Here is a 72,089-nt window from a genome sequence, read left to right on the forward strand (position 1 = left end):
GAAGGTATGTTATGTGTGTACAAACCAGTCCTACCAGTCCTAAGTACCGCATTAACAAGACATTGAGACATTACTACTGAGACATTACTACACATCAACTTGCCGCCCCGCACCCCTCGCACCCCCCACCCCCCACCCCCCATACACACTTGCACACACACAAACAAACATGTGTAAAACCACCCCTTGCTCTCTCTCTTTCTCTCTCTCTCACCCACACACACACGCACCCCCATCCCCAACCCCCGGTGACATAACTCCCACTTCTCCATTACAACAATAACTGTGAACTTGCATTGCTGCACTATACAGATTCTATTCTATTCTACCAATCTAACAAAAACACTTGTCTTTTCAGGATTTCGCGTTGTTGGTAAGAGATCCTTCGTTCGGTTGTGGAAAGCACTTCTTCCGCAGATAATGAGCTCAAAACCCAGGACCGATCTGTGTTCTCAATGCTACACCAACAATCACCTAGGGCTGTCTTAAATACTTCGAAGCTTCCAAGCTTCGTTCGATGGCACAAGCTTCGAACATTAAAAAAAAATCGAAGTTAAAAAAATAAAATAAAATAAATAAAATCAAAAAAATCGATTTTTTTTTTTTTCGATTTGTGTGTGTGGGTGGGTGGGGCCGGGGGACAAATACACTGGAGGAAAGTAACCCAGCTCAGCACTGCCCAAATTATATCATCACTATTGCCTGTTTGAAGGATATCATCCTCAAACACATATACACCTACATGCCTTGTAGAATTCCACACATAAGAAAGAAAGATACTGGGATGAATAAACAAAATAGGAAATAAATGTAGAAATGCATGCAATACATAAATAAATATGAATCTCCATATATGAAATAGAACATTTAGATAAGGTGCTACTGAGATGTTTTGGTGAGTTCTTTGTTTTTTTGTGGAAGTAGCCCTTCTTAAAAATGCATGAACATTCACTGATAATTGGTCTATAGTGGAGTCTACAAGGTCTACATTGCCCATGTAGAATCCGGACCTTGTAGACTGACATAATTCTGTGAATAGTTTAGTCTACACAGGCCATATTTCAAATAATCAAAATCTTACTTCATTCATCTTAAACATTATTGATTTGGGGGATTGGTAGTTCCCATGAAATCTGAAGTTGTTCAAACGACAACAGCGATCCACCTTGAATTAAATAACACAGCCGAGTGAAACCTTGTTGGCTGCGTCACAGTCACGAAAGGGGCTACTTAATTCATTAATCCAATCCACTTTATTTATAGAGCACATTTAAAAACAACAAAGTTTACCAAAGTGCTGTACAAGTCCCACAACATAAGATACAAATTAATTTAATTAATTAATTTAATTAATTAAAATCGAAGCTCGGCCCCGAAGCTTCGATTGCCAAAAAAAGCTTTGAAGGTCAGCCCTACAATCACCAATTAAGGCAAGCCGCGGGGAAGCCAGATAAGCTGCAGGTGGAGAAACTCCAGGTGTGTACAGTCTACTAATGTACAGTCTCTACCACTCTACAGACAGTTAACCTTCCACTACCACACTACAGAAGGTTAACCCTTTCACTACCATACTACAGACGGTTAACCCCATTCACTACCATACTACAGACGGTTAACCCTTTCACCGCCACACGAGAAAGGGTTAACCCTTTCACTACCACACTACAGAAGGTTAACCCTTTCACTACCACACTACAGAAGGTTAACCTTTCACTACTACACTACAGACGGTTAACCCTTTCACTACCACACTACAGAAGGTTAACCTCTCACTGTACTAATGTACAGTCTCCTCCACATTATGTATATATTTTCTGTTAGGATCTCTGGGTAACAGTACTGTATATTTGCATATCATTATGTTGATTGATTGATTGATTGATTGAAAAGTTTATTAACAGATTGCAGAATGGGTACAGTACAGTACAGCTCAATACATACAATTGTTAAGGGGATGCAGACCAGAGAAAGACTTTCGTCTTGTTTACATCAGGGTCCCCCATTTTCAATTCATCATAACATATATGACATACATGACATACAGATAGACAGTACTGCTACATCTATACATTTATGACATATCAGATTTGCAAATACAGTACTGTTTGTGATACAAAAGTGTCCAGAAAAGGAGTGTATATACATTTGGCATAGAAACTGTACATTGGAGGAGGTTGGTTGGGTGGGGTGGGGTTGGGTGGGTTGGGTGAGGGCTGTACATTGGAGGTGGGGGGGGGGGGGGGGTTGGGAAGGGGACACACACACATTTTACACTGTACATTGGAATATTGACAAAGCCTTACTTGGTCATTTACTGTACAACTAGGTTAGGACATTTGTAGGGGCCAGTTTCGAATTGCAGTCTCACGTAGGTGTTTTTTGAGAGTGTTTTTGAAGGTGGGTAGTGATTCACATTCCTTTACAGCTTTAGGTAGGGCGTTCCACATTGATGTGGCATAATTGCGAAACGTGTTTAGTCCCTTGTTTGAGCCGAATCTGGGTTTTACATGATTTGTGGAGCTCCCTCTGGTGTTGTGATCGTGGTATTCACTGACCTTTGGGAAGTATTTTGACATGTACATGGGTACCTTGGTCGCGTAGTGTATCTTGTAGACCAGGCCCATTGCAAGTTGCTGTACTCTGTCGTCTACTCTAAGCCATCCTAGGTTGTCAAAGTGGGCAGGGGTGAGGTGGGTTCTAGGAGTCAGGTCAAGTAGTAGTCTGACTAGCTTGTTTTGAGATGTTTGTAATTTGTTTTTTAGTGCCTTTGAGGTGCTTTGGTACCATGAGGTGCAAGCATAGTCGTAGTACCCTTGAATGAGTGCTCCTGCTAGAGTCTTCAGGGTATTCTTGTTTACCAGAGAGGAGATCCGGTACAAGAATCGCGTTCGTTGGTTGTCACAAATGTCACAAATGTTACAGTACTATACCTGTATGTCGTGTATGTCATGTCACTATGAATTGAAAATGGGGGACCCTGATGTAAACAAGACAAACGTCTTTCTCTGGTCTGCATCCCCTTAACAATTGTGTGTATTGAGCCGTACTGTGTTGTACCCATTCTGCTAAGCCATTCTGCTTGGTTGAGATGGCCTTCATGTTTGAACTACATCGCCACCTGTTGCTTTGGCATTGTACTACATGTATCGGTTGCTGGTTTTCCAGCCGCCATGAGTATGCGGTTATACACGGTTATTCACCTGTGTGGACAGAGGTTTATTTTTTTCAAAACTTCTGTGTCATTAATACCCGTGATCGTATGGACAGGGCCTCAGTCTCTGGGAAAAACAGACTGCTACAAGATTTAAAATGAGCACATCACAATAATAACATTCTCAGATTTCAAAGTATGACACATCATTTGAAAGCTTACATTCTGTACTTTCACAATCTGGAAAAATCTGGAAAATGAAAATGGAGACATGTTGGCACAATCGCTGGACTCTGTCACATATGAGATACATTTGCACACACACTCACATGTCTCTGAGACGCATTCTCTTACATGCACCATGATGAATGATAGCATCTTGTTAGGAGTGCGACATGTGACTGCGTTGCAGATGGAGATTGACATCATATAAGCAAGAGATGAATCCTTTATTCTCTGCCATGTATAGGAGTGCATATATATATATATATATATATATATATATATATATATATATATATATATATATATATATATATATATATATATATATATATATATATATATATATGTGTATTTATAATATTACTTTTTGTTTTTGTAATTATTTGTTTTGTTTAGGTTTGTTTTCAGTGTCTGTGCTTAAATAATCTGTTTGTTTTGTATGTTTATAAGAAAAAAAGAAGAAAAAAAAGACAAATCGATAAAGTATATGATGGTATGTTAAAGTTTGGAAATGAATGTAGGATTTGTGAGAAAAAAATATCAATAGAAAAAAGAAATATAAAACAATGAATAAAAAAGAAATAGCTTACAGATGTGTTCAATAGACTCTCAGGAATTGTGTAAAGTTGCCCAAACTGTGGAACAAACTACCCCAAAACATCAGAGAAGCCAACTCGCTAGACATCTTTAAAAGACAGCTTAAAACCTATCTCTTTGCTCAGGCATTTCACTGTGGGGTAATGCATGAATGAATGAATGAATGAAAACTTTATTTAACAGATTGCAGAATGGGTACAATACAGTACGGCTCAATACATACAATTGTTAAGGGGATGCAGACCTGAGAAAGACGTTTGTCTTGTTTCCATCAGGGTCCCCCATTTTCAATTCATATAGACATTTATGACATACATAACATACATGACATTTATGGCATAGGGACATATAGGTATTTAGTACTGATACATTTGTGACATAGGCGGTATTCAAATATACAGTACTGTTACCCCTAGATCCTGACAGAGTATATACATATGATGGGGAGGGGACTGTACATTAGGAGGGGGTGGGTGGGTGGGAGGGGAATATACATACGGCGGGGAGGGAATATATACATGCGGTGGGGAGGAGACTGTCTATTAGGAGGTGGTGGGGGTTTTGGGCATTTACGGTGGCCAGTTTCGAATTGCAGCCTCCCGTAGGTGCTCTTTAAGGGCGGTTTTGAATGTGGGCAGGGATTCACATTCCTTTACAGCTTTGGGTAGGGCGTTCCACATTGTTGTGGCATAATTGCGAAACGTGTTTAGTCCCTTGTTTGAGCCGAATCTGGGTTTAACATGATTTGTTGAGCTTCCTCTGGTGTAGTGGTTGTGGTATTCACTGACCTTTGGGAAGTATTTTGACATGTACATGGGCACCCCGGTCGTATAGTGTATCTTGTAGACCAGGCCCATTGCAAGTTGCTGTACTCTGTCGTCTACTCTAAGCCATCCTAGGTTGGCAAAGTGGGCAGGGGTGAGGTGGGTTCTGGGGTTCAGGTCAAGTAGTAGTCTGACCAGTTTGTTTTGTGATGTTTGTAATTTTGTTTTAAGCGCCTTTGAGGTGCTTTGGTACCATGAGGTGCACGCATAGTCATAGTACCCTTGAATGAGTGCTCCTGCCAGAGTCCTCAGGGTATTCTTGTTTACCAGAGAGGAGATCCGGTACAAGAATCTAGTTCGTTGGTTGACTTTTTTTATTACATTGGATGCCATTTTGTCACAGGAAAGATTTGCCTCTAGGATGGAACCCAGGTAGGTAATTTCGTCTTTCCTTGTGACAATATTGTCCCCCACTGTAACTGAGAAGCCGTCGGTCTTGCTGAGTTTGTTATTTGAACCGAAGAGAATGGACTCTGTTTTGCCCATGTGTAATGATAGTTTGTTATCAGCGAGCCATATGCAGATTTTGCCTAGTTCCGTGCTGAGGGTTTTTTCAACCTGCAATTTGTTCTTGTCAGAGACCAGCAGGGCTGAGTCGTCCGCAAACAGGAACAAGTTGCAGTCACAGGCTGACGACATGTCATTTGCATAAATTAGGAAGAGTAGCGGTCCTAGTATGCTTCCTTGTGGAACACCACAGCTCACTGTGAGGGGGGGGGATAGAGTACCGTTTACCTCTACCATCTGTTCTCTCCCCTCCAGGTAGGATTGCATCCAGCTCACTGATAGGCTATCAAAACCAATTGCTTTTAGCTTGTCCATTAGAATGGAGTGATTGACAGTGTCGAAGGCCTTTTGTAGGTCCAGCATGACCATGCCGCAGTATTTGCCAGCGTCCACCTCTTGTTTGATGTGGTCGTTCAAATAGAGGAGGCATGTGTCAGTGGAGTGGGACGTTCTGAAGCCAGATTGGAATTCGTAGATTAGGTTTTTTTCCGCCAGGTACTTTTCGACCTGTTCGTAGACTATTTTCTCCATGACTTTCGAGATGGAGGTAAGAATAGAAACAGGGCGGTAGTTGCCTGGGTCTAATTTGCTGCCCTTTTTGTGTAGAGGGGTCACTCTCGCAATTTTGAAGTCCTTGGGGACGTGCCCCTGTTTTATAGAGAGGTTTATTATGTGTGTGATGACTGGGGTGATGGCGGCTGCTGCGTCTCTGAGGAATTTGGAGGGGATGTTGTCATGGCCAGTGGCCTTGTTAGGTTGGAGGGCGCTCAATTTTTTGAGTACCTCATCGGTTGTTACCATTTCAAGTTTGAAGTCGTCTTTGTGGACCCCTAGGTTTTTGTAGTATGCTACTATGTGTTCTACCCCATAATGCCCTGAGTGGGAGGGTAGTTTGTTTACCAGTGTTGTGGCTATGTTTGTGAAGAAGATGTTTAGGTAATTGGCTACATCCAGCTTGTCTGTGATGAGCGTGTTGTCCGTCTTTATGTTTATGTTTGAGAATCTGGTTTTAAGTTTTTTACTGCAGCCTAGTTGATTATTGAGTAATTTCCAAAGTTTGCGGGGTTTGTTTTTGTTTTCCTCAGTTTTGTCGTTGATGAAATTTCTTTTTGCGGTTCTGATCATGGTGTTTACGTCATTTCTTAGTCTGTTTCTTTGGATTTTTAGTTCAACCACGTGGGCTTGGAGTTCACTGTTTGAGCTTTTGGAAAGCTTTGTCTGACTTTTATGAAGTTCAGAGCATTTTTTGTCTCTGGTTTTCATAGCGGCCAGTATTTCAGTGTGCATCCATGCCTCAGCGCGATTTTTAACCCTGGTGGTTCTTATCGGTGCCATGTTGTTGAGTATTGCTGTGAATTTGGTTTTGAATCCAAGCCATGTTTCTTCAACCTGTGTACCACTGAGCTCATCTGACCAGTCCAAGCTCCCCAGTTCTAGGTTAAAGGCCTCTCTAGAGTAAGTTTTGAGGTCTCTAGATGTGACTGTTTTGTGACAGCCGGCCTTCTGTTTTAGCTTTTTGCGGGTACAGAAAATCATATAATGATCACTTAACCCGCATGCTATCACCCCTTTACTGGAGATCATGGACTTGTCAGAGGTCAAAATGAGGTCAATGGTGGTTTGTGGCGAATCGCATACCCTTGTGGGTTGTGTGATTAGCTGGCTGAAACCGTGCAGGTCAGAAAATCTACTGAAGGCCTTGAAGACGGGTGCTGATTTACGCAGCATATCCGTGTTCCAGTCCCCAATAAGAATTTTTTCTACCCCCTCCACCCCAGCTAAACACCCATCAAGTGTGTCATAAAACCCACTCTGTTCTGGTGGTCTATAGATTGTGCCTACTAGTACCGGTTTCGCCCTGTCTAATAAGATTTCAATCCAAACAGTTTCAATTTCATCATGGTTAAGGTCAGTACGGTTGATGTATTTGGTATCCTTGTGTATATACACACAGACGCCACCTCCATACTGGTTCCTATCCCTCCTGACTATTGAGTAGTTTTCAATTTCAATCTCTGGATCCTGTACAGATGAGTCTAATTTTGTTTCTGTGAAACACAATATGTTAGCCTTACCGTTTAAAAACAACTGTTTGATTTCAGCCAGTTTCGGTCTCAGGCTATTTGTATTCAGATGAAATATGTGAAGTCCATTTTTGCTTGTAATAAGTTTGATGTCGTCACAGTTGAGGTAACTCTGTTCAATTGTGTCCTGTCCTGTGGTGGGGGGAGGGGGGGCGTTGTTGCTGTTTGTGCCGTGGGTGGGGAGGGGGGGAGGGGTGATGCTTTGTCCTTTGCTGGTGTCTGTATTCCTTTGTGTGAAAGCCCGCGATGTGGGGGGGGGGGGGGGCTGGTTGATTACAGATATGTCTGAATGTACTCCATTGTGGGGGAGGGGGGGTGCCTTTTGTCCTGGCCTCGGCCCGGGTAGACTTGCTGGCATGGCGGCCTTGCAGGCAAATACTTGATGCTCTGTTGTGAGGAGAAGATGACTTTTGACCTAAATCTTTTCAAAGTTGTTTAACATTCCAGTTAGGTACATGGTGTTCACCGCCTAGCCAAGGTTGATTCTCCTAACTGGGCCATTTTCATCTGATTGAACAATCTTATCACACTTTTTACTGTAACCTTGCTATTTAAATTTTTTATTTTTATGCTCGCTTATGTCTGTATTTTTTTTTACTGTTGTTGTACGTCCGTTCTATTTTATCATTTTTAGACTATTTTTAAACTTAATCATTTTAAACTATTTTATTATTTGTATTACTGAATGAAACTGTAAACAGCCTATTGGGATGCTAGATCCTAATGTGAAACACTGTGATTTACCATACCTTGCTATGCTCGAATTTTTATGCTCGCTTATGCCTGTATTTTTTACTGTTGTATGTCCGTTCTATTTTATAATTTTTTGACTATTTTTTAACTTAATCATTTTAAACTATTTTATTAATTGTATTACTGAATAGAGAGCCTATTAGGATGCTAGATCCTAATGTGAAACACTGTGATTTACCATACCTTGCTATGCTCGCTCATGCCTGTATTTCTTTACTGTTGTGAAGCACTTTGAACTGCAACCTCTGTATGAAAAGTGCTATACAAATAAAGTTATTATTATTATAAATAGTGCAAGGAATAGCAATGCACGTCCCCTTTAATTGACATACAGCTTGTGTAGTGGCCGCTTGTCGCTCCCCAGTGAATTGACAAGCGTCCACGGTGCACCCGCTATTACTGGCTCCTACTCGGTCCCAAAGTTGTGATGTTGAATGAATTGAATGTCCAAAGTTGCCGCCGGTTCGGTTTACAGGGTTTATTGTTGTCCAAAGGTGAATGATGGTGAATGAAGGGTTAAATCAGAACAGTTGTCAAGTGCTCAGATGAAACAGTGAAACAGCAGTGAAACAGCAGTGAAACAGGTAGAAAATTTTATCCTAACACAGGTGCACCCGATTCCATTGATCACCTTGGCTATTTATAGGGCTGTAATGGGTGGTGAGCCCTCTAGTGTCCAAACATAAATAAGACAGTTTAAAACAGTGCATTGATCTAATATATAATATATAGATAATAATAATAATAATACTAATAATAATAATAATCTATAACAAGAACACTCATTGGCCTTTACAGCTTGTTTGTCCAAGGTGTTTTCATGTCTATTGTACCTTAAAGGGTTTAAACAGGTAAAATAACCTGGAAAGGTTTGAGAATAAAACGGAATTCAAGAAAATCTCTTTTTGTCCTTCTCGCAGCAAATATTGATGTGATTAATTTAGATGCAAAGCATGTAATTAATTAGATCAGCCCTAAATCATATACATTATTTTGTACACATGAATTGTTGTGGGCTTATTATTGAGAACATATGATTAGGTGTGATCCAGTCTAAAAACAAAAGATCTGTCAGTGTTTTGTACTCTGCATCAAGAGATCTGTCAGTGTTGTGTACTCTGCATCAAGAGATCTGTCAGTGTTTTGTACTCTGCATCAAGAGATCTGTCAGTGTTGTGTACTCTGCATCAAGAGATCTGTCAGTATTGTGTACTCTGCATCAAGAGATCTGTCAGTGTTTTGTACTCTGCATCAAGAGATCTGTCAGTGTTTAATTATTTAAATGTAACTTTACTATGAGGCTATATTTAGTGTCTATATCTAACAATGTTTTTTTCACAGGATTCTAAGTACAATAAAAAATAATATTTAAGTTTGTGTGTTCAGTGTGCGATTGTGCCCTCTAGTGGTGAGAAGTGTACAATGTCAGTTTTGACTTCATGTACTGTAGTTACTGGTGGTAGATTCAGGGTGTGTTCACACCTGAAAGTCCGCGGATAGTCACTTTCTGGTGGACCAAATGTGAAAATTATACATTGTTTGTTCACACTACCCTTTTTGGTGCGGATCTAATTTGTAAACAAAGGACATACAGTCGCCAAGTCGTTCATCTATTGGACTATTGCACTCACAAACGTAAACAGTTACCGACAGCGTAATGAGAGAGAGATACTGTCATTACGCACGCGGCGCAAGTCGACTACTAGAGACTAGAGAGAGAAAGAGAGTAGAGAGAGAGAGAGACTGTCCGCGCGCAGCGTGAGTCTAGAGAGGAGAGACTCATTATGCGAGCGGCGCAAGTCTGACTTCAGAGCCACACTGCAATGCACTGTAGGCTACTTTGCTTCCTGGATTAGGTACTATAGTTCGATTGAAACGGACCGAGTCCCAACTTTTCAGGAGGACCATGGTTCGGTTGTTTGGTCCTCAAAATAGTTCGGTTTGTGTTCACACCTATACAAACAAAACTGACTATTCATTTAAGTGGACCAAACAGGGTAGGTCTGAATGCGCCCTCAGAGATGGTCTAGATGTGAAATGCCCAGTGGTGCCCCCACCCTCTGGAGCCAGTGGCGGCCGGCCGATAGTGGGCGCTAGAGCGCCGCCCTCCCTGGTTAAAAGAGAGAAGAAGTTTTGCTAGAAAAAAAGCATTAGGCACAACACCGGTGTTTCAGACAGGATGTTTTGCTAGTTTGACTAGTAGCTGGATACAGCATGACGGTATATGGTCCGGACTGGAGTTTCTTTTTGAGTGGATTTAAAATAAGTGGATTATGGCTTGTGTTCAACAACAACAACAACAACAACAACAACAACAACAATTCAACCCCATTCAACTTGTGATGGTAAGTGAGTCTATGTTAAGGCTATACTCTGTCTTAGCTGGTGAATCGCGATCTTTTTCTTTCTCTCTCTCTCTCGCTCTCTCGCTCTCTCAACACAGCGTGTTGTTGTTGTTTGCCGCAGGTGACGCATAAGGGATGAATTAATGAATGGTAACTTGTTTAAAATGACAAGATATATATGTGTTCATTATTGAATTGATCATACGTGTACGGGTGTAGTATGAATTAACTCGACTTAACATTGGAAACGGGGTAAAGTTATGTCGAGTCAGTATTCGCTTGGTCAGCTGTCCGCTTGCCCCCTTCACCCCCCCCCCCCCCCCCCCCCCCCCCCCGCCCATCCAAATGTAGTTCACACCGGCCGCCACTGTCTGGAACCACATACCCCTTCTGGCCTGGAATCAGATCCTACAGCAGAATTCTCCATTACCCTGTCTCCAAGATGCTGAGGAGTAGAAATGACCATAATGTGACATATTAGGAGGATAATGGTTTAGTAGGTGACATGTTAGGGATGTATCTGAAGTGGTATCCATCTTGTGACCACAATCACTGTTAGTTTGACTCCCGGTAGTTTGTTTTGGACTTTCGCCGGCGTCTTCACCAATCTGGACAACATGAACGTTCCAGTTTAATAAAACATTTATTAACTGTATTGGCGTTGTGTGGTGATCAGTCCAACCTCATCAGACCCACTTATGCCACTGTATGAGTGAGAAGACGCAGGAGACATGAGATCACCTGTTTTTTCTTTTATTATGCAATTATTGCCAATGGGGAAATGTTCACAATATGACAAAATAATTGGCACAAACATCAAGTTTCATGTAAAGGCTGTCACTTTTAGAAATGTGTTGAAATGTGTTCAGATGCATGAATGTTAGTATATCATATCACTTTAAAAAAAAAAAAATTCATGAGTGTCAATGTTCTGATGTTATATGAGATCATAATTTAAGATGATATCTGTTCTCGACTGTACTGGGAGTTTATAGTGAGCTGAGTTATAATGTGTTAATATGTTGGGTTGGGTTTATTTGTTAATGATCCCCATTAGGACTATTCTTCCTGGGGTCCGTGCAAATATACAAACATATAACATATAATGCAGCATACTCAACGCGAACAGTAAAACTTTTTTGAAATAAGTCTTAACTGTAAATACAAATATAAAACAATTCAAATCTAAGGGTTAATAAAACATTTAATAAAAAATAATTTAATAATTTAATAAAAAAAATATATAACATAAGAGCTCAATGTATCTCAATACAATTCAGGTTAGATTTGGTCTGATTTCCTTCTTGATAACTGCTTCCCTACGTTTCTTTTTGAAGCCAGATGGTTTACCCGCTGCTGTAAGATGTTGTGGGAGCTTATTCCAATATACAATGGCTCTATATGTGACAGTTATTTTTAAGTGCATTGGTTCTAGGCAGAGGTAGTGTAAAGCAACAGCTTAAGGCCTGTCTGGTATTATAGCTGTCCATCATTCATGGGTGTTGGTTGTGAAAACAAGCTAAAGGGTCTCTGTGAGGAAGGCATGTTTTTTTAGGTACAGAACCAGGCTGCATGCCACTCTGTCCTCCACCTTCATCCACGACAGCCTGGCATGCAGACCGTCTCTCCACACTACTGACAGAACAGTGAAGTATCATGACAGCATGCAGACCATCCACACTACTGACGGAACAGTGAAGTATCATGACAGCATGCAGACCGTCCACACTACTGATGGAACAGTGAAGTATCATGACAGCATGCAGACCATCCACACTACTGACAGAACAGTGAAGTATCATGACAGCATGCAGACCATCCACACTACTGACGGAACAGTGAAGTATCATGACAGCATGCAGAACAGCCACACTACTGACGGAACAGTGAAGTACTAAACGAGCAGCTCTGTTTTGAGTGAGCTGAAGTTTAGCAAGTTCTTGTTTCGATGCACTAGACCAGATTGTTGGACAGTAGGCGAGGTTTGACAATATGGTGTAACTAATTTAGTTGTTGTGTCAGATAGGAGATAGGCACTCCTTCTAATCATGGCGATGCATTTACTCATTTTCGCTACAACATTATTACTATGTGTAACTGAGGGGTACAATTCCCTGACTGTATTGATAAGTATGGTATCATTAAACCACTACCGCTTTATGTACTTTAACTACTGGCCACACAGTACATGATATAGATATGATGAACACTTTCCCACCATGAAACCAAGTCCACACAAATGTATAAATCGAATATTTAATATATAGCAAAGGGTATATACAACGTTCACTTAATGACATTTATGATTTGAATGCACTTGTAAGGCAAATGAGTATTCGTAGGCAAATCAACATTGAATGTCCAATCTCTGGTTACGCAGGAAGCAAGTATACAACCTGGTTCTTTAGGAAACTATAGCGATGGTACTTAAATGATTATAGCTGGATACACTAAAGGGGGTCCCGCTGGTTGTAAGTCAGTAGGGGGGGGGGGTTAGGAGAGCCGCCGGCGATATCCCATCTGGCCAACGATTTCTTGGGAGAATTCAGAGTGCTGAACACGGTGCCCACAGAACCTTGGTCCACAGATGAATACCGTTGGGCCCTCTTGTAGACGGTAGCTGCCGGTCCACAACGAAGAGACGTGAGGCGACCTCACTCGGGTTAGAGCGCCGTCTCACCTGGACTCCTCTCGGGGGTAGTTCCAACACTTACCAGTGTTGGCTGTTATCCATGGCATAATCAAAGCACCCAAAGCAAGTAGATAATCCAAGCCGTGTAGGGCTCGCCGTCGTCCGGGTAAGGTAATCCAATGTGCAGGTCCACTCGTCCTGGCCCAGAACTCCTCGGATGAAAGCACCACACGTGGTCTGCCCAGCCTGGTTAAGACTCTAGATAACGCGAGGAAACGATGGGGGTACTGCTCACTTTATAACTCTAACCGAACGATGCACCATACATAATAGACTATTATTAACTTAATAGAAATACGTCCCACTCGACGGTATAGTGCCAAACTATGACAATTCAACTATTAATCCACACGATGTCTCAATGCCATTCTGAGGCCAAGTTGACCATACTGCACCACACGTGTATCGTGGGTGAGGCTTAACGTCTTGCCACTAGGTTGGAGGGTAAAGAACTAAGGGCTAAGGGACTAAAAAGAAAGTTCTACTTTACTTGCGCCATATATATATGCGCTGTGAACAAATAGTACCATTCGTATTTCGCCAGACGTATTCCTACGCGGAACCGGGCTAGTAACGACATGTTCGTCGGCACGATTGAACTTGAACCAAGGGGCTTGGCTGCTGGCGCCAAGTTCTTGTCCAATGAGAGAATGAAACTATTATGGGCTGTTAGTAGACTAAAGGGATATTCAGTGTATATGTACAAGGAATATACAAGGGATATCAAACGATATACAAATACTATTAAATATATATCCATAAATAAATATATATATTCGGTTTAATCTGATCCTTCACAACAGCCGCCCCCTAATTAGTCCCACCTAATTAGCTAAGCATAGACAGATTAACCGCACTGTCTACCCCTCAAGGTCCGCTGTAAGGGTCAGTCAACTCACAAAGTCATGGGGTCATGGTCGTCATCGATAGTGTCTGGGAGTCTGGGCAGTTCTATTAGCCTCACCACGGGTCGTGTGTAAGTTCGCCCTTGGACGAGCACCTCAGCTGCTCGGACCTTGCCATCGGCACCGGTGACCACTTTGCTTACGCGGCCAGCCGGCCACATAGCTCTGGGTAGTGACTGGTCGATAATCATGACGACTGTTCCTTCTGTCAAATTGTCTCTCTCTTTTACCCACTTCTGGCGGGTCTGTAGAGACGGTAGGTAGTGGAGTAGAAAGCTGTTCCAAAACTTGTCAGCTAGTACTTGACTGTACCTCCACATTCTTCGGCCGTTCGCTTCTTCAGGCCTGTACATTGTCTGGGGTAGCGCGGGGTCCAGCCGCCCCATCAAGAGTGTGTTGGGGGTGACTGGGTCGACATCTGCTATATCACTGGAGACGTAGCCGAGGGGCTTGGAGTTCAATACTCCCTCGATCTCCGTGAGGACTGTCATTAGGACTTCTTCCGCTACAGTCTGGGCCCCAAGCACGGCGTACAGGGCTGTCTTTATAGAACGTACTTCTCGTTCCCAGGTTCCACCGAAGTGGGGTGCGTTCGGGGGATTAAACTGGAAGTCAATCTGGGATGGAGCGAGGTGGGTCTTAAGTTCTGGGCCCATAGCTTGGAAGCTCTCTCTCAGCTCTCTTTCTCCGCCTTTGAAGTTTGTCCCGTGATCAGACAACAATGTAGACGGTTTTCCTTTCCGTGATGTGAATCTTCGGAAGGCCATAAGGAATGAGTCGGTGCTCATGGTTGGAAGGAGTTCGATATGTATCGCTCTGGTGGTCATGCATTTGAATACAATACCCCACCGCTTCTCGGTTCCTCTTCCTTTCTTTATATACAACGGGCCAAAACAGTCCATGCCTGTGGAGTGGAATGGCTTGTCGCCGAGTCGGAGGCGACAGGGGGGTAGGTCAGCCATCCGGGGTATGCTGGGCTGTGCGCGCCACTTTCGGCAGTCTAGACAGGTTCGCTGGAAGCGTCGCACCGCTTCTCTTCCTTGAAGTATCCAATAGCGACGTCTGATCTCCGCGAAGACTCTCTCTGCTCCTGCGTGGTGTACATCCTCGTCGTATTTCTTTATGATCAGCTCTGTGACCTTGTGTCGGCTGTTCAAGACTATCGGGTACTTAACGTCATCTGGTAGGTCGGGGGCTCTCCGCAGACGACCACCCACTCTGATGAGATTATGGGCGTCGCTCTCGGGTGCCAGGTGGAGCAATCTGCTGTCTGATGGGACGGGCTTTCCTCCCTGTAAACAGTCTAGCTCGTCGGGGAACGAGTCTCTCTGGGCTCGTTGTAGTAGAAGAAGTTCTGCTTCTTCGTAGTCAGCTGCTGAAATGTCGGCAGTGGGCTGAATCTCTGGGTGGTGCCGCAGAAATGTCTTTAGTTGCGCACTCTGTAGGGTGAGGCAATCATCTATGTTGGGGTCTGTGGAGGCGACTGTGCTCAGTCCACAGAACATAGGTTTCTTGTTCTCAGCCTCCTCTTTACTCGCTTCCCGTGGGGTGGGCGTAGGCCACTCTTCTTCCGGGAGCTTGAGGAACTCTGGTCCGTCACTGTAGATGTTGCGACGGGTGAGGTCATCTAGGGACATTCCCCGGGTGATGACGTCAGCTGGGTTGTGTTTGGTGTCCACATACCGCCAGCTTGCTGCTTCTGTTAACTCTTGAATCTCTGTGACTCTGACTCCCACGAAGACTTTGTATCTGCATGAATCAGACTTGATCCATGTGAGTACTGTCGTGGAATCTGACCACAAGATTGTTCTGTGCACCGGAATGGTGAGTTCACGTTGGATTAACGTGGCTAGATGCGCTCCTGCTAGGGCTGCGCAGAGCTCTAGACGTGGGATAGATTGTTGCTTTCGTGGGGCTATTCTTGAGCGAGCCAGGATGAAAGCGGTGTGTATCTCTCCTCCCTTCTCTTGGGCACGCAAGTAGGCCACCGATCCATAGGCTACTTCGGAGGCGTCACTGAAGACGTGTAGATCCATCTTGCATGTCTCTGGCCTCACTGTCTGGTGGTCGGTATCGCCGTCGACCTTCCCTGCTCCGTGGTCAGGGGTTTGTGTCTATAGTGGAGCGAGTCGGTTTTGAAGCGCCAGACTAGTCCTAGTGTCATTTCTTGGGCTTCTCCTGGGATTGTCGCCATCCAGGTCTCGCTGCTGGCAGCCTTGTCCGCGGGGGAGAGGCTGCGCAATACGTGCGGGTCGCTGCTGGCCCACTGCCTGAGATCAAAGCCGCCTTTGATCAGAGAGGCGCGTAGCTTGAGTAGGAGAGCCTCGGCTTCTTCTTGAGTCGAAACGCTTTGTAAACAGTTGTCCACGTAGAAACTGTTCTTCACACTGTGTCGGACCTCTTCATCTGCTGCTGGGTCCTCTGCGACTTGTTTCTGTAGTGCAAATGTAGCACAGCACGGGCTGCATGTGGTTCCGAAGGGGAGGACTTCCCACTGGTAGATGGCTGGGTGCTCATCTCCGATCCTCTCTCTCCATAGGAACCGCAGCAGGGGCTTGTCCTCCTCCACTAGTCTCACCTGCAGGAACATCCCTTTGATATCCCCGCTGATAGCCACCTTGTCCTGGCGGAAGCGTAGTAGCACGCCTAGTAGAGAGGGGCCGAGTGTGCGGCCGGGCAAGAGCTCTTTATTCAGATTTTGGGATCCGATCTGGTAGCTGCAGTTAAACACAATGCGATCCTTGCCGTTGTGGTGGACCTTGTGGTGCGGCACGTACCATGATTCGGTCGTCTGATCGGCCTCTTTAATGTCAATCTTTGTCACGTGTCCCGCTGTGATTAGCTTCTCAATCTCAGCGCGGTACACACTCTCTTGAGCGGGGTCTTTGGCTAGGCGCCGCTCTGTGTTCAATAGATACCGCTCCGTAGCGTCTTTCTTTGCGTGAAAGGTGGGCATTCCCTCTCGCCTCAGGAGTGGAGTTGCGTATCTCATCACTCCGCCGACTGTGACTCTCTTTGTCCCTTGCTCGAGGAGGTTTATGGCGTAAATGTCTTCTTTAGAACGAATGTCTTTCTTTTCGTTCTTAAAGGGCATTGTCTCTAGTGTCCATAGCCTCTCGACATGCTGCAGGAGAGTGGTGTCTTCTTCTGTCACTCTGGAGTGGAGGCAGCTAGTGGCTGCTGTTCGGTTGAGAGATTTAGCGAGGGGGCCTTGTAGTGTCCATCCTAGGCGGGTCTCGACTGCTGCAGGACAGCCTCGGGGTCCTGTATGGACCCGGTCTATCGGGACTATGAGGTCTGCATGGTCGGAGCCTATCAGCAGGGTCGGGGTGGCGCCGTCTATGAGCGGGATAGGTAGTTGACGCAGGTGCACATATTTATCTATCAGCTTGGCGATGGGGTAGGTGTACTGTGATAGTCCTATTTCTTGGCTGGTGAAAGCATTTGTAATCCTATACCGTCGCTCTGGCTGCCCGCTTGCTGCGATAGTGAAGGAGACATTCTCGCCTTTTATCGTCTTTAAATCTCTTATTGTCCGAATCGTCATTTGGTTCTCGCTCCCCCGCAGTCCCAGCTGGGCCGCAGCGGACGCGAGCAGAAGGGTCTTCTCTGACCCGTCATCAAGGACGGCGTAAGTGTCCATGACTTTATCTTGGTAGCTCAATGTTACACGGACTACCTTTAAGAGCACTTGGGCGCCGCTGCTGCTGGCGGGGTCAATGTACATGACACTTGCCTTGGTGCTGCTCGATGGTGCAGGTGCAGGCTTTCTTCTGTTACTGTCGTGTAGGACGTCTAGGTGGGCTCCGTCACACCGACTGCACCTCTTCTTTAGGCGGCACTCGGCTGCCATGTGACTGCGCGCACATCGGTAACAGCGCCTGTTGGACTTTATCCATTGACTCACTTCTTCTGTATTCATCTTGGTGAACAGGTCACATTGTGACAGCCAGTGTTCCTTCTCGCAGTACGGGCACACCATCTTCCACTTCTCTTTCCTCGGGGGGGTACTGTGGTTCTTACTGCTCGGTACTGATTCTGATTGGTGCATGACAGTCACCGATCTTCTTCCATCGTTTATTCTCCTGGGTCCCTCTCTGGAGCTTGGTGTGCTCCGCACGAACGTATCCAGTCGTAAGCTGCTGACTTCTCTCGCCAGGAAGTCGGCTAGATCGAGGAGGGATGGTTCGGGACCGTTAGGATCACGGTGGTCTCTCTGCCGCCTGAAGCGCTCTTGTCTGGCGGGTGGCAGCTTCTCTAAAATCCTCTCGACGTTAGAGTTGGCGTATAGCTCGTGCATACCCTTTTCTCGTTGCGCTCCCAGCATCCCTACCAGGGACTGCACTTTTATAGACGGGTCGTCTAATGAGCGATTGTCTGTTGCTGGGGGTAGGCGATCAATATGCCTTATCTCTTGGATTACGTAATCCCATATACGTCCATATCTCTGGTCCAGCGCTGCTAGAGCCGCGGTGTATGGGGTCGTAGAGGTGGCATAGGCTAGCGCTATATTGTGCGCTCGGGGTACTTTCAGGTGCTTCAGTAATATTGCATACTTGTGGCGTTCATCAGCGACATCCACCATCATTGTCTCTAAGCACATCCGGAGCTCCGTGTACTGTGCTCGATTCTCATAGGTGAAGTCTGGAAACGTCGGTGTGCCATCGGCGAGCGTTGGGGGAGAGGCCTCCTAGGCGAGTCTCCTCTTGCGCCTCTCTGTGGGCTGGTACCGGCAGGGTACCATGGCCCGCTGGTCCAGGTGCTATTCCTCTGGGCTGGTCGTGCGTCGTGCTCATCCATGAATAGAGTCGGGGGTCTGTAGCGCAGCGCCGCGGGGGTATAGCCTGGGCTGTACTGGACCTCCTGGTCCGGTGGAGTACTGTGCTGTCGTCGGGCTTGGTTCTCCTCCTCTCCCTCTTCTTCTTCTATCAGGTCCTCTAGATCCTGTAGTCGTTTATTTAGCTTCTCCGCAGTGTATGCCGCTCCTTCCTTGTAGCTGGGTCTCGCTTGGACCGGTCGGGGAAGGGGGTCTGCGGGGGGTATAGGCTTGGTCTGTTGGTCAAGTTCAGGGTCGCTTGCTCGGTTAGGGGACGCTGCCCTTGACTGTTGTCTCGACGAGTTCCTTGAACCCCTGGCGGAGGGAGAGGGTGTTGCCTTGAGGATCAGCTGCTCCATTAGCTGCGCTTGTAACTTGTCGCGCTCGCCCTGTAGTCTGTCGCGCTCGGTTTCGCGCTGGATGAGAGCGAGGTCGCGCTCTGCCTCTCTTTGGGCACCGTCAGCGGCGCGCTGGGCGTCTGCTCGGTCTCTTGCCATATTCTCTTCCGTCTGAAGGCGTCTCATCTCCAGGCGTATGCGCTCTTCTTCGCTCCGTTGTTGCGTCTGGAGTCGATCGCGTTCACCCTGGAGTCGATCGCGTTCGGTAGAGGCTGTCAGGCTGACGAGGAACGCCTGTGATAGCATCCTCTCTGCTTCGCTGGGGGAAGACGGTTGTAGAGGTGAGCCGCTCCTGGCTGTACTCGTTGGGGAGTCCTGGAGCTCTATCTCCTCGGCGCTCTCCTCATCTTGTTCCGTGCAGAGTTCTCTCTCTGTAGGGTTGTCTTCCTCCCGGGGCTGGTCGGGGACTACTTCTTCGGTATTGGCGGGGGGTAAAGGCATGTCAGCTCCCTCCTGGTCCCCACCGTGAGCTTGGTCAGTTACATTAGAACCCACTAGGGCCTCTGTGGTCGGGGTAACCTGGTCGTTAAGGTCAGACATAATTTTACTTTCTACTTTTACCGCGTTTACCGTTTGTAGAAGGCTAGGTAGTTGACTGACAGCGTAATCCTCTAAGTACTGAGGTGTCTGTCGTCTGCGCCGCGGGCGTTCTACGTTAGGAGGACCGTTTCGTGGAGTGTTCATCATAGGCCATTTCAATATTAATAACACTATATTAATATTACACTAGTTACCCTCCGGCTCGAAGGACCAATTGTAACTGAGGGGTACAATTCCCTGACTGAAGTATGGTATCATTAAACCACTACCGCTTTATGTACTTTAACTACTGGCCACACAGTACATGATATAGATATGATGAACACTTTCCCACCATGAAACCAAGTCCACACAAATGTATAAATCGAATATTTAATATATAGCAAAGGGTATATACAACGTTCACTTAATGACATTTATGATTTGAATGCACTTGTAAGGCAAATGAGTATTCGTAGGCAAATCAACATTGAATGTCCAATCTCTGGTTACGCAGGAAGCAAGTATACAACCTGGTTCTTTAGGAAACTATAGCGATGGTACTTAAATGATTATAGCTGGATACACTAAAGGGGGTCCCGCTGGTTGTAAGTCAGTAGGGGGGGGGGGTTAGGAGAGCCGCCGGCGATATCCCATCTGGCCAACGATTTCTTGGGAGAATTCAGAGTGCTGAACACGGTGCCCACAGAACCTTGGTCCACAGATGAATACCGTTGGGCCCTCTTGTAGACGGTAGCTGCCGGTCCACAACGAAGAGACGTGAGGCGACCTCACTCGGGTTAGAGCGCCGTCTCACCTGGACTCCTCTCGGGGGTAGTTCCAACACTTACCAGTGTTGGCTGTTATCCATGGCATAATCAAAGCACCCAAAGCAAGTAGATAATCCAAGCCGTGTAGGGCTCGCCGTCGTCCGGGTAAGGTAATCCAATGTGCAGGTCCACTCGTCCTGGCCCAGAACTCCTCGGATGAAAGCACCACACGTGGTCTGCCCAGCCTGGTTAAGACTCTAGATAATGCGAGGAAACGATGGGGGTACTGCTCACTTTATAACTCTAACCGAACGATGCACCATACATAATAGACTATTATTAACTTAATAGAAATACGTCCCAATCGACGGTATAGTGCCAAACTATGACAATTCAACTATTAATCCACACAATGTCTCAATGCCATTCTGAGGCCAAGTTGACCATACTGCACCACACGTGTATCGTGGGTGAGGCTTAACGTCTTGCCACTAGGTTGGAGGGTAAAGAACTAAGGGCTAAGGGACTAAAAAGAAAGTTCTACTTTACTTGCGCCATATATATATGCGCTGTGAACAAATAGTACCATTCGTATTTCGCCAGACGTATTCCTACGCGGAACCGGGCTAGTAACGACATGTTCGTCGGCACGATTGAACTTGAACCAAGGGGCTTGGCTGCTGGCGCCAAGTTCTTGTCCAATGAGAGAATGAAACTATTATGGGCTGTTAGTAGACTAAAGGGATATTCAGTGTATATGTACAAGGAATATACAAGGGATATCAAACGATATACAAATACTATTAAATATATATCCATAAATAAATATATATATTCGGTTTAATCTGATCCTTCACAACACTATGAGTGGACCATGATAGTGTTTCATCGATCGTGACCCAACAATGTGGCTTCTTTAACCTGCTCAACGGCAGCACCTTGTAATGGAGGCACAGCTTCTGATCTGTCCTGAGAGCATGTTTGAAGCCCAGAACCATGCATTCTGTTTTTGAAACGTTCAGCTTCAATTAGTTTCCTATGATCCTATGAAGTGGATAACGAGGCACGGGTCCACGGAGGCAGAGAGAGAAACACAGCAACAACCTCCAAGGGCGCACTGGAGGAACAACGAGAGGGAACAGCAGAAGAGCTGGTGGTGACAAAACGACCCGACACTGAATGTTCAGAAAACCGTGTAAAAGGGTGCTCCCGTCGAGCTGATTGGAAACTCCTCTGATGTGCGTGATGGTAATTGGCGCTGAGAAGCGCGCAGTGCTGGGTCAGCCCTCACAGTTACCTTTCAAAAGAGAAAAGGTCCTTTGCGCTATATTATTCCTAAAATTACTGCACTTTGTTAAAAATTGCGTTGATCTGACTGTTGGTCTGTGTAGTAGCTAATAAACAAGATTTTACTGCTTAAACGTATGTATAATGTATATTCATTGATTCACTCGTATACCAAAATCCATTTTAATTGAAAAATCTTGCTTTTCGAATTAAATATTGATATGCGTTTAAAATTATATTAATTTAGATAGATTAACTATAAAATATTGAAAAAAATGTAATCGAGTCCCACCACTAATATATATATATATATATATACATATGTTGTATGCCAGATGATTTGAAAAAAAAAAATCCAATTTTTTTTTCTTTTTTTATGCAGTCAGGCCACTGAACTTAGAAGCAGGCCAGGCCAGTGTTTCTAGTTGCACCAGCGCAATAGTTAGATAACCTAGGTGGGGAACAACCAGGATATCACTGCAACTCACACAAGTTGGATAACTATCTCTCTCTCTCTCTCTTGCTCTCACACACACACAAGGGAGTGATTGGTGGAGGCGGGACCCTTACAAAAAACTGCTAATCATTGACACATGCTAGCCTGTAATAATCCCCCCCAGAAAAATCTACTTTGCATTTGATATATTGCAAATATATGCCATCACACACACTGGCATTTAAAGGGTTAGAATTATAAAATGAATATGTGGTGTTATGATCAGGGCTGAAGTTGAATAAAATTGTATTTTTTATCAATTACAAAAAAACTGAAAATTCATACAAATCTGTGTTGTTGCTAATCATACATATGCTAGCCTGTTTTTTTAACAAGAATTTGTGATGCCATCACAAACACTGGCATTTAAAGGGTACAAATAAAATAATTCCTGCACCAGACCCCCTGCTTAAAAAGTGGCCTGACTGGGGCTATATTTTGCACTATATTTCCTGGCCTGAATGATTTCCCCAGTCCGGCCCTGGTTAAAAGCCTCCAATGCTTATTAGTCTGTGTGCGTTTGAACATTTGCATGTTTCAACCATACATTTCCATTTATAAAAATATATATATATATATATTATTATTATTATTTTTTTACCTCCTATAATAGTGGGGGTCGCGGCTCTCTGACACCGTTATTTGGGGGTCGCGGCCTGAAAAGTTTGGGAACCCCTGATCTAAGGCATGGGACAAACCGGTTACTTCAGCAGTGTGTGTGTGCCACGGAACATCATGCTTTTAACTTCGGCGCCAGAGCCAGGGCTGTACAATTGTGCAAGATGTGGTAGAGTATATACACTAATTAGAATAAAAATAACAATACAGTGGGATGGAATATTTAGCAGGGCTGTGCAATTGAGCAGTGTTGAATGACCAGACGGAGGGAATACTTTATAAAGTATTATGTTTATTACCACGGCACATGGCTTAACACAGGCTCTACCGAGAGTGCACATTAAACCGTAGCCGGTACGGTGGCCGCTATAACAGTGTATCAAAAGGCATATAGTGAATGCTCTACACATCCTCTCTTTAATTTGTAGTCCTGACAACAAGATAGAATATGGTTAACTGGAAACAACAATGCCATTTCTATGTCATAACAGAATCATCAAATATGTTGATTGAAATATGTAAAATAATAAAAACATGGTATCTCATTTAACTCCACTGACTCAATGCACAAATTATTTTATATACCCAGTAAACATTATTTTTTTTTAACAACACTACAGGTGTACTGTAATTAACAAGGAGTGTATGGTGCTTAAAGTCCACACCAAGTTCAGCATACTCAGTCGAAATATTTGGGGTTTGGCCTACTATTGCGACCTGAGCATGTTTGGTATGTGCTCCCACTGGTGCGTGTGGGCATCAGAGCTACAGGCTCTTGAGATAAGGGTGTCTCACTGTCTGTGAGCTTAAGTCTCTCTGCAAAGGGAGTGGGAGTTTCCTCAACAGCTGGACTGAAGTGCAGCCGGTCGGCATCGTCGGACAGTCCTGGAAGTGGCTCAGCTACAGGTAGGATATGTCTGCGATTAGGGAACATGTATGCGCGTGCACGGGAGCGCGCGTGAACGTGGCGTATGGGCAGTTCCCATATTACGACTGCATCACTGGTGTAGCCGACGCATGAACCGGTTGGGATTCGAATAGACGCGGCCTGGAAGCGTCAACGCGGAACTGGAAATCCGTTGGTAAAAAAATAGACGCAGCCTGGAATCGTTTTGGGACGCTGAATTCGCAGTAAAGGAATATATATCTGCGGTTTCCCTGGCGTGAACAAGCCAGCAGAACTATCCGAGCCCCCGGGAGGGTGGTCGAAGACCTTTTGCATGTCGGCGATCATGTATGCGGGGAACGAATTGCAGAGGGAGGGCGCAACAGGTGGGGTAAGCTGGGCTGTGATGTATGCATCAAAACGGTTACATTGTTTGTCTCGCACGCTCCGCAGAGCTGAGCGTGAGAGCGCGGAGTTGGGCAGTGGTCTCCTCTAGTGAACGAGAGTGTTGGTTTACCAGAGTGGTAACCTATGACGTTATTATTATATCACTTATCTCAGCACCCCCTCATAACACGTTTCAGACCCTGTTGAACTATCGCTCTGACTCAATAGTATCCATCTGCAGAACGTCAGCCCCAGCACTCTCAGGCCCCACGCTGAATGTGATTTGACCAAAGCAGAGTATACACACAGACAGTGGAGCTGTTTGCAGATAGCGAGCATTTTGACTTGTTGCGTGGTGGCGATGTCTCGCAGACAATACAACTACAAGTATAATCATATAATATATATATTTTATAAAAATTAAAATTAAATAAAATAAAATAAATTTTTAATCAAAAACGATCGATATCTCAGCACCCCCACTTCCCGCGGACTTCCTGCGGCCCTGCAACAGAGGCCTAATTACATGCAAGAGAGAGTGAGATAACCTCACTACACTAACAACACTACACAACACTAACCTGACTGGTAACATCACTGTAACTCCTTCAAGCACTGCAGACACAAGTGGTTTCCTTTCGACGGGTTTATTAAAGGCTTGGTCCTCCAATCCACCGTGAAAACTTAAACAGAAACATATACGTTGCGTCAGGTCAACACAAACAATAATATACACGGTAGTAAGAGCAATTGCCAGATTGAGACGACAAGTCAATGAATACAAGTGTGAAAAGCAAAATACAAACAAACATTAATTACCTCGTTGGCTGCATGCTACATAAAAAAGGGGTCTTGTTCTTCTGTTCTTGGTAACAGTCTTAGTGGTACACTACACATAGAGGTACACTCTTCGAATCTAGAGAGCCTGTACAACTCGTCTCACCATTCCTGCCGCTGCAGGTGTCTTAATGAGTCCCAGTCTCCCAACATCCCTGCCGCTTGCTCGCAGGTGTCTTAATCAGACCCAAATGTAACAACACAACAGCAGCCTAACGGGACACCACATATGACCAGACGTCAAAATGAATATATTATAAATTGTAGCAAATTAAATAATAAAGAAAATAAGAAATGAAACATAAATACATTCTCAAATATTACACTTACAAACTGAAATAACATAAATGATGAAACCATATAATGGCCACAGTTACAATCACCTCCAGGTTTGGGAATAGCACCGCAAACGAATGCAGAAGACTGCAGAGAGTGGCTCGATCAGCCAAACACACAATTGGAGGTGGGCTTCCTACTCTCCAGAACATTTACACCAGGCATTGCAGATGGCTTAGAGTAGACGACAGAGTACAACAACTTGCAATGGGCCTGGTCTACAAGATACACTACACCAGGGGTTCCCAACCTTTTTTCCCCCAGGGACCCCCAAACATCTCTGATGAAATTCCTGGACCCCCCTCCTAATAAAATACCATAAAATACTTTTTTTCCGTCATTTTAATACTTTTTTTTGTCATTTTAATAACAAACTGCTTATACACAGGCATATGCATCATAATTAGACCCACTATGCTTCTTTGACTTGTGCCTTCAATCAACAAATCTCATCTTGCACCATATGTATTTCAAAATGTTGGCCAATATTCAAATCCTGTATTCATCCTCTCAAATCAGGCCCTAATGGTGAACGGTTTGCATTTATGTTGAATGAAGTAAGAATCCACTGCAGTAAAAATATCCTCACCTCGAGTGGTGGTAGTAAGGTTGACTGACATGAGAATGTCCTGCTTCAGATCCTCATTTTCGATATACTGCACATAAACGATGAGCACAGCCTCGTCTGCAACAGTTGTAGTTTCATCAAGTTATATGGCAAATGGACCCTTTCTAAGCTTTTCTGACAGCTGCTGCTCGCAATCACTTGACATCTTATCAATTCGGTCTTTCACTACATTGTTCGAGAGTGGTACTGATTTTAGTTTATCCGTCACCTGTGGGCCGCACAGTTTCTAAACCATTTTGATGCAGGCTGGTTTGATGAGCTGCTCGCCAATATTGTGCGGTTTCTTTGCTTTTGCAATTAAAAGCGAACACTCAAAGGAGGCTTCGGTAGCCTTCTGTAAATCACTGCCACCCCTGCTCCACGCTACTCTAACATCAACGGGCTTGTTCGCCTTGAGAGACTGTTCTTTCCTCCGAAAAAAGTCTGGATCCTTCCCAACAATTTCTGGGTGCTTAGACGCCTGATGTCTCTTCAGCTTGCTGGGCTTCAGGCTCGAGTTTGCCAACTTTTCTCCACAAATCACACACTCAGGTCATTTGTCTGGTCCCTCAGTGAAGCCCATGGTGATGTAATTTTCGCGATTGCTGTAGGTCCTAACTTTTTTTGCAGATGAGCTGCCGTCATCTCCTTTTCGTTTGTCACACATTTTCGCCTCTGGCGGCTGACTGCAGACAAGCCGAGAAAGTTAACTAGCGTGCAAGGCTAGCTACGGAAAGTGATACAGTCAACTGATTCGCGTTTTAGCGGCTACCCGGTAGCCTACTGTTAACGTTCAGAAATCATGTCTAGATGTTTATTTATTTATCTTTATTTTTTATTGTAGTGGAGAGACTATTCATGCTTCTGATGATAAAAATATGCCAATTAAATATTTCTCTGAAAGAAAGAAAAAATTTAAAAAAGAATAAAAAAAAAAAGAAAAAAAAAAAAGGCCTCAAATCATCTGTGGTCTGGCGGACCCCCTGCGCCACCTGGCGGACCCCCAGGGGGTCCGCGGACCCCAGGTTGGGAATCACTGCACTACACCACTAAGGTACCCATGTACATGTTGAGGTACTTCCCAAAGGTCAGTGAATACCACAACCACAACACCAGAGGGAGTTCCACAAATCATTGATTGATTGAAAACTTTATTAACAGATTGCAGAATGGGTACACGTGACCGTCACAGGCCCGGATTGATTGATTGATTGATTGAAAACTTTATTAACAGATTGCAGAATGGGTACAGTACCGCTCAGTGTAATAGTGTAATAGTGTGTAATAGTGTAATAGTGTGCTAGTGTAATAGTGTGCTAGTGTAATAGTGTAATAGTGTAATAGTGTGTAATAGTGTAATAGTGTGCTAGTGTAATAGTGTGTAATAGTGTAATAGTGTGTAATAGTGTAATAGTGTGCTAGTGTAATAGTGTGTAATAGTGTGCTAGTGTAATAGTGTGTAATAGTGTGCTAGTGTGCTAGTGTAATAGTGTGTAATAGTGTGCTAGTGTGCTAGTGTAATAGTGTAATAGTGTGTAATAGTGTAATAGTGTGTAATAGTGTGCTAGTGTAATAGTGTGTAATAGTGTGCTAGTGTAATAGTGTGTAATAGTGTGCTAGTGTGCTAGTGTAATAGTGTGTAATAGTGTGCTAGTGTGCTAGTGTAATAGTGTAATAGTGTGTAATAGTGTAATAGTGTGTAATAGTGTGCTAGTGTAATAGTGTGTAATAGTGTGTAATGGTGTGTAATCGTGTAATAGTGTAATAGTGTGTAATTGTGTGTAATAGTGTAATAGTGTAATAGTGTGCTAGTGTAATAGTGTGTAATAGTGTAATAGTGTGTAATAGTGTGCTAGTGTAATAGTGTGGAATAGTGTAATTTGATTTTTTTTTATTTGATTTGAATCTTTATTTCGAACATGCAATGAATACAAACAAACAATAACAAAAAGCAAAACAACTCAATCTGCATGTTCGAAAAGGAGTAGGAAGAAGTATACACTTATTTAATCCTACCCCTTTTCCATTACTCAAATGAGTGTACTATTTTAAACATAAAAAAGAAAAGAAAGAAAAGAAGAAAAAAAAATATATATATATGCAAAACAAAAAAACAAAAACTATATATGTATAAAAGAAATAAAATAGAAAACAAAATAAAAATGTAAACACCCGTGAATATCAAGTCCCTTCCTCATCCCTGTACCTTGTGAACATTATTTCCTTATACATCAGTTTGAATTGTCTCATGTTTGGACAATAGTGTGCTAGTGTGGAATAGTGTGTAATAGTGTAATAGTGTGTAATAGTGTGTAATGGTGTGCTAGTGTAATAGTGTGTAATAGTGTGTAATAGTGTGTAATAGTGTAATAGTGTGCTAGTGTAATAGTGTACTATTACACTATTACACACTATTACACACTTACACTATTACACACTATTACACTATTACACACTATTACACACTATTACACTATTACACACTATTACACACTATTACACTATTATACTAGCACACTATTACACTATTACACTAGCACACTATTACACTAGCACACTATTACACTATTACACTAGCACACTATTACACTATTACACACTATTACACACTATTACACTATTACACACTATTACACACTATTACACTAGCACACTATTACACACTATTACACACTATTACACTAGCACACTATTACACACTATTACACGATTACACACTATTACACTATTACACTATTACACACTATTACACACTATTACACACTATTACACTAGCACACTATTACACACTATTACACGATTACACACTATTACACTATTACACTATTACACACTATTACACTAGCACACTATTACACACTATTACACGATTACACACTATTACACTATTACACTATTACACACTATTACACACTATTACACTAGCACACTATTACACACTATTACACTATTACACACTATTACACTATTACACTAGCACATTATTACACTATTACACACTATTACACTAGCACACTATTACACTATTACACACTATTACACACTTACACACTATTACACTAGCACACTATTACACTATTACACACTATTACACACTATTACACACTATTACACACTATTACACTAGCACACTAGCACACTATTACACTATTACACACTATTACACTATTACACACTATTACACTATCACACTATTACACACTATTACACACTATTACACTATTACACTAGCACACTATTACACTATTACACTAGCACACTATTACACTAGCACACCATTACACTATTACACACTATTATACACTATTACACTGAGCTGTACTGTACTGTACCCATTCTGCAATTAATAAAGTTTTCAATCAATCAATCAATCCCGCACAGTGCAATACTCCAATTCAGCCATTGGGTGGGTGGCGCTGCTGAGCGTGCCTGTGATGGTCACGTGACCCAAATCAGCCATTGGGAGAGAGGGGGCCTGTGACGGTCACGTGACCCAAATCAGCCATTGGGAGAGAGGGGCCTGACAATGTGGGGCCTGACAGTGTAGGGCCTGACAGTGTGGCAGTGGGAGGAGCCCAGTATGGTTCTGCGGGGCTGTACCCATATGCAATCTGTTAATAAAGTTTTCAATCAATCAATCAATCAATCAATCCCGCACAGTGCAATACTCCAATTCAGCCAATTTACAAACCGCTTGAATCATAGCCACGTTAATAATGCTTGTAATAAACCAAACCGTTTGTAAATCCGTCAATATTTCAGCGAGTTATGAGTATTTTTGTCTGTGCAGCTCACTCACTCTCACTCAAGGCTGCCCCTGGCAAGATGGCGGCGGTTCAGTGACGTCGCTCTCCATTGGCCGGCAGCGCGGGCAAGCTATCTAGTGTTCTATATAGATATCTATGGGTTGAACGTCACATCAGTATCAGCGCTTCCTCTGAGTCTCGTGCTGCTCGTGTCTCTAGTGGGACTGACATCTGAGCCCCGTCCTCCTGGTGATGGAGGCTCGTCAGGTAGTGAGTGACATGTGTTTTATAGCTCCATGTAGAGAGAGTTTGAGGGACTTATCCGCTTTACTGTGTTGTTAGCAGCGTCCACAGCTGCTTCTTATCGCTCTGGTGCCAGTCATTAGCTCTCTCTCTCTCGTGTTTGTTCTCGGTCTTGCTACACGTTCATTCCAATCGTTATTTTCGTTACTGTTATCTGGTATATCTCGGTAGTTTTTCCTTTCGGTAGCTGGAGCTAGTGTTAGCTTAGCTGGTACCGCTGTAACTGGGGCTAGAGTTAGCTTAGCTGGTACCGCTGTATCTGGGGATAGTGTTAGCTTAGCTGGGGCTAGAGTTAGCTTAGCTGGTACCGCTGTAACTGGGGCTAGAGTTAGCTTAGCTGGGCCTATTGTTAGCTTAGCTGGTACCGCTGTATAGGGAGGTGTAGTCTGACGTCACTGGTCATTTGGGAAACTGGATGATCGGCTATTGTAACAATTCTGCTGCATGACGTTAGCCAGCCAGCTAGTAGTACGGTGATATGTTGCCAATTATTTCGGTCGAATAACGTTAGCGAGATTGGCCTACGTTCCGTTACATATTCATAATCACGAAAGGGTAGCGCCGAAGGATATGATAGGATAGACAACGCTAAACATGTATTAAACATCAACTGTACAGTTTCTACGTCAAATGTATATACTCTTTTTTTCTGGACTCTTTTTGTATCACAAACGGTACTGTATTTGCAAATCTGGTATGTCATAAATGTATAGATGTAGCAATACTGTATCTGTATGTCATACGATGAATTGAAAATGGGGGACCCTGATGTAAACAAGACGAACGTCTTTCTCTGGTCTGCATCCCCTTAACAATTGTATGTATTGAGCTGTACTGTACCCATTCTGCAATCTGTTAATAAAGTTTTCAATCAATCAATCAAACTCAACACTATGTTGACGTTGAGCTAGTTTGCCGACTGGAATGTAAACAAACACTATGGTCCGTGCGGAACCCTTATCCCCAACACATAGTTCCGTGTGTGAATTATGTTGAGCCAGCACAAAAGATTATTTGTTTAAATGTATGTTTAATCCAGTAAGAATAGTACTAGGCTATATAAGGGCAAGACCAGCCGCATTTCATTGTATACCTGTATGCCGTGACAATTAAAACTCTTGACTTGACTTGACTTGACTATAACACACCTGTGCAAGTAGATTACATTAACAAAACGTATTGCCCTTTTGACATGTAGCCTACATATTTATAATCATGAAAGTTTATTTGGAAGTATTTTTTATTTTGTACTTAGTTTGAAAGTGGTCAGACAGTTCCCTCTGTGTGTAATACAGACAGTCTTCACACATTCTTAAAGGAAAACTCCAACATTTTGGGAAATTAGCTTATTTGCCATCTACCCTGGAGTTAGACAAGAAGATACATAGGTGGACGGTATAAACGGTATACGGTATAAACTGTATGAATTTGCTCTACGGTATGGATTTTGACTATACCGTGTAACCGGTAGATGGCAATGACGTCATGTAACCACAGCGTGACTATTTCACTCGCATTTGCCCCTAAAAATAGATAGAATTAGTCATAGATAATAGATATGTGCGAACTGGAAAAAGTTATTTAGGAGGCTTCGCGCAGTGGGCGTGCCAGCCCCTACCGCACGCATGTAAACACGGGTCTAGTAGTCTAGTGGGACGGGACATGGGAGGACGGCGGCGTCTCCCTGAGCTAACGTTAGCTTAGCTACCGTTACAAAATGACCCAGTTAACTATTCACTTTTAGTTTAATACATGATGAGGCATTGTCTAACCGAACGGTATCTAGTCGGCCAGCTACCGATAGCTCCTGACATCAACAAACGCTCCACAAAGTCTAGTAGAGACGTGTGTGTTAGCCGTTAGCTCACGTTAACGCAAGTTAGTTCACCGTTCAAAACGAAATGTCCCATTGAACTAAATAATTCACTGAGGCGTTGTATTAACGTTATATATCCGGCTAGCAGTAGCTACAGATAGCTCCTGATATCAATGTCTTATAACACTGATTCGATGCGTATTCGAGCTGAGGCAGAGGGCTTGCTGACCAATAGGGTCCAGGTGCAGCGCCGGAGAATCCTGGCCGTAGCTCTGCTCGAGGCTACTCGAGTATAGGTCCAGGTGCAGCTCCGGAGAATCCTGGCCGTAGCTGGAGGCTACTAGAGTACACACAGACAGTGGAGCTTGTTGCGTGGTGGCGATGTCTCGCAGATAATACAAGTACAAGTCTAATTATATAATATATATATTTTATAAAAAAAATAATTATTATTATATAAAATAAAAAAATAAATTATCAAAAACGATGATACCGTGATATATACCGTTACCGTCTATGCTTCAAATTATACCGTGATATAAATTTTAGACCATACCGTCCACCCCTAATACATACCTTTTTCTTCTCTGTGCATGCAGTAGGAGTAGGAAGACGTTGGGAACTAGGCTAATGGAGGAACCTACTTCCAGTGACTGACGCTAAACTAGGCTAACGGTGCACGTCTTCCTACTCCTACTGCATGTACAGAGATGAAAAAGGTATGTATCTTCTTGTCTAACTCCAGGGTAGATGGCAAATAAGCTATTTTCCCAAAGTGTTGGAGTTTTCCTTTAAATAACACTTACAGAAAAGCTGTCTGTGCACTGTAATAAAAGACGTTTTGTTCAATGGGGGATTTTTTTTTATGTACCGAATACCGTGATATTAGGGCTGACCTTCGAAGCTTTTTTTGGCCGTTGAAGCTTCGGGGCCGAGATTCGATTTGAATTCGAAGCTTCGAGATATTAAAATAAAAATATTTTTATTTTTTTTTTATCTTATGTTGTGGGACTTGTACAGCAACTTTGTTGTTTTTAAATGTGCTCTATAAATAAAGTGGATTGGATTAATTAAATTAATAGTGGGTCGGGAGCTGCGCTGCCTGGGCGGCTGCTCTCCGTTACACAGCCAACGACATTACATTACATAATTAAGTTGCAACCTTCGTCTATAAAGCAAACAATTATATAAATATTTATATGTAGTTAATAGAGACAAAGGCAGAATTCTACTTAATTAAGCACGTTTTATTAAGACATGTTTGTATATGGGTCGGGAGTCACTGCTGCTGACTGGGTGTCTTATCAAACACAGGTAAAACTAAAAATACTATAGAGAATTGTCAGTGCTGTAAAGTTTAAACCTTTTTGAATCTTAGACAAACAAAACACTTTGCTTTTATGAAATATTGTAAGCTGTCATTTGAGGCTTTATAAAAGCAGCAAGTTGTATTCAACACAGAGGAATCTCCATGTGCTTGTTGTAGTTAACAAAGAGAGGCGGAGTTAATGAGGCGTATGCCGCCTGTTGCATTGGAGGCGCAAGATTTAGCAGGTACATTTTTTCCCCCCCATTTGAATCCCGTGCCCATCGAACGAAGCTTAGAAGTATTTAAGCCAGCCCTACGTGATATACCGTGAAACCCTGGTATTTTTGCACACGGTTATCGTACCCTCAAAATGTCATACAGGCACATGCCTAGTCTACACTCTACTATAAGGCTACTTCCACTTTGTTACTGCATTACAGTACTGTTATATTGTCGTTTTTGATCAATTAAAAAAAATGACATATATTGTTGGTGCTTCTTACATTTTGGTAGGTGCTCCTACATTTTTGCTGGTGCTCCAAACTCTTTGAAGTTGGGAGCACCAGTGCTACCAAGTAAAAAAGTTAATTTCGAGCCCTGGGGTGCGTAACCTACATGCCATTACTGCTTTTTATCTATTGACTCATTATAGCTACTTTATTATCTTGAAATAATATAACTGCGAACGGGTGCTATTTGCAGATTTTAGCTCTGCATTTGATTCTGTTCGCCCTCACCTGCTTGTCCAGAAGCTTATGAGTATGGGGATAAACCCCCCAATAATCACATGGTTATATTCTCTTCTTACCAACAGGACACAACAAGTCAAGGTGAATGACACGCTCTCTGAGGTCAAATTCTGCAGCACTGGGGTGCCTCAAGGTGCGGTGAGCTCCCCTCTCCTATTTACACTGTACACCAACAAGTGTAGCAGCAGTCAGCCTAACAATCATGTCCTGAAATGTTCAGACAACATACTTATTCTAAGCCTATTGAAGGCTGGCGACTGCCCCTCTACTTACTTTAAAGAGATCGACTCCTTTCAGGTCTGGTGTGAGACATCATCTCATTCTCAATACCACAGAGATGATCTATGACCCCAGAGAAGTGAGAGTACATGACCCTGTGGTAATTGGCGACTGTGATATAGAGCAGGTTGCATCATATAAATACCTAGGAATCCACATGGATAATCGACTGAAATGGGATGTACAGGAATGAATGAAAACGTTTATTTAAAATGGACACCACAGCTACATTGGACCAGTGACAGTGGACAGACCAGATGTGGTGTTTTGCGTGTTTATAGCACAAGTGTTAGTTTTCAACACTAGTACATTGAGGCTTTTCTAAAAGATAGAATAAAATTAACAGTAAAATACAGAATTAAAATCACAATTCAGAACGAATAGTTACCAGAGCAAGAGTCCATGATCAAAATAACAACCAGTCCCGTCTACATATGTGAGCACTGCTGCTTTGATTTCAGCCATACCTTGAGTCCTCTGCTGAAGATGTTGGCATTGTTAATGTCCTGTGTTCCAAACTAGCCCAACGACTGCATTTTCTCCTAGGGCTGGGCGACATGGCCAAAAATGTTATCACGATAAAAATGTTCCTACTCGATATCGATAATTATCGATATTTTTACAAATGTTTTAGTATTAGTATTTTCATTTAATATTAAAACAACAAATTTATGTTTTATTTTGCAGCAATCCTTTGTCGTTGCCGCCATCTTTAGTGTTACAGCCCCTCACACTCGGGCTGCAGCTGGTTTTGAAAGCTAAAGTAAACAGGCTTATCTGCTGGCTGTGGCTCCAGGGGAGTTGAACAGTTCTGGCTCTGCTAGTTTCTTTTCTATCTTTTGGCGCTTTTTTGGTGGACAAACCACTGCACATGTGCACCGTGACTCGCAACTGGAGACTAGCTCTGCTAGCACACATAGCCTACTGTGTACAGACGGTTTCAAACTGTATTTTAAATTAGAAAGCAACAAAATAAATGGACAAGAGAAAAATAAATCTCAATTTGGTCAGTATTGTCATTTGGACAAGCAAAGCCATTACTTTAAGTTGCAAGAAAGACAAGTCTGTCCACTGTCTCTGGTTTTAAAGCTGCCCTGTTGCAGGTCACAATAGAAATAAAGTAATAAAATAAAAATTAAATAATTATCGATATTTTTATTATCGATTATTAACCCTTTATCTGCCGGAGATTATTCTCATCTTAATCCCTTCTCTGCCAGTACTGTAAGGCTATGGAGATGTTCCCCTTCTTTGCAGGGCTATAACTTTTTAAATTGTATTGCTAAATTGACATTACTATGGCCCATTCAACATCAAGTATCTATCGTTTAGGATGTAGCAACGTTCTACTTTTTCATTCACACATTCATACTAAAATATGGTCTAAAGTATAAATATGTTTTTATCGTTTTCTGCAGCATTCCATAGAACGTGAGTTATAGCCATAAATACATATATTAGATCATCAAATGTAGTTTGATACCGATTGACGCCAGATAAAAAATTTCAACTGTACGTGGTCCTAGACGTTATGACTTATCATCTGCTGGTGCCCGGAGTGGGGGGGGGGGGTTATAAGTCCGTTGCCGACGTTAAATCATTTATGTAGTATGGGTGATATATAGATCAGAGCAGTTTGTATGGATAATAATAATCAAACACGCTGAAACTCACCGCAGCTTCCTCGTAGCGATGTGGGATGCTACTGGAGCAAAAAGATCGTTATTATGGGATGTCGATCTAGTTGGTCCAGTTCCAGGTTGTATAATACTAATATACGTCCAATCCTGTTGTTTATCGAGTTATGGAAACGGATCCATGGCAACTTCCGGTTTTGGCAACTCGCCGATCGGCCACCAGGTGGCGGTCTTGAACCGTTGGAGAGTTGAGAGGAGATCTACAGCACCCGTCAAGTCTCCGTGGGTGAAATATGATTGCCATGACAGAAATTTTAAATATTGATCTCAAAGACGCTGTACGACGTCATTGGCAGATTACGCATGGTGGAGAATGACGTCGTAACACGTCATTGGCGAGAAAATGGTTAAAATATATCGCAATAATTATCCTTATCTTTTTATCGCCCAGCCCTAAATGTAATAATAAAATCGATTGTATTTCTGTCGCTCAGAGCGTGGACATTTACCTGGGCCAGTTTCAAATAGCAGCCTCCCGTAAGTGCTCTTTGAGAGCGGTTATGAAGGATGGTAAGGATTCACATTATTTTACGGCTGTGGGTAGTAGGGATGGGTACCGAATTCGGTACTTTTAAAGGTACCTACCGAAACACGTCGGTACTACCGAGTATCGATTCACGTGAGATCCACCAGTGCCAACTTTCGGTACTATGCGCAAAAAAAAAATCCGATGACGTCACATTTGTTGACCGCAAAAACGAAACCGCGCGTTAAGGCACAATACATGTTTTCAAACTCTCTTTGGGTGTTTGCAATTCATGGGGACTGGGGAGTATATGTCTCTGATATCTATCTTGGTAGTGGGCAGGTTGTTAGAAAGTGTAGCTCAGTTTCCACATCTGCTCTGTCTGACATGGCTGTTAGCCTAGCCACGGAGCGTCTTTAGAGGAGAGGAGATTGAATCCGGGACACAATGGGACACTGGCTCTGTTCATGGTCACGAATGGATTCCAGCTTAATTTATTTACTACAGATGACAAACGTGTTGTTTCTGTTTTTCTTTTTTACATACTTGCGCCACACGGAACAACTGATCACTACAGCCCAGCATCATATTACTGTAGCCAGTCTCTTGAAACACCACTATCTCCAAACGTTCTTTTGCTATGTGCTCGCGCTGCCACGGTGGGTTTTATTTTTAGCGGTCGGCTTACTCCTTCCATAGTTTCACATATTTGTAACCAGTTTAACGTTCTTAAGCTGACGTTAGCTAAGCCAACCGTCGGACATAACGTTAGCTCCTAGGGCTACAGTGCAAGCCGCCATAACTCAGGACAGAAGAGTAGAGGATGTGACGTCGGTAAACAAGCCACACACACACCGCAGCAGAGCGGGTCTTCTCCAAGCGGGGGTGGAGCAAAAAGAACTGCTAGAATACTCAATCAGCAGCAGAGTAGTTCATTGCTGCTAGATTGTTTGTTTGTTTAATCAGTTGTAAAATACTTTACATTAGTAAGATGTAAATAATAATAAAGTAATAATAATACATTATTTATTTATAAAATATTAAGTTTGGATTTTTTTTTACAACTGAGGTAGATAGATAACATTTTTAGAGACTAAAGTACCGAAAAAAGGTACCGTTGGGTACCGGTATCGATTCACAGGTACCGGTATCGGTTCAAATGTGAAAGGTACCCATCCCTAGTGGGTAGGGCGTTCCACTTTGTTGTGGCATAATTGCGAAACATGTTTAGTCCCTTATTTGAGCCGAATCTGGGTTGAACATGATTTGTGGAACTCCTTCTGGTGTGGTCGTGGAATTCACTGACCTTTGGGAAGTATTTCGACATGTACATGGGTATCCTAGTGGTGTAGTGTATCTTGTAGACCAGGTCCATTGCAAGTTGCTGTACTCTGTCTACTCTAAGCCATCCTAGGTTGTCAAAATGGGCAGGGGTGAGGTGGGTTTTAGGAGTAAGGTCAAGGAGTAGTCTGACCAGTTTGTTTTGTGATGTTTGTAGTCTTGTTTTTAGGGCCTTTGGGGTGCTTTGGTACCATGAGGTGCAAGCATAGTTGTAACTGAGGGGTACAATTCCCTGACTGTATTAATCAAGTACTAGTATCATTAAACTATTACCGTCTATGTACTACTGGCCAATACTGTACACAAGTATATTAGATTAGAACACTTCCACAATAACACGGTTTTCCACACAAATACTCGTTTACAATATTTATTACATAAAGGAATATTAGATTACATTACTTTGAATGCGCTTATAAGGCAAATAGAATGTGCAGGCAAATCAATAGTGAATATTAAGTAATTAGATCTAGGGATATTCTGGGAAAGGGTGTACTACCGGTTGTAAGCCAGCAGGGGGGGGCAATGCTCTATGAAAGTCAATGGTCCACGGAGCTGTAGCAAGGCACCTGGAGACGGTGTTTTACTCCCTGAGTCAGCGGGGAAAAGCAGCCTGGTCCCAGGATGCGCGCCGTGCAGGTGAAAGCCGTGGAGTCTCTGGTACGACGGAGACGGGCTTGAGTGATGTCCCCACGGGCACGTGGATCCCACAGCAGTGGGTGTAGACGGTTCTCTGCTTCCAGCAGCTTGGTGAAGAATGAAGAATAATAATCCTTGCCGGGAAGTGACACTGCTGGCGGGGTGTAAATCCTCCGTGGTGCTGCTGGTCCGGTGTAGATATCCTCCGGTGCGGTAGTGCACGGTTGAACTTGACGTTACTATACTATTAGCACGGGCAATAAGTGCTCTATGTAGACGCACAATTACTCACTCCACGTGGTCTTTGACTCGTAATGAAGGCTTTACTAATAAATAGAGAACGATACGTTAAACCAACGTACTAGGATAACACGAGGCTCTATCTTGGGGCAATGCGAGCCCTGCTCTGCCCACGTTGCGTAGTGGGTGAGACGTTGCTTGGATAACTGGAACTGAACGAGACTGAACGGGACAAGGGACTAAGAGGAAGTTCTACTTTACTTGCGCCATATATATATGCGCTGTGAACAAATAGTACCATTCGTATTTCAGTAGCCGTATTCATGGGCAGAAGCTGGGCATGTACAGACATATCTCGTCGGTACCTTTGAAGTCAGCTCTAGGGGGTAAGGCAGTGGCGCCTAGGGGATCGCTTCCAATAGGAGAACGAATATTATGGTCTGTCCTGTAGACTAAAGGGATATTCAGTGCATATTGTACAAGGAATATACAGGGGATATCAAACGATATACAAATATTATACATGGGATCTCAGGCAATAAATATATATATTCGGTTTAATCTGACCCTTTGTAACAATAGTCATAGTACCCTTGAATGAGTGCTCCTGTTGGAGTCTTCAAGGTATTCTTGTTTACCAGAGAGGAGATCCGGTACAAGAATCTTGTTCGTTGGTTGACTTTTTTGATTACATTGGTTGCCATTATTGTCGCAGGAAAGATTTGCCTCTAGGATGGAACCCAGTTAGGTAATTTAATCTTTCCTTGTGACAATATTGTCACCCACTGTAACAGAGAAGCCATTGGCCTTGCTGAGTTTGTTATTTGATCCAAAGAGAATGGAGTCTTTTACCCAGGCGTAATGATAGTTTATTATCAGCGAGCCAGGTGCATATTCTGCCGAGTTCAGAGCTGAGGGCTTTTTCAACCTGCAACTTGTCCCTGTCAGAGACCAGCAGGGCTGCGTCGTCCGTGAACAGGAACAAGTTGCAGTCACAAGCTGATGACATGTTATTTGCATAAATTAGGAACAGTAACGGTCCTAATATGCTTCCTTGTGGAACACCACAGCTCACTGGGAGGGGGGGGGGATAGTGTACCGTTTACCTCCACCATCTGTTCTCTCCCCTCCAGGTAGGATTGCATCCAGCTCACTGATGAACTATCAAAACTAGGGGTGTAACGGTACGTGTATTTGTCCCGCGAATTTACGGTACGGTCGTCACGGTGCGGTACGTGCAGCCATGCGACGAATACGTGACAGCGCAAACATACCAGTCGCGCATGCAGGCACTTGCGAGGTCCTTGCGAGAACAGTGCGCGTGGCCGGGCACACAGAGTCCGACTTCAGAGCGGGCGAAAGAGCACGGAGAAAGGCACATTTACATTAGAAGAACAGCTGCAGCCTGCATCGCCAACACACACACACACGCCGCGCATCGCCAACACACACACACGCCGCGCATCGCCAACACACACACACACGCCGCGCATCGCAAACACACACACACACGCCGCGCATCGCCAACACACACACACATGCGTTGCCAACAAACAACAACAACATTCTCCCCCGCCGGACTCACGCTGATCAAATAAATAAAAAAACATACTTTTTCGGACTGATCATCTCCAGTTGAACTGCTATTGTGTTTAAATCCAAATAATCCTCTGCCATTGTTGTGTAACATGTCATCTGTTCTCTAGTATTCAGTCTTGGCTTCACATGAAGTTAAATCCTCTCTAGAAGTGAAAGTGAAACTTACCACGCCTATAAGTTGTTAAAGGGGCACTAGGCAATTTATTTACTCTGGATGCCTGAACACAGAATGACACCAGTATCACTGACTACCACGGCAAGCCTATAGAAAATTATTCTATTTAATAATAATTATTATAATAATTATCATAAATATAATATATAAAAAAAAAATTAGTAATTTTTTTTATATTAATAATTATAAATATTTTTTTCTGTTGTACCGAACTCGTACCGAACCGTGACCCCAATACCGAGGTACGTACCGAATCGTGGCTTCTGTGTACCTGTGAGGGAATATGGTACGAAGCTCTTTCCAACGCGTGGTGCTTGTTGATAATAAATGATGTCTTCTCGTTGAGTGCATTTAAGAGTTATTTTTGCTTGCAGAGTGGAAAACACTAAGCATAACGTAAACTCTGTTTAAACTGTAACTTAAACAAACGATTAGTGCTACAAAGTAAACCTGAAAAGTAACTCAAAATAACTGAAAACAAACAAACACGCACGGTTAAAAAACTGTGTGGCTTCCCTGTGATTACCCAATTCCCGCTGCACACCTGTGAACACTTACAATCAATCAAATCAATCGAATCCTTTATTTAACCAGATAAGCATCATTGAGATTAAAATCTCTTTTTCAAGAGCGATCTGGCCAAGCAAGGCAGCAGAAAGTTTCAACATAAAAAAGAACATCACAATAAAATACAGATAAAACATTTACATCAAGCTCCAATTTCAGGCAAGTTATCAAACAGGCAAATGATCAAACACAGTTGCACTGACCAAGGGAACTGAGTTCGTAGGATTTTAAAATGGCTTTGAATTCTCCGAGGGTGACCAGTCCTGGTAATTTTAGGTCCTCCTGTATCTTGTTCCAAGATGAAGGAGCAGCATATTTAAAAGCCCTTTTTCCCAATTCAGTTCTCATATGGGGAACTTCCAGTGTTAGAACAGCTTGAGAACGAAGGGCATACTTATATTGCTTTGTGCACAGAAGCACACTTAGGTACGAGGGAACCAGTTTAAGCAGAGCTTTGTGCACCAGAGAGAGCCATCAAGAAAATCGCCGTATTTGTAGAGATGGATAACTTGCAATGGTATATAGGCTGTGCCTGAGAACATCTGAGCCCCGCCTCCTATGCCCACTGCCCAGCTAATTAGTCAACACCTTCACAATAACACAGTGCCTTCATTCAATAAAGTAACTGCAGAAAGATCATTAAATTGGCTACACCTTCCGGGCCCCTAATTGCTACTGTATAAGAATGTAACAATTCAACATATGCAAATCATTGTAGCCAAGTAAGTATTCCACATCGGTATTCAACTCGTAATGTTCATAGTTCATGTAATCCAATGGAAATGTGTATCAGTCTATTCAGCTTCCAATAGAAGACAGATCTTTGTGATCGGTCGCTCCAGGATGTTGTACTTGGTCCGGACTTTCACAGACCGCACAAGTCCATGTCTGTCGGGGAAAGGTTTGCAGTACCTTGCCCAACAGCCAGGATCCACAAGGTGCATTAGAGTCCGCTACCATGATGACGTCTCCTGCGACAAAGTTCCTCTTGTCCTTTGGCCACCATTGTCTCTTTGTCTTTTCTTCGCTGGCATCCCTCTTGTCCGACAGCTCCTGTTTCTTTTCCTGATTAGAGTCAACTGACATTGTCTTTACATTCCTTTTGTTCCTTGTGTGTGTGTGTGTGTGTGTAGCATCCAGAGTCTCTTATCTTTGTTGTGTTTCTCCAGGGAGTCTTTCCTTTCTTTAGCCATGTCAGATATGCCCTTTTCCTCCTTCTTCTCTTTATGGTCTTTCTCTTTTGTTTTTTCTGTTGGGAAGTGGTCCAGTTCATCCTGATCAGGTGTTGAGTCTTTCCTATGGGAGTCAGAGACGCCTGGAGAATCACTTAACTTAGCTACACAGCGTTTGTGGGATTTGTATTCCTTGTACTCCTTCACAGGACCGTCCCAACTGTCGACCCCATAGAGGGAGGAATCGGAGGAGAGGTCTGAGGCCCACCTGTCGTGGTGGTCATCGGAGGCACTGAGCTTGGTATCTTCCATGTTCAGGAAACGGTTGTTGACGTCGTAACCTTCATGTTTCGGCTCCTCCTTTGGTGCCTTTTCATTTTTAGATTTCTCCTTCTCCTCCCTGGTGTTCTTCTCCTTGTCCACCTGCAGATGTTTCTCCTCTTTCTGTTAACTTTTCCTGTCAGCCTTTGAGGAGGACTTCTCCTTGGACCTTTTCTCCTTTTTGTGAGCCTTCGGTTTCTCCTTGGGCTTGTCTTTCTCTTTGAGGGTCCTTTCCTTCTCAGCTTTTACAGGTTTCGCCCTCTTCTCCTTGGTGGATTCTTTAGCTTTCTTAATTTTCTCCTCCTTCGCCGTTCTCTGCAGCTCTTTCCCAGAAGACCAGTCCTCGTCCTCAGGTTTTATTTTTGAAAGCCGCTCCTTTGAATGATCTTTCTGAGAAATGGAGATGCGGTTGGCTGTGACTGTGGGGCAGCTAATCCCACTCTCATTGCCTGCTCTCAATGGTCCGTTGACAACCCATCCCAAAAGGGTTCTAACAGCGTAAGGTCCTCTACTCCTGCTGTTTATCACCTCCCATGGCTCCATTGCTTCTGGAGTGTTCGTTCCAATTAACAGCTCCACATCAGCATCGATAGTAGGAATGTCTACAGTGTTCAAGTATGGCCAAGCACACAAGTCTTCCTGTCGTGGGATGTTATTGCGAGTCACAGGCATCTTATGTTGTGTGTACACATCAGGCAACTCGATGTAGGCGTCACCATTTAGTGCAGCGACCTCTAGTCCTGAGATGACATGACTGTTGACAAAGCTCTCTTGGTTCATTGTTTTCATTAGGAATCTAGTGTTCCTTCCTCTCACATTTAGCTTCCTCATCAGTTGCTCAGAGCAGAAAGTGGATGAACTGCCGAGATCTAGGAATGCATACGTTTTTAAGATTGTGCTGCCTTTCTTTGCCTTGATCTTTACATGCACAATAGACAAAACGCAATCCTGTGCTCCGGCCCCTATATGGCCACAAGTCTTGGGAATGGTGACTTGACTTATTCTGTTTTCATCTTGTGTGTCATCTTGTCGTGATTTTATTTCTTTCCATTCCCTTTCATGGATATGGAGAATGGTAGGGTGTCTCAGGTTACATATCCTGCAAGACAGCTTGCTGTGGCACTGTGAACTTATGTGCCCGACAGATTAGGGCTGGGCGATATGGCCAAAAACGTTATCGCGATAAAATTATAAAACTATTTTCATATAACTCGATATCGATAATTATCGTCGATATAATGTCTGTCAAGTTTAATTAACTTCTTATGCCCGCCGCCGATGGACGGGCTATTAATAGACTTGTTTTGCTGCTGCGAATGTCTCGAGAGTCGAGTTGATGTCGTCATCAGTCCGCGCATGTTAGCAGTTAGCCAGAGCAATCGGAGTATCTCATGACAATGTACTAAATATGACCCTAAAATACTCTGTTCCGCCCCAATACATTGCAACGACGTCCACCGTATACCCCACACTACTATAACAGTTACCCTCAGAATTCAAAACACACACCAACTCGGCAGGTAAACTGTAAAATAACGCCGTGCAAGCTAATTATCCTAGCCAGCCTCGATTCCAAGCGGAGTATTCCATGACAATGTACTAAATATGACCATAAAATACTCTGTTCCGCCCCAATACATTGCAACGACGTCCACCGTATACCCCACACTACTATAACAGTTACCCTCAGAATTCAAAACACACACCAACTCGGCAGGTAAACTGTAAAATAGCGCCGTGCAAGCTAATTATCCTAGCCAGCCTCGATTCCAAGCGGAGTATTCCATGACAATGTACTAAATATGACCATAAAATACTCTGTTCCGCCCCAATACATTGCAACGGCGTCCACCGTATACCCCACACTACTATAACAGTTACCCTCAGAATTCAAAACACACACCAACTCGGCAGGTAAACTATAAAATGGCGCTGTGCAAGCTAATTAGCCTAGCCAGCCTTGTTGACTACTGGAGTCCTACCGCCGGGTCTCTTTCCGGGTCTCCTTCCGCTGTCGGCCATCTCCTTCACTGATTGGTTGTTAGTGCGTGTGCTCATATCCAAGCTTGGAAAATCGATATATCGAAACTTTGCGACCACGTTTCATGTTTATTTCGAGGAAATAATTGATTGCGATAGTTATCGTTATCGTTTTATCGCCCAGCCCTACGACAGATAGACATCCAAAGCAAGCACCCTTCCTTTTTAGAAAGTAAATTTTTTCACAATGCTGCTTCTTCTCCATCTTAGGGCATTCACACAGCAGACAGGATCCTCTTGTTGGTTTATCAGGTAAGTCTCTCTCTTCTTGATTTTCAGACTCAACAGATGCCACAGATGTAGCAAAACTGCTTCCTTTCTCCTGTATGCGTCCCTGTGATGCTTTATTTCCAATCTTCAATTTTGACATTGAGACAACAGTGTCTTGAATGTCCCCATATAGTGGATCAGATGCAATAGACACTTGTCTTTCAATGAAATTAACAACATCACTGAAACCTGCTTGACGATGATGTCTCTCCTGATGCTCAAAAGCAATGTTTCTCCATCTGTCTCCGAGTTTGTATGGTAACTTCATGATTATTGCCCGTAGGTTTGATGGCATATTCATCTCGGACTTATAGCTGATGTCCTCCATAGCATTACAGCAGATGCGTAGGAATAATGAAAATGCTTGTAAAGCCTTGATATCCTCTGATTTCACAGGTGCCCATCCAAATGCTCTCTCCATATATGCAGTGGCTATTTTCTGCTCATTTCCAAAACGTTCATGTAGAAGCATTCTGGCCTTTTGATACCCCCTGTCAGATGGCATATGTTGACAGCTCTTCACCAGCTCTCTAGGTTGCTCTCGAGTGTACTGCTCCAGGTAGTACAGGCAGTCCACACTGCTAGCAGCCTTTCCTTCCACTCCATGTTCAAAAGCTCTAACAAATGTGTTGTATTCAAAAGGGTTTCCATCAAAGACTGGTATGTCCCTGGGGGGTAGTGATAGGGAAGATTGCTGTTGCACAAGTAATGCTGTGATGTCATTTTGCTTCTGCATGATTGTGAAAATATTGCCTTGGTCCTCACTGTTTTGGATGGATTGCTGTGGTGGTTATACAGCGTGATGTAGATATTGAGATCTTTGTGGCATGCTTGCACTGAGATTTGGAGCATACAGTTTTGTTTTGGTTCCTTGAAACATGGTTTCCTTGTGCCGTGCCCCTGTTCCTATTGGCATTGTGGCTGTAGTAGTACTGAACTGATTGTATGGGTTCTGATGTGATAGAGTTGGTTTTGCAGGTTTGCTGCCTCCTGTTGGTAGAAGTCTGTATTGACATATTGAATCCATTGGCTGTGCATCAATTGCCATTGCAGTTTTACTCCCTCCTGTTGGTGGATGATTGACATGATAGTTTGACGTTGGTGGAATGAATTGCACAGCAGAGGGGTTGAAAGCAGGTTTTCCTTTTGACACATATGAGTTCATTCCATCTGTGACTCTACTTCCAATGTCCGACCCTCTGTTCCTGAGGACAGTCACCTTAGCTGTCTGAGCAGCAATTTGACTTTGTACTTTAAGCAATTGCTTTCTTTTCCTTATTTGTGCCTCCTGGGCTTCCAGCTCATGACTTTCCTTTAAAGCCGTCTCCATTACCAGGAGTGCAGCCACTTCGGCCTGTGCCAGGATAGATGCAGAAATATTTGAAGACATTGAGTGTCTAGTAGAGCTACCACGTGACATATTTGATTTACCACCCGTATTAGAAACACTGTCATGTGGCCCAATACTATCCACCTCCTCATTTCCATTTGACACAGCATTGAAATTTGAACCATCATTATCCAGAACCTCATTTGCATGTGACACAGCATTGTTATTTGGACCATCCACAACCTCAGTTGCATTGGGCACACCACTGATTTCATCATCATCATCATCATCATCATCAACGTGTGTGGGCGTGCATTGCTCCCTGTTTGCAAGCACCCATTTTTCCATTTTGTCAATGATCTGATTAGCATTGTGCATGTGACCTTGAAACCATTCCGTTTGTTTGGACATTTCATGATCAGGCAATAAAGGCTTTAATGATTCATGCAACCATGTAGTTTCACCAGTGTTGGGCAAGTTACTTTTAAAAAGTAACTAGTTACAGTTACTAGTTACTTCTTCCAAAAAGTAACTAAATTACTTACTCGGTTACAAATTATAAAAGTAACTAGTTACTTCAGAAAGTAACTATTGCGTTACTTTCAAGTACATTTTTTACATAAACAACATACACAAATCTAAACAATTTTAATGTTGCTGTGGGACAAAGTGAGACTAGCCTCCAATCAAATGGCACGTATATGTAGATATTATAATTACTATGTTTATATAGTGGATCATACAAATACAAACGCAATAGATTAGGGGTGTAACGGTACACAGAAGCCACGGTTCGGTACGTACCTCGGTATTGGGGGTTCGGTACGAGTTCGGTACAACAGAAAACAAATATTTATAATAATTATTATTAATATAATAAAAATGTTAACTTTTTTTTAATATATTATATTTATGATCATTATTATAATAATTATTATTAAATAGAATAATTTTCTAGGCTTGCCATGGGATACTGGTGTCATTCTGTGTTCAGGCATCCAGAGTAAATTAATTGCCTACTGCCCCTTTAACAACTTATAGGCTTGGTAAGTTTCACTTTCCCTTCTAGAGAGGATTTAACTGCACGAGACTAAATACTAGAGAACAGATGACATATTACAACAATGGCAGAGGATTATTTGGATTTAACTGGAGAGGAGCTCAGATGATCGGTCCGAAAAAGTATGTTTATTTTTTTTATTTGATCAGCGTTAGTCCAGCGGGGAGAATGTTGTTGTTTGTTGGCGACGTGCGTGTGTGTGTGTGTCGGCGATGCGCGGCGTGTGTGTGTGTGTTGGCGATACACGGCGTGTGTGTGTTGGCACAGAGATCTGTCTGATGAGAAAAAACTGCTTCAATCATAGTAACGTGTGGCATTTTTTGGCAGTAACTGTAACGGCGTTATTAAGATTGGAAGAGTAATCCGTTAGATTACTCGTTACTGAAAAAACTAACGCCGTTATTCCCATCACTGAGTTTCACCATACAATTTCCACAACATGTCATGCTTGATTTGCATCACAGAAATGTTTTCATTTGAACCCATCATTTGATCCAATTCCTTAGCCATTTTACATAATTGTTTCAGTCCAGAATTCCTTTCTTTATGCAATAACATGATTTTTGTCTCCAAAGCTTTATATGTGGGTTTAGAAAGCCTTTTGCCAAGTGCATTCTCTGTTTCATTTTGATTGACAGCTGCATCCATTTCAACGTTTATTTCCTGATTCCCCACGTTACTCATCTTTATAATATCAAGCAACCGGCGGAGGCTTTACTTAGAATTCCTATTGGGATTTGCCTGTATCCCGTTGCGTGAAGCCACTCCTTCCACAACTTTATTTCATTCATTCAAGAATCCGTCTCACCGTAGCTTCTTTGATGTGTCAATCCGTGTTGCGCTGCGGGCTGTTGTACCGTGGTTTGAATCGGCAGAAACGGCAATGAATGGGGCGCTGTCCCTTGACTCCTTCCGTGTCCATCAGTCTTCAAAACTATTTTGTTTGGAAGCTAGTTTTTTAACTTGTAAGGGCAACCGAACAAGAAAAAGATGCCAGTGAGGGAATATGGTACGAAGCTCTTTTCAACGTGTGGTGCTTGTTGATAATAAATGATGTCTTCTCGTTGAGTGCATTTAAGAGTTTTATTTTTGCTTGCATAGTGGAAAAGACTAAGCATAACATGCGGGCATGTTCTGAGAGGATCCAGCGGGGAGATGTTCAAGAAGGTGGTGATGGGGAAGGTGGATGGAAAGAGAGGAAGTGGAAGACCAAGAAGAGGCTGGGTGGACGACGTCTGTGATTGGAGTGGAGTGAGAGGCGGAGTCACAGAGTTGGAGAGAAGAAGTGGGGACAGAATGGGTTGGAGAGTGATGGGCAACCTTCGGAACGAAGAAGCCACCTAATGATGATGACGTAAACTCTGTGTTTAAACTGTAACTTAAACAAACGATTAGTGCTACAAAGTAAACCTGAAAAGTAACTCAAAATAACTGAAAACAAACAAACATGCACGATTAAAAAAATGTGTGGCTTCCCTGTGATGATTACCCAATTCCCTCCCGCTGCACACCTGTGAACACTTACATATAGGCTGTGCCTGAGAACATCTGAGCCCCGCCTCCTATGCCCACTGCCCAGCTAAAGGCCTAAAAAAAATAATGGTTTGTTTCCGGTTGCCGACCGACCCTGCCGATTTAGCTGCGACCCAATATATTTTATGAGTTTTGAATTCTTTAAATTTTTAATTTATTTTTTAAAAATATATATATATATATATTTTTTTTTAATAAAGTCATAGACATTTTAGTCAAACCTTTAGTATTATGGATATTAAACATGCTGGCAGAGTACATGCATCCATGTTGTTGTGGACATTTTAATTAAATAAAGAAATTCCCTATCCATAGTCGCCGTGGGAAAGAATTAAATAAAAAATTAAATAAAATAAATTCCCTACCTACCCATGGCCTTAACTGACAACCAACAGGAAACAAACAATATTTGTTGTTATGCCTTAGTCAACACCTTCACAATAACACAGTGCCTTCATTCAATAAAGTAACTGCAGAAAGATCATTAAATTGGCTACAACAGTACCGTTACACCCCTAATCAAAACCAATTGCTTTTAGCTTGTCAATCAGAATGGAGTGATTGACGGTGTCGAAAGCCTTTTGGAGGTCCAGCATGACCATGCCGCAGTATTTGCCCGCGTCCACCTCTTGTTTGATGTTGTCGTTCAAATAGAGAAGGCATGTGTCAGTGGAGTGGGATGTTTTGAAGCCAGATTGGAATTCGTAGATTAGCTTTTTAGCTTGTTGGAGTCGACTAGATAGCCTCTATTGCAGGGGGGGCCAACCCGCGGCTCGCTTTTTTTTGGTATGTCACTCATTCCATAAGGACGTAGAATAAACATTTAAAAAAAAAAATAGTGTCTGTTACTAGGCTTGAGTAAATTGTAATGACCCAAAGGAGAATATCAATTCTATTTAAAAAATTTTTTTTATCTTTGACTGTGAATAACACCATGCAAACATTTACCAGACCTGAAAAATCTAAGCAAATGAATAAAGGGAAGATTATTAAACAGAAGGTTTTGTAGATACAGTACTGAATTCTGCCATCTTTTTTATAATGTAAATTTCTCCACCATTTTTCATCGTATTGCAACAGTTTTTTGCAAGACGTTCACAGAAAGGTAGAGAAACTAACTGCGTTCTGTTTTATTGCAATAACGTTCAGGTTTATGGGAGATAATCCCAAAAAATAAGAGAAATAAAAAAGTAAATCCAGAAGTCAGATGATTGACGGGGGCTGGTGTGAGCTGGGTAGGGTAGTTTTTCGAAATTCGAAAGCCCTGAGTCTCTTCCTTTAAAAGACTACACTCACTTTTGGATGTGCCACTTCCTCCTGTCAATATGCGCCGGTTTCCGACTCAATGCCCTGAGATTTCTATAATCTTATATTTCACTAATAACAGTTAAAATCATTGGTAAACAAACGTAATGCTGAAAATATACACTTTTACTGTATATCTCGGGCTTAAGAGGTTAACTATGTGAGACCCAAAAAGACATTAGCAACTTCAGAGGCCAGAGGGTGGGACATACAAACACATTTACTATCAAATAGCATTGTGAGGCTGAACAACAGGACCAATTGACTATACATGTGCTTACATTTTTTTAAATAAACATTCTTTTTTTTAAATGGCTAAAAGTGATTTTGTAATTTTGCAACTGTGGGTCTCACAGGGTACCTTTAACCCTGTGAGGCCCAAATAAAAAAGACATTAGCAACTTCAGAGGGTGAGACCTATAAAGGGTGCCGTGACTGAAAAACAAGTTGAGAAACACTGGTATATGGTGTGGCTCTTAGTCTCTGACTGGTTGGCCACCACTGCTCTATTGTCTCACATTTTGTGTCCATGGTATTGTCTCATTCTCTTCCAAATGAAATATCTTCATCTCAAGTACGACAATTACCTGTAGATGTCCACAGCAGTCTTTACATGGCGACATATCCGTGGGCTAATGTCCACTTATGGGGCTAGACGGCTAAGCTAGTTATAGCTACGCCAAGTTAAACTAGGCTAAAAAATGCTTGGTGACGTTCGACAGAATAAGACAAAATAAGTTAAAAGTTCCAGAGAGGTGTCTATGTTAACTATAAGCTAGTGTAGCGAGTCTTAAACTTTAAAGTACATTAAAGCAGCAGTTGAGCAGCATTTGTGTAGCTTTTATGTAAAAGAAATAACAGGAGCAGTAGTGGAAATTATGGAAATTAATATTGGATTGTGAAAAAAAAAACGCCCTGGCTGTCTTCCTCTGGTGGGTCTACTAGTTCTGGCTTATTTGATTTTGCCATACTATGAGGCTATGCTAAATTACAGGTAATCTTTCTGTGGTGTGTGTGGGCTGAACAAACAACATCCGACCCTTTGAGCAAGTTATATTTTGGGGGGGGGGGGTTCAAATTTAGTTTGGAATTATGTTCCGCAGGTGTGTTCCATTAGTGCATAAATTAGCGTTGTATTCCTTCGTTATGTTTGAACAAGATTATTAGCCCTGTCCGCAGTTAAGCTTGTATTGCCAAATGTAGATGATGAATAAATAATTCAATAAATTGTGAATACATTAATTAATAATAAAGTTATTATTAATAAAACGTTGAAGCTTAGGCACGATGACAACGCGCACTGACACTCTGCACTCGGCTCTCCCCTCCCCCCTCCCGTTCGTGTCCCTAAAACAAAACCATGAATGAATTATATGTTTATATGAATTATAAGCATTACATCACGCGCAGGAATGTGTTATACTGATTAGATCACGTCTAGGGGTGGTTGTTAGGCCCGACGCGCAGCAGAGGGTCGTTAGACCCCCCTAGGTGTGATCTAATCAGTATAACACATGACTTCAAGTGATGTAATGCTTTTATACAATGGCCCAATTCACCCAACCTTATTGCTATACAATAAACACACAGTAATTGAAGCATAATGGAGATTTATTCACAACCATCCACAATGGGTCATGACCAACCAATTACATAATCCAATGTGTAAACAACTAACATATTCCAGTTGACTGTATCTTTAATTATTCGTTACGAATATATCCATACTTCCATTGTGTCCGGGGGCATTAAAAAAAATTAAAGTGCGATTTTCTTTTGTTTCACAATGGGTCATGACAAACCAATTACATAATCCAAAATATGTGTAACGAACTAACATATTCCAGTTGACTATCTTTTTTGGAGGATTCGTTCAAAATATATTCATACTTCCATTTGTCTGTCTATTCATTCAGTCTCATTCAGAAAAAAAATTGTTATTCGGTTGCGGGAGGGATCTGGGGTCACGTGGAGTGTTATTATAATAATTATAATATCTTAAATTTATATAGCGCCTTTCAGGAGACCCAAGGCGCTTAACAGCTAAGGGAGGGGGACAGGGAACAACGTAACAACAAAATATTAATCAAAAGGAAAGAGAAAGAAAGAAAACGAAAGAAAAATGGGAAATCATGTGCAAATTTGGTGAAAAGGTGGGTTTTTTTTGAGTGCAGGGAAATACCACTACGGATGTTTGGAGGAAGTGAGTTCCAGAGGGTGGGTGCGGCCACAGAGAAGGCTCTGGGACCAACAGTCCGCATGTTGGTGGTGGGGATGGAGAGGAGACCCGACGAAATAACGTCTAACTTGACTTGTTTCAGCCAATCGGAATCAAGATATTTGCATGCCATTGTATAATTGTAACACAGCAGGGTCATTACAATTTTACAGTTTTCTTTAGTTTTCTTGTTCGCCCAATAATGGTAACCAATGAAAAGACACACACGCGTGAACACACACGATAACCTTCTCCTGTGGACTTTCTCACAGCTGAAAAAAGCACTACATACTTTTCGGACTGATCATCTGAGCTCCTCTCCAGTTGAGCTGCTACAGTGTTTAAATCCAAAATATTGATAAATCCTCTGCCATTGTTGTGTAACATGTCATCTGTTCTAGTCTTCTTCAGTCTCGGCTTCACCTCAAGTTAAATCCTCTCTACAAGTGAAACTGAAACTAAGCTGGTGCATAAGTTGTTAAGGGGCCAGTAGGCAATTAATTTACTCAGTGGATGCCTGAACACAGAATGACACCAGTATCACTGACTACCATGGCAAGCCTATAGAATATTATTCTATTTAATAATAATAATTATTATTATAATAAATGTGTAATAATAATTATAAATATTATTTTCCTGTTGTACGGAACTCGTACCAAACCATGACCCCAATACCGAGGTACGTACCGAACCGTGGCTTCTGTGTACCTTCACACCCCTAGTCGTAGGTGAAGAGGTATTCAGTACATGGTTCTGACTCTGTAGATACAGTACTGAATTCTCCCATCCGGACCAATGCAATTTGAAATATTATTATAGAATATAAAATAGCAGGCTTATAAATTACCTTATTATAGCCAATTTGCACATTTATATATATATATTAGGGATGTCCGATATTATCGGCCGATATCGGCATTAACATGTGATATTGGAAAATATCGGGATCGGTTTTCAATTTTTTTTTTTTTTTTTTTTTTTTTTTACATTTCTATAACCTTTATTTACCCAGGCAAGCAAGTAAGAACAAATTCTGATTTTATTTATTGTCAAAAGTATGCATAATGTTGTGTTAATTCCACAACAAGATATATGTAATTTAGTATCACCAGGCGTGCATAAGAACAGATAATGAAATCGACTGTCAACACAATCATAAAATTTGCTGATGACACAGTAGTGGTGGGCCTGATCTCTGCCAACGACGAGAGGGCCTACCTGGAAGAGGTAGAGAATCTGTCACAGTGGTGTCAAGAGAACTGCCTCTCCCTGAACGTCAGCAAAACAAAAGAGATGATTGTGGACTTCAGGAGGTTGGGGGTCAAGGACTACAGCCCCCTCAGCATCGACGGGGCACCGGTTGAGAGAGTGAACAGTTTTCCAGTACCTCGGAGCCCACATATCCGAGGACTTGACATGGACCACACACATTGACAGTGTTGTGAAGAAGGCACGACAACGCCTCTACTTCCTCAAGCGCCTAAGGAAGTTCCAAGTCAGTCAGAAGATCCTTAGGAACTTCTACTCATGTACAATAGAGAGCATCCTGACTGGCAACATCACCTCCTGGTTTGGGAATAGCACTGCACAAGACCGTAGCAGACTACAAAGAGTGACACGTTCAGCCGAACGCACAATTGGAGGGGGGCTTCCCACCCTCCAGAACATTTACAACAAGCGGTGCAGGGGGAAGGCTAAGAGAATCATCAAGGACTCCAGCCACCCGAACAACTGCCTCTTTGAACTGCTGCGGTCAGGCAAGCGATACCGGAGTCTTAAGGCGAGCACAGAAAGACTCAGAAGAAGCTTCTATCCCCAGGCCATCAGACTGCTAAACGAACAATAAACACTATGCAACAACCATCAAATGCACACAGCACACACACCCACACGCACACACTCACTTAAACAAACACACTGCAGCACCCACTCTCCACACTTTAGATCACACAAACACACTTTATATTTATTGATAAAGGATTTGTACTACAACTCGTACACCTACTGTAAATTGCACCTCATCCCATTTCTGCCTTGCACTATATAGTATTGTATATTAGTACACTGCATAGTATTGTATATTATTATGGTAACTCAGTTACGTCTATTCTGCATCGAACATTGTACATATGTCTATACTGAACACTGTGACCTCATTTTTTTTACTTCTAATTTACATGCTATACTATGTTATTTTATTTCATACTTATCTTGTCTTGCACAGTCTCTGGAGCGTAACAGTAAGAAGCATTTTGTATAAAAGTATTCTGTACTTCTGTATGACAACTATTAAAGAAACTTGAAACTTGTACTTTTTTATTTTCACCACGTGCAACCGTTTTGAAACTAATTTCAGATCTAATTGTTGCAATATAGTCAAGTTAGGCCGCGCTCACAAGTTCTCACACTGGGTGCTGTAATCCCATAAAGTTCAGTATATCAAAAAGCAGGGTAGCCGGACCAGCACTCACAGGTTCAATGTTTTTTAATGGCAGCCTGAATAAAAATCAGACATGTTTCGGACAATGTCCTTCTTCAGTGATATGGCTAGCCAAATCACTGAAGAAGGACATTGTCCAAAACATGTCTGCTTTTTATTCAGGCTGCCATTAAAAAAACATTGAACCTGTGAGTGCTGGTCCGGCTACCCTGCTTTTTGATATACAGATCTAATTGTTGCTGCATGCTAACAATAGGGAAGAGAAACTAACTGCGTTTCAATATTTGTCAAAAACTTTACCTTTTGTGGTAGAATTATCTTGAATAATAAGTTATTGAAATAATTCATACAGAACTCTGAACCTTGAACCCCATAGAACTTTACAGGAAGTGTAGTTTTGAAAAATTCCAACGTAGATCCATAGCTCTGGATGTCTGCTACAAAATGGCAGCAAAAAAACTACAATTCCCATGATTCAAGGTTTTACAAAATGGTCGCCTCACGGAATATACAGACATTTCCAAGAGGAAAATCTATCTAATACACACTTTAACCTATTCCTAAACTAACATATTGATGATAATAACATTCTAAATGCTGTTGTGACATGGTTATGATGTTTATACGGACCGCACTTGCGGAAGAGGTTAACCATAGCCATGATGTAACCACTCCTGCTCCAGAAACTGTTGTCTAACTGGTGCTTGAAACAAAGTGGTTTAAGTCTAGAACTGTAGACCACTCTGGACTACACTGTGTTCTTAAACTATACAACCTAGCTATGTATCATTATAAACCTCTTACATGGAAATTAAAGCTGAATGAAATCACCAAATCTCTCCTTCCTCTGACACTCTTCTCCATCCAGATAGCTGTCCTGTCAGGCCTGGGAAGAAACCAAGAGGCTTGGATGGAAGAAAAGGTCTCTGCTGTGACCAGTGTGGAAAAAGCTACAGTTCAAAGATGAATCGCAATAAACACCAACGCATTCACACAGGAAAGAAACTCTACTCCTGTGACCAGTGTGGAAAGGGCTTTAATCGACTCGATAGTCTGCAAACACACCAGAGAATTCACACAGGAGAGAAGCCCTCCTTTTGTGACCAGTGTGGACAGGGCTTTACTCAGCAACAGCATCTGAAAAAACACCAGAGAATTCACACAGGAGAGAAACCCTACTCCTGTGACCAGTGTGAGAAGAGCTTTAGTGATCTGTCTAATCTGCAAACACACCAGAGAATTCACACAGGAGAGAAGCCCTACTCCTGTGACCAGTGTGAGAAGAGCTTTAGTCGACTCGATAGTCTGCAAACACACCAGAGAATTCACACAGGATGGAAGCCCTACTTTTGCGACCAGTGTGAGAAGAGCTTTAGTCGACTGAGTAATCTGAAAACACACCAGATAATTCACACAGGATGGAAGCCCTACTTTTGTGACCAGTGTGGGAAGAGCTTTAGTCATCTGATTAATCTGCAAAGACACCAGAGAATTCACACAGGAGAGAAGCCCTACTCCTGTGACCAGTGTGGACAGGGCTTTAGTCTGCAACATAATCTGAAAACACACCAGATAATTCACACAGGAGAGAAACCCTACTCCTGTGACCAGTGTGACAAGAGTTTTAGTCGTCTGAATAATCTGCAAAGACACCAGATAATTCACACAAGAGTCAAGCCCTACTCCTGTGACCAGTGTGGACAGGGCTTTAGTCTGCAACAGAATCTGAAAACACACCAGAGAATTCACACAGGAGAGAAACCCTACTCCTGTGACCAGTGTGACGAGAGCTTTACTCAGCAACAGCATCTGAAAACACACCAGAGAATTCACACAGGAGAGAAACCCTACTCCTGTGACAAGTGTGAGAAGAGCTTTAATCGACTCGATAGTCTGCAAACACACCAGAGAATTCACACAGGAGAGAAGCCCTACTCCTGTGACCAGTGTGGACAGGGCTTTACTCAGCAACAGCATCTGAAAATACACCAGAGAATTCACACAGAAGAGAAGCCCTACTCCTGTGACCAGTGTGAGGAGAGCTTTAGTCGACTGTCTCGTCTTAAATCACACCAGATAATTCACAGAGGAGAGAAGCCACATCATTGTGGTTTGTGTGATAAGAGTTTCAGGACATTAGCATATTTCAGAAAACATGAGAAAATTCACCAGGGAGAGAAGATTCAGGGAAATGTCAAACCGGTCGCTCCTTTTGAACCAAGTAGCGTTCTTTGTAGTGTAGCTATTTTTAGACTCAAGTAGTGATGTAGCGTGAACAAACGCTATACGCTACTGCCCGGAGAAACTGGACTGCTAAATAAAGATTAAAGATCTAGCGTTGATGCTATTCAATGCTATCAACAGCTAAATAGCTAACCAACGAAATACAATGACAGTCAGTACCCAACTAACGTACAGCCCTGCCCTACAGCTCTAGCCAGTGTTGGAAGAGTTCCACTCATAATGAATGTGTGACCCAGTGTTAAACGCTTCAATACGCCATTACAGCTATCGGTCCATCAACAATCATAAGAACGATGGTGGTAGTAATATTTGACCGTTCTTTTGAAATGGAAAAACGACCACCAAGAGCTTTTGACCTGCACAGAAGCCTCTGAGAGAGAAGCAGTACTAGCATAGACACGGTTTTCATTGACCACAACAGTTGTGTTTCTGTCGCTCTGAGGAGTGAGACAGACAGTATGGATGTTCCTGGGACAATATGTCATTGGTATAAAAGTGAACAACACACATTGTTCTAGTGTTTTCAATACTGGGATCATAGGAACTTTCTGACCTCAGTATTGGGTGACCAGCCAAAAGCCAAGCTTGTTAACAAACATGTGGTGTACACACTGGAGGGGAAAACTGCTTCTGGTATGGACTTTTATATTTGTATGCGGACACTAGTCACGTATTGAACTAATGTCACATATTGTCAACATTCCTAGTAGCACATGTTTTTTTTTTTACATTTACAATAAGTGTTTCTTTTAGAGTAATGTTCCATGTATTGTCTTTCTTTCTCTAGATCAGTGGTTCTCAAACTGTGGTACGCGTACCACTAGTGGTACTTGGTGGTACTGCTGGTGGTACTTGAAAACATTTACAAAAAAGCAATTATTTCTTTTTTTTGCAGTCAGGCCACTGAACTTAGAAGCAGGCCAGGCCAGTGTTTCTGGTTGCGGCTGGGCAATAGTTAGATAACCTAAGTGGGGAACAACCAGGAGATCACTGTGACAGAGAGTAATGAAGTCTAAACAGTCATAAATCTTTAATTCAACTTCAGCCCTGATCATAACCATTTATCTTTTTTGATTTTCTGTAATGTCAGATAAAGAATGAAATACTCCCACTTTTCTGAAAAGAGTTGGTGTTAAATCTGACATTACAAAAAAATCCATCAAAATCTGTGTTGCTGCTAATCATTGACACATGCCTAGCCTGTAATAATCCCCCCCAGAAAAATGTACTTTGCATTTGATATATTGAAATTTTTAGTTTTTAGAAAATCTTCTGCTATTTACTAGAAACACCTCTTTATGTTTGAAAATCTGGTTTTAAGTTTTTTACTGCAGCCTAGTTGATTATTGAGTAATTTACAAAGTTCACAGGGTTTATTTTTGTTTTCCTCAGTTTTGTCATTGATTAAATTCTTTTTTGCAGTTTTGGTCATGGAGTTTACATAATTTCTTAGTCTGTTTCTTTCCAGTTGAGTTCAGTCACGTGGGCTTGGAGTTCACTGCTCAAGCTTTTCGTAAGCTTTGACTGACTTTTACGACGTATTATATTTGCTATGTTTAAATATCAACATTATCTGGCCATCCTCAGTAAATACTGTCAAGTCAAACTAGATCTCCCAACCTCCTGAACCCACACATGACCCAGTCATGGCACCCCCCCTCCCTCTCTCACACACACATGGGGACGTATTTATGTATGTGTAGCAGTCTGGAAAATATGGTATATTATTCAGAACTGCTGACTGTGTCTTATATCCCTTTTGTACACAAAGACATTCTAACTAGTGTCATTCATATTCACACGAACAATGACACAAGCGTCCCCTTCTGAAGAGCATTGGAATATGGATTATAAATGACAGTACTGAATCATATTCTACAATGCATCTCCCCTTGTGACTGGCAGGCGGGACCAGCAGGGGGCGGTAGCAGGCAGAGAGTGGCGGAGAGAGTTGGGAGATGATAAAGGGAGGAGTCCAGCGGAAGTCGTTCTCTTCGGCAGTGAACTTGACAACGAGTAGTCACGGCTAACGGGGGCTCTGGATAGCCCGTAGCTGACGTTATGCCAGAGGGCTCCGTGAGAGGACAACGGGTGATAACCAGTACTGGCTAGTGGACACGATATCCTAGCAGTACCAGCGGTATTATATGAACAATAAGTGCAGAGCCAGGCACTAGCAATCGAGTTACAGTAGTTACAGTGTGCGGTATAGGTAACGTGCGGTTAAACAATTATCCAAGTCGTTAACTACCGAGTTATAGTAGTTACAGGGTGCGGTATAGAGTGCGCACCAGGACGAGCATGGGCCAACAACCATTCTGCTCCGGCTGACTTCGACCAGACCTGCAACCGGCTCCCTGCATTCAGCCTGCCCCGGAGGACTTCCCTCAGACCTGCACCAGGCTGCCTGCAGGACACGGGAGTCCTTTTCCCCCAGCAGAGGTCGTCATCGCCCAGCTCAAGCTCAGCCAGCACTGCCTCTCTGCTACAGCTCCGCCTGCTGGTGTACGCGCCGAGAGTGTTCGACGCCATCTTGCCTCACGGACAACAGTGGCGCGGCGAGGCGGCCATGTTAGATGAGTATAAACAAGCGTCTATGCTCCGGAGCTTTACACCGTATACAGTGTGGTGCTGCCCGCGGGCGAAGTTAACGTTGCTAACCACAGTTCATAAGGGGAACCCCAGACAATACATGCCGGCATTAGAATAGGACTTTTGCAAGGTATTTTGTGGGCTCACTCTTTTATTTCATTCCTTTTCTTTGAGCGTGATAAGGTGCGTATTTCATAATATTTCCCGTTCAGTGAATCCCTTTTATTCTCCTTCCCTATGCTCCCTCTTCCTTCCCCATATTACCAACCGGGAACAGTATAAGAGTAATTCCTTAGAGAAGGTAAATACTGTGTTCCGCCCAGACGTGGGCAGCACTTAGTCTGGGTACCTTGAGAGCACTTGGTGCCTGGGTGTAATACGATCATTGATTTATGCCAGTGTAATCATTGTGTGGATACCCATGGTGCAGTAATCACCAGACGTAGCATTGTTGTAACTAGGCAGAGTTACAATACATCCATCCAGAACGGGAGCACTGTGTGCGTGTCTTTTATTAATCCTAACCCTAATCCTAACCCTTTGATACGGGTAATATATTTATCATTAACCCCTTCCTATTCTACCTTCCATTTCCATTGTAAGGTTTCTGGTGTTACTGAGGGAGGGTACTGCTTGCGGGGGGAACCAAGTTATTTCTTTACCATCCAGTCATTAGGTGTGGGAGGGCTAAACAGACAATTGTGGAGGGTGAGGGTGTGTTGGGGAGTACTGCGGACTACTCCAGAGAGAGGGAGGAAGGCCAGAGTACCGGACCAGGTTTGTAAACCCTGGGCCTCATACACCCCCACTGCCAGCCTCCAGTTGACGCTCCGGACCCCAAAGACGGAGGTGCAGCTGGCCAGAGTGCTACTGTGTCTCGCTACCTAGTGACCGCGCACCACAGTTCCCACGAAGCAGGGATAATCCACCCTGCTACATATGGTTTAAGTGTTAAGTTGGGAATGTATTTATGTATGGTTTAAGTGTTAAGTTGGGAATGTATTTATGTATGGTTTAAGTGTTAAGTTGGGAATGTATTTATGTATGGTTTAAGTGTTTACTTTAAAGTATGTTACATTCACTAGCCCTCACTAGCCCACATTTAAAGTAGTCACAAGAGAGTAATTATCTTTGTACATTACATAGATTTTAGAGTGGTATGATGCATAATTGGTAGAGTAAGTTAATTAACTTTAAACTTCCAATGTGTATTTTATTTCCTGTATTTTTCTGTGTTTTGTTCTAAAGGTTTTTTACCTAAATTGCTAATTGCCAAATGCAAATAGTAGAACCATATAAAGACCATCTACTGGCAAAAAATGGCTGAAGTAGGAAGGAATGCAAAAAACCTTTGAATATCAATAAATGGAGAAAGAAGGTCATTCTTGACTCTGGTTCTTGAGTGAAATCCAGTTAACCCTTCGGGTGAGCAAGCAAACACCCTTACAAGTTGGGGATAGAGCACAAGGTCAATATTCAACAAACACATACAACTTGACAAATACTATCAAACTCCTTTGACCTCACCTACTGAAAAACCATTGACATAGAGCAGGGCTATTCAACTAAATTGTTCAGGGGGCCACATTGTCAGAAACCCACGGGGCCTCCCCGTGCTATGAATATATGTACACTTGACACAACATGCAACCACATTTTCACAACTTTTATTTAACTACATTGCAAAAGTAGTATACTTTAAAAAAAAAAAGTGCTTCATTTATGTGCCACATCTGCAACATCTCCTGCAAAAAGTGCTTCATTTATGACCAACAACTGCAACATCTCCTCTTCAACATTTCAATATATAAAAAAAAAAAAAAAAAACAAGTGCATGATGTGCATCTGAACATTCTAACATCAACAATTGAACAAAAAAACACATTTATAGTGCAGCTGAGCTTATGAAAAAGTGCTTCATGTCTGTGCAACAACAGCAAATCACAGCATCTTATTAGCACTTATTGTCCACTCTTAACTCTCAAACATCAGGGGGGTGGGGGGCAGACAGGCCTAGCCTACATACACACATCTAATGAGAGAGATTGCACTTCTTTGACTGGGCAATGGCAGAGAAAGAGGGTTCATAGGAAGTGAGGGCTACCCGCAAACAGTGATGCAAATGCTCATTTGTCAAGGAGGCATGGTTGCTTGTTTTAATGGCATTCATGTGACAGAAACTGGATTCACAGGTGTATGTTGAGCCAAACATTGTTAGCACAGATATTGCCAGCGTTTTTATTTTGGGAAATGTGTTGACATGAATACACTTTATCCAAAATGTTGTGGTGGATTCATTCTCAAGTGCCTGCTTCAGAGCAGATGATGCTTGCATGTCAATTATTTCAAGTTGCAGGAGACCTTCATCAATGTGAAGTGATACAAGGAACTCTTGTCCTTTTGTGGAAATAGCAGCTACATTGGCAAATGGGTTGCTCACAAAATGCATCAATTCTCTGTCAAATTCATCAAATCGACTTGCAAAGTTTTCCCTCAATTTATCAATGAAATCTGTCATTAATTGAGTGACTTTTGGCTCAATTGTGCGTGTGAACGTTGACATGAAAAGATTTTTTTTTTTTTTTAATTATCATGTAATCTTGAATAGCCCTGACATAGAGAGAGGGACAGAGAGAGGCTGAGACTCCCCCGCCCCCTCCCTTTCCTCACTGTTTTCTCTGCCTCTGAGCCGGGTTAGCTTAGTTTAGTTACCGGTAGCAGCTAACTAGTTCATTTTGGTGAGGATGCAAAGCATGTAAGATGCATTGAACGCGTTGTGGGGAAAAACAGGCATGGACTTATTTCCTGGTCGCAAAATGCGCACTCTAACATAACATAGCACGCTGTTGGACTGCAACGTCCTCTGCTTCACCGAGACGTGGTTGACGCCGGACGTCCCAGACCACGCAATTCAACCGGCTGATCACTTCTTTATCCATCGCAAGGATCGGACATCATCAGAGTCCGGTAAACAACGTGGAGGAGGTATTGCCTTCATGTTTAACAAAAATTGGAGCGACCCAACTAACGTGAAGGAATTATCCAACCACTGCTCCCCAGAACTGGAATATATAACCATCAAGTGTCGTCCTTTCTTCCTCCCGAGGGAGTTAACGGCGATCGTCCTGGTCGGAGTGTATATTCCACCGCAAGCCAGCAACAAGGTTGCGCTCTCCAGACTACACGACGAGGTAAATAGAATCCAAGAGGCGAATGTTAACGCCGCCATTTTAGTTCTGGGAGATTTCAATAGCGCCAATCTGAGAAAGGTATTGCCTGACTTCTATCAGCATGTGACTTGCAACACCAGAGGCGGTAACATCCTAGATCACTGTTACACGCAATTTAAAGGTGGCTACAAGGCTCATTCTGATAGTGGCTTTGGTAAGTCAGATCACGCATCCATTTTTCTTTCACCAAAGTACAGACAGAGAATTAAAAGTACTCCCGTAGTCTCGCGAGAGGTGCAGAAATGGGATGTGACGTCAGAGGAGACGATCCGGTCAGTGTTTCACCACACAGACTGGATTGTGTTCCGCGACACAGATAACATTAATGCCTACACGGAGACAGTGCTGGACTATGTTTGTACTAGGGTGAAAGAAACAATCCCCACTACCAAAATGAAAGTTTACCCAAATCAAAAACCCTGGGTAGACAAATCCGTCCGTGAAGCTCTGAGAGAGCGCACCAAAGCATACAACGACGGCCTAGAGGCAGGCAACATGAATGACCACAAGGTGGCGCGATACAACGTAAGGAGGACAGTGTCAGAGGCCAAACGACGCTACAGGGATAAAATTGAACTCCAGTTTGAACAAGCTGACTCTAGAGCTATGTGGCAGGGGCTCAAAACGATGACAGACTACAAAGGCGCCTCCCTCAAACTGAACAGTGACATCTCCTTAGCAAATGACCTCAATACCTTCTATGCGAGGTTTGATGCTGGTAATAACAACACCAGCTCACAAGCCTCGGCAATGGGGGGGGGGGGGTCGGCTGCTGATGGAGGCGCAGTGTTCAGGGTAACAGAGCATGAGGTGAGGCGGACCTTTAAAAAAGTGAATATCAGGAAGGCAGCAGGTCCAGACGGCATCCCCGGCCGCGTCCTAAAAGTCTGTGCCGACCAACTGGCCCCAGTATTCACTGACATATTTAACCTGTCCTTAGAACAGGCTGTCATCCCCACCTGCCTGAAGAAGTCCACTATTATCCCTGTACCCAAAAAATCCAAGCCTGCTTGCCTCAACGACTACCGCCCTGTAGCTCTCACCTCCATAGCCATGAAGTGCTTCGAGAAGCTAGTAAAGGGCTACATCTGCTCCTCCCTCCCCATCAACATGGACCCCCTGCAATTTGCATACCGCCCCAACAGGTCCACGGAGGACGCCATATCCCATGTGCTGCACACAGCAGCATCACACCTGGACAAGAGGCAGGGGAACTATGTGAGAATGCTATTCATCGACTACAGCTCGGCATTCAATACCATAGTCCCCTCCATACTCATAGCCAAGCTCAGGGACCTGGGCTTGGGCTATGACCTCTGCCAGTGGGTCTTGGACTTCCTGACTGGCAGACCCCAGGTGGTGAGAGCAGGCAACTGCACCTCCTCATCCATCACCCTCAACATAGGGGCCCCCCAGGGCTGTGTTCTGAGTCCCCTCCTCTACTCCCTGTACACACACGACTGTGTGGCTCAGCGGAGTAGCAATACAATCGTCAAATTTGCTGACGACACAGTGGTGGTGGGCCTGATCTCTGCCAACGACGAGAGGGCCTACCTGGAAGAGGTCAAGGTCCTGGCGGGATGGTGCCAGGAAAACAGCCTCTCCCTGAACGTCAGCAAAACAAAGGAGATGATTGTGGACTTCAGGAGGTCGGGGGTCAAGGACTACAGCCCCCTCAGCATCGACGGGGCACCGGTTGAGAGAGTCAACAGCTTTAAGTACCTCGGAGCCTACATATCCGAGGACTTGACATGGACCACACACATTAACAGTGTTGTGAAGAAGGCACGACAACGCCTCTACTTCCTCAGGCGCCTAAGGAAGTTCCAAGTCAGCCAGAAGATCCTTAAGAACTTCTACTCATGTACAATAGAGAGCATCTTGACCGGCAACATCACCTCCTGGTTTGGGAATAGCACTGCACAAGACCAAAGCAGACTACAAAGAGTGAGGTTTGATGCTGGTAATAACAACACCAGCTCACAAGCCTCGGCAATGGGGGGGGGGGGTCGGCTGCTGATGGAGGCGCAGTGTTCAGGGTAACAGAGCATGAGGTGAGGCGGACCTTTAAAAAAGTGAATATCAGGAAGGCAGCAGGTCCAGACGGCATCCCCGGCCGCGTCCTAAAAGTCTGTGCCGACCAACTGGCCCCAGTATTCACTGACATATTTAACCTGTCCTTAGAACAGGCTGTCATCCCCACCTGCCTGAAGAAGTCCACTATTATCCCTGTACCCAAAAAATCCAAGCCTGCTTGCCTCAACGACTACCGCCCTGTAGCTCTCACCTCCATAGCCATGAAGTGCTTCGAGAAGCTAGTAAAGGGCTACATCTGCTCCTCCCTCCCCATCAACATGGACCCCCTGCAATTTGCATACCGCCCCAACAGGTCCACGGAGGACGCCATATCCCATGTGCTGCACACAGCAGCATCACACCTGGACAAGAGGCAGGGGAACTATGTGAGAATGCTATTCATCGACTACAGCTCGGCATTCAATACCATAGTCCCCTCCATACTCATAGCCAAGCTCAGGGACCTGGGCTTGGGCTATGACCTCTGCCAGTGGGTCTTGGACTTCCTGACTGGCAGACCCCAGGTGGTGAGAGCAGGCAACTGCACCTCCTCATCCATCACCCTCAACATAGGGGCCCCCCAGGGCTGTGTTCTGAGTCCCCTCCTCTACTCCCTGTACACACACGACTGTGTGGCTCAGCGGAGTAGCAATACAATCGTCAAATTTGCTGACGACACAGTGGTGGTGGGCCTGATCTCTGCCAACGACGAGAGGGCCTACCTGGAAGAGGTCAAGGTCCTGGCGGGATGGTGCCAGGAAAACAGCCTCTCCCTGAACGTCAGCGTTGCAAGGGCAAGGCTAAGAGAATCATTAAAGACTCCAGTCACCCGAACAACTGCCTCTTTGAACTGCTGCGGTCAGGCAAGCGATACAGGAGTCTCAAGGCGAGCACAGAAAGACTCAGAAGAAGCTTCTATCCCCAGGCCATCAGGCTGCTAAACGAACAATGAATGAACACTACACAACAACAACCACCAAACGCACATAGCACACACATCCACACGCACACACTCACTTTAAACAAACACACTGTAGCACCCACTCCACACACTTATAGCACACACCCACTTTAAACAAACACACTGTAGCACCCACTCCCCACACTTTATATTTATGGATGAAGGATTGCACTACAACTCGTACACCTTACTGTAAATTGTACCTAAAATTGTACCTCATCCCATTTCTGCTTTGCACTAGATAGTACTGTACATTAGTACACTGCATAGTATTGTGTATTATATATTATATGGTAACTCAGAACATTGTACATATGTCTATACCGAACACTGTGACCTCATTTTCTTCTTCTAAATTCATGCTATATTATGTTATTATGTTATTTGATACTATCTTGTCTAGCACAGTCTCTGGAGCGTAACAGTAAGAAGCATTTTGTATGAAAGTATTCTGTACTTCTGTATGACAACTATTAAAGAACTTGAACTTGTTGTTGTTGGGCTGCCGGAGCTGCGCTTGGGAGGAAATGAGACATGCCACAGGATTTTCAAAAGAGTATCGATATGAACCGAATACCTATTGCGGCACGCATGCTAGTGCAGTAATTAAGCATTACATCACGAGCAGGAGTGTGTTATGAGAATTAGAGCATGCCTAGGGGTGGTTGTGGTCGTTAGACCCCCCTAGGCATGCTCTAATTCTCATAACACACGACTACAAGTGGTGTAATGGCTTTTATACAATTGGCGCATTCATCCAACCTTATTGCTATACAATACAATAAACACACATTAATTGAAGATTTATTGACAAAACCATCCGCAGAAAAAGTAGTTAAAAAAAAAAGGAGAAGTTGCCTCCTTGTGTAGAAGCAGCTCGGAGGTGCGCTGTTTCAAGGCATGCCATCTAAGAATGAAGTGAGCATGTGTTATTGAATTGATTGATTGATTGATTGAACATTTTATTACAGATAGACAGTGCTTACTTCTTTATACAATTGCCGAATTCATCCAACCTTATTGCTATACAATAAACACATTAATTGAAGCATAATGGATATTTATTCACAAAACCATCCGCAGAAAAGGTAGGTTAAAAAAAAGAAGAAACGTTTATTTTTTTTAACCTACTTTCTATAGAAGCAGCTCGGAGGTGCGCTGTTTCAAAGGAGTGAGCGTGTGTTATTGGATTGATTGAAAATTTTATTAATGTCCGCCTTGTTTCGAACTGGTTATGCTTTGGCCCTCTTTCGAAGTCGGTTATGCTTAGAGTTTCGAATCAGGGCTAGTGGTCTATCGCCCTGCTCTAAAGATAAACTAAGCATAACCGACTTCAAAAGAGGGCCAAAGCATAACCAGTTCGAAACAACAAGGCTTCAAAGCATGCCGTCTAACAGTGAAATTAGTGTGTTATAGGATTGATTGATTGATTGAAAATTTTATTAACAGTGAAATGAGAGTGTCCTTTTGACGAATGGCATCTAACAACACACTTCATAAACAATGTATGTCCCTATGTCATAAATGTCATGATGTCATGTATGTTGTGTATGTCATAAATGTCACTATGAATTGAAAATGGGGGACCCTGATGATGTAAACAAGACAAACATCTTTCTCTGGTCTGCATCCCCTTAACAATTGTGTGTATTGCTACTGGATTTACCAGATCCAGAGTGAATGAATGAATGAAAACTTTATTTAATACACAAGACCCTCTTCTTGGGACAAAGTAAGGTTTCGTCGATAATCCAATGTACAGTTACCCCCCCCCCCCCCACCCCGCCTACCCAACCACCTCCAATGTACAGTCCCTCCACCCCACCTACCCAACCTCCTCCAATGTACAGTTTCTTCGTCAAATGTATATACTCTCTTTTTTAGACTATTTTTGTATCACAAACAATACTGTATTTGTAAATCTGGTATGTCATAAATGTATAGATGTAGCAGTACTGTCTATCTGTATGTTATGTGTGTCATATATGTTATGATGAATTGAAAATGGGAGACCCTGATGTAAACAAGACGAAAGTATTTCTCTGGTCTGCATCCCCTTAACAATTGTGTGTATTTTTTACATAGTTTACCAGAATCGCTCCTTCAGGCTATGGACCCAGGGTGTTTTCCAGCTTATACCATATACTATTTTGGGATAATGCAACTACTACATAAAAACGTGAGTAACAAGTTTTTCTACAACTCAAGTTCAGTTGAATTGACACACTGTACTACTATCATAACAAGCTAACCTCGTGCCCATTTAAGCTAGCTGGGCATGTGCTTGAATTGATGCAGCTAGTGATGCAGCTATGTGGCCCGACATACTTGCTGCGATGACTACTGACTGATGTTTAGTTTTATTCCTTTTTTATTTTTGCTACTTGAACAATATCTTTCTACAATATTTTAACTATGCGGTCAGCTCACGCTTCAATACAGTATGGCTCAATACAAACAAATGGACATTTACCGGGGCCAGTTTCTAACTATAACGTTTTGCCACTATAATAAAGAAAATCTTACCTTCTACATTCAAGACATGATATGGTTAGAAACTGGCAATTAGGATTCCTCCTGCTCTACACCAAGCTCTTGGTATAACCTGTTTATCCTTAACCACGCTCAATAACCTCCACAGGAATCTGAGTACATCAGGCACACTTTTATAAACCCGGCCCTGCAGGCTGGAGCCTTTGCAAGGTGGCCTAATACCCATTGCATACTCTATCTCTCGTAACGGTGGTATATCTGTCCTGTATCTGATTAAGCGTTTTTTATATATATATATATATATATATTCCTCTACCTCCTCTACGGAAGACAGGTGGAATATCTTCACTACAGCCACTGTCATCGTCTTCGCCCTCCACTTGGTCCCTTTCTTCCACGTTTTGATTAGGTGACTCTTCAGTTCCTCTCAGGAGATGTTGCTGTATACCTGGTACAGGACGGTACCACATGCTCATGCACCTGTGCACACATCGTCGTTCAGTGGCCCGGCACTGACAGGACCATTTCCCAGCCAATGAATCAAAAGTGACTCGGGTTCTCCCAAATATACACCGACTGTCTTGCCAGTGTAGACAGAAAAATAGATGTACCTTTTTGAATACCCATGGTCACCATAGAAGACCGGATACACAGAGATGACGCCCTCCTCAGAGGCTCTCTTTGTTTGTGTCTTTGCACTCGTCTACACGGCTGGTGCTTAGCAGCTTCTTCTCCGACATGTCTTCCAGAGATGACGAAATCAGTGTCGGAGGCGGTAGCTCACTGGGTTGAGCAGAACGAATTCGCTCCAAATGCAAACGTTCTTTTCCCGGCAAGGCACCTTTTTTTTTTTTTTTTTTTTTTTTTTTATTAACACAGTTAAACAGAAGTAAAAAAAATACATAATAAGTTATAACGACTGTGAAGGAGAAGTTAGAAGCCTAGAGGCTTATCAAGAACGTCCCCCGTTTTATCAAATCAAACATACAAAAATATGCATATTATAAAATACCAGAATACATTAAAAGATTCGTGTTAATACAAACATACATACACACAGTACATACATGGATATACTGTGTACATAATAATATATAACAACCCACCCACCTGCCTATAAACCTACCCACCCACATAACCAAATGCATACCTACATGTATGACCTGTTATCTATCTACTACTTTTGGATGAGAATTTCTTTGTAGTTTGCTTTAAAAATAAGCAGAGATGGAGATTTCCTCAGCATAGGATCAGCTGCATTCCAAAGATTTACATAAATGAATAGGGGCTCTCTCTGTCCAGTGTTGTCCTTGGCGCCGCGGTGAAGTAAATCCCTTTCCTTGGGTCCACGCAAAAAATGGGTTCATTAGCGGTCTTTGATGTATGCATTGAACGTGAATGCCGCCGCATGTTAGCTTGGCTTGAACATGTTGCATGACACAAGGAACAAGGAAAGGAATTCTCCTTTTTGGTTTGGGAGGGAGGAAGGTGATCAGAATGTTCTTCTGTGACGTTGGATCCTGTACAATCTAAGACATGGAATGAGTAGGAATTAATAGTGTAGAGAACAGTCTAATGTTGTTTGATTTTTAATTAATTACAATATGGTATGGTATTGTAGTCAAATGTCACTGTGAGGGACCAAACAGCTTAGACATGAGGAGTCATAGGTAGAGTGCTCAAAGGAAGGTTTATTTTTCCCAAAAATATAAATACAGGGGACAAAAACCACAAAAAAGTGCAACAATAACAAATAAACAAAAAAGCTGTTCTTGGGCCCAGCAGAACCCGGGTCAACTTAAACAGAACAAACTAAAAATACCTAACACAAATATCAACTGTACCAAACAAAACTGACCTACAGACTGAGACAAGAGGGAGGTATTTATACTGGTTGACCAAACCAATACAGACACATGTGGAAAGACAAATCATCACTAATAAATTACATTAACCTTAATCATCTATAATTTATAATGAACAGTTAGTTTGAAGAACACTATGTATTTATGTAGGAGACAATAACTGAGTCAAGCTAAAACATACATAAATCATAGTAGAACATCATTGTCTAATTAAATCCCCCCGCCCTCTTCTCATGGAGTTGGTATCTCCCGGCAAGCCTCTCCTGGTATTTAAATCCAATTACTGGTCCTTTGCCAGTTGCCACCAGGAAGAGCAGAGCACCGCCCGGAACACCAAACAAACATGTAAGACATAGAAACAGCATGAGCAAACAATTATGATAAACAATGTAAACTAAGTGTGCACTAACTTAGGACCTTGTAATATATCATAATGCAAATAAAGATGGAAGTATGGTATAGGAAACAATAATAATGTGTGGTGTCATTATTTGATTTGTGTATGGGTATTATGGATGTTAAACAATGCATAAGGACAAAATGAAAAGAAGGGGAGTGTAGTGAGGGGGTGTAGTGGTTACCGACATTAGTGCTGATGTGCGGCAAATGGTGTGGCCGTCACACCCCCCCCCCCCCCTTCAGGAATCTCGCTGGGACAGCGGGAGAGGCAATCGGCAGTTGCATTGTCCCGGCCTGGCATGTGATGAACGGTGAACCGGAAGGGCTGCATGGACAGGTACCAGCGCGTTACCCTCCCATTGGTGTCCTTCATCCTCTCCAGCCATTTCAGTGCCTTGTGGTCAGTTTCCACGGTGAACTCCCTTCCCAGGAGGTAGTACTTAAGAGAATCGAGGGCCCACCTCACCGCCAGGCACTCCTTTTCTATAGTGGAATAGCGGACCTCCCGAGGGAACAGCTTGCGGCTGATGAAGGCCACAGGATGGCGGTCCTCTGGCAGCCCTTGCAGTTCGCCGTTCATCACATCCCAGGCCGGGACAATGCAACTGCCGATCACCTCTCCCGCTGTCATCTAATTTACCGACATTAGTGCTGATGTGCGGCAAATGGTGTGGCCGTCACAGTCACTTCAGTGCATTAGAGGCGATTGATAAGAAAGCTGTGGAGGCTATAATAATAATAATAATGGATTGGATTTATATAGCGCTCTTCATGACACCCCAGAGACCCCAGAGCGCTCACAGAGTCCATTATTCGTTCATACACAGTCATACCGGTGGTGGTAAGCTACAATTGCAGCCAGAGCTGCCCTGAGGCAGACTCACGGAAGCGTGGCGAATAATCATCGCCTACGGCCCCTCCGACCACCACCAACATTCATTCACATGCATACACATTCATACGAGGCAAGTAGGTTAAGTGTCTTGCCCAAGGACACAACGGCAGTGGGATGGACATGGGCTTGAGCGGGATTCGAACCACCAACCCTTCGATCATTGGACGACCCGCTCTACCCCTGAGCCACGCCGCACCACTATATAGAAGAAGGTTAGGTTGCCGGTTAATTTCTTTTAATAATAATATACAGTATATAGGTAATTATTTAGTGGACAGCAATGGATATGTTATAATATAACTAACCTGTGTTACTGTTGTTGCTTCGCTGCTTTAATCCGTAACCTGTTGAAAGAAAAAACAAGGACACAGTGTCATAGATGTGAAGTGATGCGAGTTTTAAGGGAGAAGTTGTGGTCTGTGATATACTGCCCATAACGGTTGTTGGTGTAACATGAAGCTAATACCTGTGGACCGCCACAAGGGGGCAGAGTGGCTAACCGTGAGTGAATGAATGAGTGTAAAATTAATTCATGACTGTATGTAAATTAGATGCAGTACGAGCGCACACCAACCGCAGCCTTTCTCAGTTGGCTCACATAATAGGTCTTCTATTATATAATTGAACAATATCAACATAAAAACGAATCACCAGATCATTAAAAAAAAAACTCTGG

At 43.0% G+C, this 72,089-nt stretch overlaps 1 protein-coding gene across 3 annotated transcripts; it reads left to right on the top strand.

Moving 5' to 3' along the window:
- Positions 1 to 29,946: 29,946 nt before the first annotated feature.
- LOC311230137 (uncharacterized protein) lies at positions 29,947 to 59,960 on the top strand. Of its 3 annotated transcripts, XM_084316313.1 has the most exons (4): positions 29,947 to 30,053; positions 34,029 to 34,096; positions 44,710 to 44,751; positions 55,527 to 59,960. In XM_084316313.1, the coding sequence occupies exon 4, from the start codon at positions 55,622 to 55,624 to the stop codon at positions 56,918 to 56,920; it is 1,299 nt and encodes a 432-aa protein (XP_084172439.1). In that variant the 5' UTR covers positions 29,947 to 30,053; positions 34,029 to 34,096; positions 44,710 to 44,751; positions 55,527 to 55,621; the 3' UTR covers positions 56,921 to 59,960. The 3 variants fall into 3 exon arrangements, with proteins under 3 accessions (XP_084172439.1, XP_084172440.1, XP_084172441.1); XM_084316314.1 differs by lacking the exon at positions 44,710 to 44,751; XM_084316315.1 differs by lacking the exon at positions 44,710 to 44,751 and having other exon boundaries at positions 29,978 to 30,056.
- Positions 59,961 to 72,089: the final 12,129 nt, after the last annotated feature.

Source organism: Notolepis coatsorum, assembly GCF_963971535.1.
Source record: "Notolepis coatsorum genome assembly, chromosome: 6".
NCBI classification, from domain to species: domain Eukaryota; kingdom Metazoa; phylum Chordata; class Actinopteri; order Aulopiformes; family Paralepididae; genus Notolepis; species Notolepis coatsorum.

What these genes read in the sequence shown, in the direction of transcription:
- LOC311230137 (XM_084316313.1), top strand. Translation starts at nt 55,622, where the DNA reads ATGAATCGCAATAAACACCAACGCATTCACACAGGAAAGAAACTCTAC.